Source organism: Mya arenaria, chromosome 10, assembly GCF_026914265.1.
Source record: "Mya arenaria isolate MELC-2E11 chromosome 10, ASM2691426v1".
Lineage (NCBI taxonomy): Eukaryota > Metazoa > Mollusca > Bivalvia > Myida > Myidae > Mya > Mya arenaria.
In genome coordinates this window covers 42,467,804-42,536,812 of record NC_069131.1, presented here as the reverse complement: position 1 = coordinate 42,536,812, position 69,009 = coordinate 42,467,804, and the positions used below count along the sequence as shown (strand labels likewise).

Below are 69,009 nucleotides of genomic sequence, written 5' to 3'. Positions count from 1 at the left end.
CAGGTGGTAGGTGATATGTGGTTGGATTCGAGATTGTTTTTAGATAGGTTACTGTTTTGTACGTGATCTAGATTGGCGACTGTTTTGTATGTGATTTTAGAAGGCCGATGTTTTGTATGTGATTTTAGAAAGGCCGATGTTTTGTATGTGATTTTAGACAGGCCGATGTTTTGTTTGTGATTTTAAACAGGCGGATGTTTTGTATGTGATTTTAGACAGGCGGATGTTTTGTATGTGATTTTAGAAAGGCCGATGTTTTGTATGTGATTTTAGAAAAGCGGATGTTTTGTATGTGATTTTAGACAGGCGGATGTTTTGTATGTGATTTTATACAGGCCGATGTTTTGTATGCGATTTTAGACAGGCGGATGTTTTGTATGTGATTTTAGATAGGCGGATGTTTTGTATGTGATTTTAGAAAGGCCGATGTTTTGTACATGGTTTAGAAAGGCGACTGTTTTGTATGTGATTTTAGAAAGGCGGATGTTTTGTATGTGATTTTAGACAGGCGGATGTTTTGTATGTGATTTTAGACAGGCCGATGTTTTGTATGTGATTTTAGACAGGCGGATGTTTTGTATGTGATTTTAGACAGGCGGATGTTTTGTACATGGTTTAGAAAGGCGACTGTTTTGTACTTCATTTTCGATTGGCAACTATTTTGCTCGTTAATTATATAGGCGACTGTTTTGTACATGATGAGGTATGACACTAACTTGTATGTTATTTAGATAGGCAACTTTTATTACGTGATTTAGATAGGCGACTGTTTTATCCGTAATTGACTTAGGCGACTGTTTTATCCGTAATTCACTTAGGCGACTTATTTATCCGTAATTCAGATAGGCGACTGTTTTGTAGGCGATTAAGATCGACCACGTTTTTTTTTTGTACGTGATTTAGGCAACTTTATTGAACGTGATTTTTATAGGCGACTGTTTTGTACTTTATTTCTGATAGGTGACTGTTTTGTTCATAATTTAGATAGGCAACAGGTTTTATATGTTTAACGTAGGCAAAACGATTTTGGAAATGATTAAGTTTGGAAAATAAATAACGTGTTCTAACTAAGTAAGTGTTATTTGATGTTTCGGCTAATTAGTCTTCTTTATACATTCCACACATTATAATATAGGTTATATAGTTATCGAACGAGCCGCCGGGGAACAAACCCATCTTGTCTACCATTCGATACAATATTTAGCTTCATCATAAAGTGGGCAATTCGATTACATTTTCCCAAAATGATTATAATGGAATACAAATCGTCGTAAATATTACATTTTGTTTACGCTTTTCTTGATATAACAAAAGAAAAAAACAGCGTCAAAAATACCGTATGATTAATGCTTAACAATCATTGTTTATGTTATGAACCTTATTACGCGTCAGCCTGGTTGAGATAGGTGCCAAACTATACGAGAAACTAATAAATAATTGTTTTATAAGGATGATTCCCTGTCCAATTCGCTGTTATTATGGTACCCGAGGGTCAATCTCTCAGGCGGAAATCATCTTTGATATTCTTTCGAATTGTTAAGGGATATGAAAGTGGAATATATTAATATTGCGTATATTGTAAAGAAATATTCTGCACAAACTCAAAGAGGCTAATTGTTTGTTTCAGTGTAAACAAGAAATGTAAATCACCGAGTGAGCACCAAGAGCTATAATTCACGAGTGGCTTATCCAAGAGTGACATATTAACCTTTGGTGGTCACGAGGAGAAATATATATGAAATACCTATTTTATTTTACTGATCAATCTTTATAAACAATAGAAAAGCATATATATAAAACATAAACTATGACGAGTAGTAAATGAGAAAAAGGTACTTGCCCAAACTACCGAGTACTTAATTTAAATCCCGAATACAACGAACAGAGAAAGTACATTTAATCTTGATAGTTCGTAAGTTTATTTTAATTTTATTTCGTAATATAAGTATTAAAATATGTGTACTTTCTAATAAGGTGATTAATATCCGAAAATATAATGAGTCAACTTATTTGTTTTTGAGAAGGTACTGGATAACATTTCCTGTTCTCAAATAATTGATGTTGCAATGCGAGCACATGCTCCTATTAGAGAAAAAGATTGAACCATGCTACGCTGTTAAGTGGTAAAATGGGTTGGGTTTGTTATTCAGTAAATACTTGCGTATGTTTGAAAACCTCTTAATGCCTCTGAGAACAGTTGTTATTTTACCCATCGACAGGTACAAGCCATGTAGTCATTACCTCCTATAATCTGGACAAAAATGGACTCGTTTAATCAGAATATATAATATAATTGTAAACACTTATCTTTAGTCAGTATTTAAGTTGAAACAAATTTTGGATGTAAGGCTTTTAAAGTTACGACTGAAATACTTAATTGTAACCGGGCCTGGAATTATCTCAGACTACCAACATACACGGGTCCATACGGGTTAATACGGGAATAATAAAAAAGTGACATCAAAAGTATAAAAACAGCGGTCTCTAATTGCTTGGAAAACAAGACGCCCCGGTACATACGGGTTAATACGGGAATAATAAAAAAGTGACATCAAAAGTATGAAAACAGCGGTCTCAAATTGCTTGAAACTTTTCTTTGACATACATGATCAGTGCAGCTCTTTCGACACCTCTTAGTTAATCGGTATTCCGTATTCCCAAACTATAGTTGCTACTCAACGGTTGGATGTCTGCACAATTGATTGCTCTTTAAGGAAATCTTTAGCAGACAGAATTCCACCTCTACAAGTATTCTCATTTCCTATACTGTGTACAGTTAAACAGGCTGAATTATTACGAACAAATAAAAATACTGATAGGATCTCTGGCATCAAAAGTGGATTGTCCATCTTTTTCACCAGTGATCTCGTTGAACAAGATATCATCCATTCCATTCAAAATATAGAATTGTTCAATATGAAATGTTTGGATTGAACACGTGAATCAGTGGGGTAATCGTTGGTTAAGCATCCACCTGTCCCGTACCAAATACGGTAATGTCAAAGGGACACTTGGCAGGAAGTCAATAAATTAAGGCATTGTTCTGTACGCTATTAATGAAGTCGTTTGTACATCGTGCGTCTCACGTTTAATGAATATTGGGCCTTAACATTGAGTCTGTGTTAAATTTCTGGCTACTGGGCGTGTACCTTCCATTGCTACATTTACTAGGCCAGCGTTCCTTGCTGTTTGGATCTATTGGTTCTGACTTACTTACAAGTACAAATTGTAAGAACAAAACCCTGTGCAGCAAGGAAGTTTTCTCTATGTTTACAATTCCATCAACATACTCACATATAATTCTTAACTTAATCATAATAATGGGTGATTAGAAAGTTTGTTCCAAATGTGATCTGCATTAAACCTGGTTGGTCGTACATATTATATAATAACGCTATCCTTGATATAACACAAGAACGCAGCTGTTTGTATCTTATGCAATTTATTATTCATAGCCTCCGTATGAGTAATCCTAATTTCATAGTTTATGTCATGAACCTTATTAACGCGTCCGAGTGGGTAATATCTTTGCCAAAATATATGCGAAACTAATACAATAATTATATTACAGGGATAATTCCTGTTGAGTGGGCTTTTATTATAGTTCTCTGGGTGTATCTCTCAGACGGTAATTATCTTTGATATTCTCCCGAATTGTTAGGGGATATGAAAGTGGAATGAATTTACATCGATTCTATTGTGAAGCCATGGTTTGCGCTAATAACAAAATTAAACTAGAGCTGTAACAGGAATGAAGGACATCCCCGAACGCCTCCACAGAAATGGCAAACGATTGTTTTAAACCAAAAGGTGTTGAAGAAGTGAAATCCATTTAGTTATTTGGAAGAAATGCTTCTGACAAGGAAATGTAACAAAGGGTGAACAGTAACCTGAAATTCAGTTATGGTTCATGTTCACTGAACTTCCTCTCATTGTGCTTTACCAAAATATGAAGCTAAATTAAATTTTCATTTATCTTACATATTGTACTTTTTCTCATTATGTTCTTTAATCGTATAATGTTTTATTGAATTCCACCCAGTAGTTAAAAAGTTATGCTCCAGACAAGAAAAAATAAGCAAAAGGCAATTACTATGTAATTGGCTGAAATCTAGTTATGGTTCCTATCCATTGCCCTTCTTTCATTGTACTAACCATTGTATGATATTTTAATAAATTCCAACCAGTAGTTTTCAAGGTATGCTCCGGACAAGAAAAGGTAATAAAGGGCAATAACTCTGTAATTAATTAGAATAGGGTTATTGTTCTTACATATTGCACGCCCCTCATTATGTTCCATTATTGAATGAAGTTTAATACAATTCCATTCATAAGTTTATAAGTTAGGACAAGGAATGGACCGACCGACCATAGGCTGACTCCAATATACCCCCTTAAACCTTCGTTTATCGGGGGTAAAATTACTACAAAGGTTGAACGCAAAAACGTACTTGTATCAAGTTCTCTCGAAATAAGCTCAAGACTCGGTATTCCATTTAGAAACTTTAAAAACGTGATACATGTATTGTCGTGAAACTTAATTTACAGGGAATTTACTGGGCTAAACATATTTTAAATTCAGTTTTTATTAAAACTATTTTTTGACATGTATAACGTTGTGTATTCAGTCTGACAGTGGATTTATTTAAATCCTGAACATTACGTAAAGGATATTTTTAAAGAAGATAATAAGTATCTTCCATGGCCGAGCGTGTTAGATAGGTTCATCCCAACTCGCGTATGGTGTTTTGCGGTAACGAGGTTTACAGTGTAAGAGTGGGATGAACTTATCTTACACGAGCGGCTATGGTAGATGCTTTTTCTACCACCTCATTTGAACAAAATAAAGTTAAAATGTATTTTTTCGCTGGAACTCTTTTGTGCGTAGTGAAAAACAATTTGAGTACAGATAAAACAGCGTGAAAACCTTTTTTCGTGCCATTTGAAGCGAGAAATACATAATTTGGATTTTAAATATTGCCACAAGACGAGGTTTCCAAGATGCTACAAACGATTATCTTTAACAGTAAAAAATCCATACGGGTACGTGTTCTATCTTTGCCCTCGGGCAGGTATGGATTTCCATCATTGCCATTTTTTTATCTACTTATCTGGGGCGGGAAACTAAGAAATCCGACACACAAATACTGTAACTTCGGACGACAATATTGTCGTTACTAGTATGCCGATATCTGTTTATAAACTATACTACGTAATATCTATTGACTAATTCCTAAAGAAACCCCAAATATGCAAATATGGAACCCTGTCAATGCATTTTAGTACCAGCCTTAGTTGTGTTTTAGAGTCACTTATGTTGTAAATGATGGGGAGGATCAGAAATGTATAAACTACATACCGGGCGAAGAACGAGAAGAAGCCGCTTTCCCAAATGATATTTGCTTCGAAAATACTCAACTGTTGGATGTCTGAACAATTGATTGCTCTTAAAGGCCATCATTGGCAGACAGAATTCCGACTCTACACAATTATGCGTATTCCTGATATAGAAAAACTGAATTATTACGAACAAATGGGTAATACTGATAGGATCTCTGGCACCAGCAGTCATCGGGGAACTCGTTGAACAACATTCGTTATGAAATAATATACTTTCAAATCACCCGTCATCTTTCGATCGTGTTCGGAAAATGCTAATTTGCATAATGAATGCCAACTGGAATTTACAAAGCGTAACGACAACACACACGTAAAGTACAACGCAAAAAGAAAAAGAAAAAAACAACATGGATGCATCGCCTGGATCGTCGGTATTTAATATGAGATTGTATTTTTTTCTTTTAATGTATTCACCCGGTTTATATAAGGAAGTAAGAATTCGAGATGTGATTTTCCAAATAGTACGTTGACTTTCGTGAATATTCGAGAGAGTTTGATCACCATAAATTGTTTAAGATCCACCAGTTATTCATTTTGTAAGCGTTTTCAGCTATTAAATACACGGATACAATCTTGTTATCAGTACTTTCCATAAATGCATAATTCAGTAAGTAGTTCAAGGTTTATCCCTCAAAGTTAATGTTTGTTATATTGATTATTAATGACTTTAACTTGCGAGTGTTCTATGCTGTTTTGGCCTATTAGTCTGCTTTATCAACTAGGCGAGTATGTCTTGCTGTTCCGGCCTATTAATCTGCTTTATTGACCAGGCGAGTGTTTTTCGCTGTTTTGGTATGTTAGTCTGCTTTATTGACCAGGCGAATGCTCTTTGCTGTTTTTGGCGTATTAGTCTGCTTTATTGACCAGACGAGTGTTCTTTGCTGTATTGGTCTATTAGTCTGCTTTATTAACTAGGCGAGTTTTCTCTGCTATTTTGGCCTATTTGTCTGCTTCATTAACTAGGCGAGTGTTGTTTGCTGTTCAGGCATATTTGTCTGCGGTTTCTGCCTATATGTCTGCTGTATTTACTCTACACAGTACAAACTATAGAACAAACACCTGTGCAGCAAGCCCATCTTCTCTTTCTATACAATTCGATCAAAATACTCAAATAGAATTCCAAACTTGTTTTATAATAATAGGCGATTAAAAATATTATTCCCAATATGATCGGTATTTAACTTGGTTCGTCGTAAATATTATATTAAAACGCTCGCCTTGACATAACCCAAGAACGCAGCATGTGTTGGCATGTAATGCAATTCATTGCTCATAACTACCGTATGAGCAATCCTAAATAATCATAGTTTATGTCATGAACCTTATTAACGCGTCCGATAGGGTAATATATGTGCCTAAATATATGAGAAACTAATAAAATGGTTTTATTATAAGGATTATTCCCTTTTATCATGGTACTACAGGGTGTGTCTTTCAGACGGTAATTACCTTTGTTATTCTCCCAAATTTTTAGGGATATACCCCCAAATGTTGCCTGGACACAGGAATGGCAAACAATATCCTTCAATAGAGAAAATAACTCCGAAGTTATTGTACACTGCATTTCAAATTCAAATACTTAACCAAAGTGTTTTGTTTTATTAAACTACATATAGCAATTAAGACGCTACGCTGTTGTCAAAAAGGAAACAAAGGGTGAGTAGTGAGCGGTTATATACTAATTGTTTTTGTACACTGCTCTTCCTCTCTTTATGTTTTACCTTTGTATGAAGTTTAAATAAATTCCATCCTTGAGCTTTCAAGTTATGCCCCGGACAAGAAAAAAGTAACAAAGGGCAATTATGATTTAATTGTCTGAAAAAGAGTTATGATACTTATACACTGTACTTTCTCTCATTATATTCTACCAACGTATTTAGTTTGATAAGGTTCCATCGAGTAGTTTTTAAGTGATTATCCGAACAAGGTAAATTGCAACGGACCGACCGACCGACTGACCCCAGCTGACTCCAATATACTCCCTTCGAACTTCAGTTGTCTAGGATATAATTACAACGAAATTTGAACGCAAAAAAAACGTGATACATGTATAACTTAATTTAAGTGAATTTACTGGGTTGAACATATAGCAAAAAAGATAACATTAAAATAGTTTATGACGTGTATAACGTTGTGTATTGTGTCTTACAGCGAATGTTTTAAAATGAATCCTGAATATAACGTCAAGGAAATATAATAAAGAAAATTAAGAAATCCGACACACATAAAAGCTAGCTTCTGACGGCTGTATTTTTTTATATCTTTTTGTAAACTTTACTACGTAGTAGTAGTTATTGACTAGTTTCTAAAGAAACTTGACCAACCCCCAATTTGCAAATATGCAACCCTGTCAACGCCTCATAGTACCAGTCTTAGTTGCATTATATTTTTAAGAGCCACTTATGTAATAATTAATTGTGAATGATCAGAAATTTCTTAACTACATACTGGAGGAAGAGCAAGAAGAAGCCGCATTCGTAGATGATATTTACTTTGAAAAATTTCACCGGTTTGATGTCTGCACAACTGATTGCTCCTTTAGGCCACCTTTAGCGGACAATATTCCTCCTCTACAATTATCCGCATTCTTTATACAGAAAAGCACTCTAGGAGCTAAATAATTACGAACAAATGGAAATACTGGTAGGGATATCTGGCATAAACTATGGATGATTGTCCACCCTTTTTAAACGGGGAACTCGTTGAACACGATTCCATCTATGGCATACAAAATATATCATTGTTTGTTATGAAATGTGTGGATTGTATTCGTGGAACAATAAGGGATAAGCATCCACCGATTCCGTACCAAGGCGGTAATGTTCGATATCAAAACGACACTCGTCAGAAAGTTTATGAATAAAGGAATAATAATTGCATTATATGAAATATTAGAAAACATGAACGATGTACGACTCTCGTTCAATGTCTGTTTTGGTGTTAAATGTTGACTTCTAAGCTTGTCTGTTTACTTGCCACACATTTACTAGGCGAGTGTTCTTTGTTGTTTTCAGCCTTTAAGTCTGCTTCATTTACTGGGCGAGTGTTCTTTGCTGTTTTCAGCCTATAAATCTGCTTCATTAACTGGGCGAGTGTTCTTTGCTGTTTTCAGCCTATAAATCTGTTTCATTAACTGGGCGAGTGTTCTTTTTACTGTTTTCAGCCTATAAATCTGCTTCATTAACTGAGCGAGTTTTCGTTGCTGTTTTCAGCCTATAAATCTGCTTCATTAACTGGGCGAGTGTTCTTTGCTGTTTTCAGCCTTTAAACTTGTTTCATTAACTAAGTGAGTGTTCTTTTCTGTTTTCAGCCTATAAATCTGCTTCATTAACTAGGCGAGTGTTCTTCGCTGTTTTCAGCCTATAAATCTTCTTCATTAACTAGGCGAGTGTTCTTCGCTGTTTCAGCCTATAAATCTGCTTCATTAACTGGGAGAGTGTTCTTTGCTGTTTTCAGCCTATAAATCTTCTTCATTAACTAGGCGAGTGTTCTTCGCTGTTTTCAGCCTATAAATCTGCTTCATTAACTGGGCGATTGTTCTTTGCTGTTTTTAGCCTATAAATCTGTTTCATTAACTGGTGAGTGTTTTTTTTATGTTTTCAGCCTATAAATCTGCTTCATTAACTGAGCGAGTTTTCTTTGCTGTTTTCAACTATAAATCTGCTTCATTAACTGGGCGAGTGTTCTTTGATGTTTTCAGCCTATAAATCTGTTTCATCAACTGAGTGAGTGTTCTTTGCTGATTTCAGCCTATAAATCTGCTTCATGAACTAGGCGAGTGTTCTTTGCTGTTTTCAGCATATAAATCTGCTTCATTAACAAGGCGAGTGTTCTTTGCTGTTTTCAGCCTTTAAACCTGCTTCATTAACAAGGCGAGTGCTCTTTGATGTTTTCAGCCTATAAATCTGCTTCATTAACTAGGCGAGTGTTCTTTGCTGTTTTCAGCCTATAAATCTGCTTCATTAACTAGGCGAGTGTTCTTTGCTGTTTTCAGCCTATAAATCTGCTTCATCAACTAGGCGAGTGCTATTTGCTGTTTTCAGCCTATAAATCTGCTTCATTAACCAGGCGAATGTGTCTTGCTGTTTCGGTCTATTAGTCTGCTGTATAAGCTAAGCGACTGTGTTTTGCTGTTGTGGCGTATTAGTCTGCTTTATTGACTATAGAGTGTTCCTTGTTGTTTTGCGCCGATCAATCTGATTCATGAACTAGTCTAGTGTCTGTTGCTGTTTTCTACCGATTAATCTGATTCATTAACTAGCCAAGTGTCTGTTGCTGTTTTGAGCCGATTAATCTGATTCATTATCTAGCCTAGTGTCTGTTGCTGTTTTGGGCCGATTAATCTGATTCATTAACTAGCCTTGTGTCTGTTGCAGTTTAGGACCGATCAATCTGATTCATTAACGAGCCTAGTGTCCGTTGCTGTTTTGGGCTGATTAATCTCATGCATTAACTAGCCTTGTGTCTGTTGCACTTTAGGGCCGAGCAATCTGATTCGTTAACTAGCCTAATGTCCTAGTGTCTGTTGCTGTTTTGGGCCGATTAATCTGATTCATTAACTAGCCTTGTGTCTGTTGCACTTTACGGCCGATCAATCTGATTCATTAACTAGCCTAGTGTCCTAGTGTCTGTTGCTGTTTTGGGCCGAGTCTGTTGCAGTTTAGAGCCGTTCAATCTGATTCATTTACTAGCCTAGTTGCTGTTTTGGGCCGATTAATCTCATTCATTTACTAGCTTAGTGTATGTTGCTGTTTTGGGCCGATTAATCTCATTCATTAACTAGCCTAGTGTCCGTTGCTGTTTTGGGCCGATTAATCTCATTCATTTACTAGCCTAGTGTCTGTTGCTGTTTAGGGCCGATTAATCTCATTCATTTACTAGCCTAGTGTCTGTTCATGTTTTGGGCCTATTAATCTGATTCATTAACTAGGCTAGTGTCTGTTTCTAATAGTCTTTTAGTCTGCTTCAATAACTAGGCGAGTGTTCTTTGATGTTTTTGGCCTTTCAGTTTGCTTTATTCACTCCACAATTACAAAGTATAAACAAACCCCTGTGTAGCAAGCCTGTCATCTCTATGTATACCATTCAAATACTGAAATAGGATGCTTAACTTTATCATAATAATTAGCGATAAAAAGTATTTTCCAAATGTGACCTGCATTAAATATGGATCGTCGTAAATATTATACAATAATGATACTCTCCTTGACGCTACAAAAACAACTGAAGCGTGTCTTTGTATGTTAAGCAATTCATTGTTCATAACTAACGTATGAGTAATCCCAAAAAATCATTGTTTATGTCAAGAACCTTATTAACGCGTCAGAGATGGTGTTTTTTTGCCAAAAAATACGAGAAACTAATAAATTAATTATCTTACAAGGGTATTTCGTTGTAGAATGTGCTTTTATTATGATTCTCCAGGGTGTATCTCTCAGACGGCAATTATCTTTGCTGTTCTCCCGAATTGTTTCGGGATATGAAAGTATAATGAATTTACATCGATTCTATGGTAAAGTTAAATGTTGCACTAATGCAATTTGAAATTACGGCGAAAAGTGAACGAGAATAGATACTGGCCCCAATATCTCAAACATACTAAAGACAAATCGCATTCTCAGTCTAATCTAATTTTAGCACAGAAAAGCATAGTGTGATTTAAAATTTTGTATGTTTTTACTTTAAAAAAAATAAATAAAAATAATCATAGAATGTGTTAATGTATTGTCATGAAACTTAATTTACAAGGAATTTACTGCGTTGAACATGTTTTAATGGTCAATTAGGTTGAGGTAGATAGCGACTAATTCTTTATTTAAAGTATTTTACTACTTTGTAACCAAGATCTTGTTTAAACGCGTGAGGCATGCCAAGTCAAATCGTTAAATCGTCATATCTCGCCGTTACACCAGGAGTGTGAACAATTTTAACGATATGTTCTATTTCCTGTCGATCTAACGCGGATGTAAGGTTGAGCGACACTTGCTTTAACTACATCTACAAACAAAAAGTAGTTTGTTTATGAATTACAAATAAGAAGTGATCACCCCTGACCTATGGTCTGAAGCTGGTATGAAATGTTGCCCCGAGAGCATTGTTCCTAGTCGATGTAGCTTATATATAGAACGCAAAGGAGTAACGAGAATATGGCGCCATGGGACACCAATTGAAATTCATGTGAACTGCATGCAGAGTCCTGCTGTGTGTTTTCCTGTTTCTCGTTGTTCAATGCCACAGGAACAAATACAAAATACAAATACTGCGCTGTTGCTGCTGGGCTTATGGGGTTGAATACCAATTAACAAATTTACCAGGACTTTGCCCCGCAAAGTGAGCCCGTGTTTCGCTGACATTTCCGTAACATGACGGTTTTTGTTTGTCTTTCTTGTTGTCTGTTTATTTCATTGGTATGATAGACTTTTACCTTGTGCATCTTAAAGCAGTTTTTGTTTAAATGGTTGTCTCTGGGCTATTTCCTGTAGTTTTCCTTCGTAAAGTTGACCCTGAAGTTTTCCTTGGTATTGCAGTTTTTCTTTGTATAGTAGTTACCCTATTAATTGTTGACTCTGTAGTTACCCAATGTATTGTTGACCCTGTAGTTTCCCTATGTATTGGTGACCCTGTAGTTTTTCTTTGTATTGTGACCCTGTAGTTTTCCTTTGTATTGTTGACCCTGTAGTCTCCCTTTGTATTGTTGACTCTGTAGTTTGCCTTTGTATTTTTGACTCTGTAGTTTCCCTATGTATTGATGACTCTGTAGTTTCCCTATGTATTGGTGACCCTGTAGTCTCCCTTTGTATTGTTGACTCTGTAGTCTCCCTTTGTATTGTTGACTCTGTAGTTTGCCTTTGTATTGTTTACTCTGTAGTTTCCCTATGTATTGGTGACCCTGTAGTTTCCCTATGTATTGGTGACCCTGTAGTTTCCCTATGTATTGGTGACTCTGTAGTTTCCCTATGTATTGGTGACTCTGTAGTTTGCCTTTGTATTGTTGACTCTGTAGTTTGCCTTTGTATTGTGACACTGTAGTCTGCCTTTGTATTGGTGACTCTGTAGTTTCCCTATGTATTGGTGATCCTGTAGTTTCCCTATGTATGGCTGACCCTGTAGTTTCCCTATGTATTGTTGACCCTGTAGTTTCCTATGTATTGTTGACCCTGTAGTTTCCCTATGTATTGGTGACCCTGTAGTTACCCTATGTATTGTTGACCCTGTAGTTACCCTATGTATTGTTGACCCTGTAGTTACCCTATGTATTGTTGACCCTGTAGTTACCCTATGTATTGTTGACCCTGTAGTTACCCTATGTATTGTTGACCCTGTAGTTACCCTATGTATTGGTGACCCTGTAGTTACCCTATGTATTGTTGACCCTGTAGTTACCCTATGTATTGTTGACCCTGTAGTTTCCCTATGTATTGTTGACCCTGTAGTTACCCTATGTATTGGTGACCCTGTAGTTTCCCTATGTATTGGTGACATTGTAGTTTCCCTATGTATTGGTGACTCTGTAGTTTCCCTATGTATTGGTGACCCTGTAGTTTCCCTATGTATTGTTGACCCTGTAGTTTCCCTATGTATTGTTGACCCTGTAGTTTCCCTATGTATTGGTGACCCTGTTGTTTCCCTATGTATTGTTGACCCTGTAGTTTCCCTATGTATTGTTGACCCTGTAGTTTCCCTATGTATTGTTGACCCTGTAGTTTCCCTATGTATTGGTGACCCTGTAGTTTCCCTATGTATTGGTGACCCTGTAGTTTTCTTTTGTATTTTCTCGCCGGTTTTTTAAAAGACAACAAAAACAATAAATTAATAGTATTCATGTGTATTTTTAGTCTATTGATAATATTATTTCTGGTTGTTGTTTACAAACACAAAAACAACCGTTCTAGTTTAAATATACAGTAATTTTATCAATGTTTCATGGGCAAAAATGTATGCTTAAGTTTTCTACAAAAATATTGACAATATTGGTTTTTGTTAAGCAGTGTGAATGGGTAAAATGATACAAACATTCTATCATTTATTTACATGAACAACACAATAAGAACGTGTAAATAAAACATCAATTAGCTAACGATAAATATATCAAACGCTTCATTTAAATGTTCAGATTAAAAACAGCAACAACTATAAAATGTTTAAAAATGTATATATCACAAACAAGCTAATTAAAATTTCTTAACCGTGTTTACCCATAAAATGATATCTGCAAATATTGAAGTCATACAGTTATGGAAGTTATTGTTATATCGAAGCGAACGAACTGCTGGACCCATTTTACAGGTATATCACAAGGAATAATTTTAACAATTGAAGTTTATTTATATGGAATGTTAAATCAAACCAATTTTTATATAGCCATATATAGTTTTCTTTAATTCACCTTCAATCTATTCATTTATCAACAAGGTTAAACATTAATTCTTAGATACTTCACTTCAAAGGTGACCAGTCAAATAATAACAGAGTTTTATAGGTGAACACCCAGTGGCAAACTGCACAAATAACGATTTTAATACCAAAATAATAATTCTATTAAGCACACATCATAAAGAAACCGGTTTAGCTTCATATAGAGTCTTGCAAAGTTCTTGCAAAAAAGCAAGTATAATTAACACAAAATATACAATGTACAAATAAAATGTAGTTGTCATCTTATGATAAAAAACAATTGTCATGGCAAAGGTGTATTATGCAAATTATTAAGATTTAATTTGATATAAAATATATGTAATGATATCACCTGTTCATGTTTATTCATGAGACTGCATAGAAAAACAACATTATGTGAGTATACAATGTAGAGAGGAGCTAGCGAAGTGTTCTACCAGTGGGCCTTTAAGCGTGATAACTAAGATTTACATTGAATGATTATTCATATAACTTTGCTAATATCAAAAGAAGAACAGAATCGAAGCACCGCATATAAATATACTATGTTTAGCATTTTGGAATGGTATTACCCTCGAAATAAAAAAACCTATAAATATATACATGATTTAATTGCATCACTCACAACAATACGCCCATCACAACGTAAATTTTATACAAAGCTTTTATATTTTACTATTCAAATTAGCACCACAAATAATCACAACCGGATAAGATAGCCGCAGATAATATAGTGAGCAAGTTCATGTTTAATAGTATGACAACGTCAAAACGTAAGCATAAATAGACACTATATTATCTTTTGAAACAAATGATACATGTTGCTATAATATTTTATGTACAAATCTCATAAAACATAGGATTTTGTTACGTGATAAGCAGAGAAAAAACCCTCAAAAATACAGGAGTTTCCAGACACAGAACATACTGAGGATAATTCATCTCGAAATAACAAACAGAATTCCCGCTTTGTTTACTGCAAAAAAACACACAGAAATTCCCGCTTGATATACTGCAATAAAATGAATTCCTGCTTTGTTTACTACAAAACACAGGAACTCCCGTTTGGTTTACTACAAAACAAAGGAACTCCCTCTTGGTTTACTACAAAAAAAACAGGAATTCCCGCTTGGTTTACTGCAAAACACAGGAATTCCCGCTTGGTTTACTACAAAAAACAGGAATTCTCGCTTGGTTTACTACAAAAAACAGGAATTATCGCTTGGTTTACTGCAAAACACAGGAATTATCGCTTGGTTTACTACATAACGCAGGAATTCTCGCTTGGTTTACTACAAAACACAGGAATTCTCGCTTGGTTTACTACAAAAAACAGGAATTCTCGCTTGGTTTACTACAAAAAACCAGGAATTCCCGCTTGGTTTACTACAAAAAACAGGTATTCTCGCTTGGTTTACTGCAAAACACAGGAATTCTCGCTTGGTTTACTACATAACGCAGGAATTCTCGCTTGGTTTACTGCAAAACACAGGAATTCTCGCTTGGTTTACTACAAAAAGCAGGAATTCCTGCTTGGTTTACTGCAAAACACAGAAATTCTCGCTTGGTTTACTGCAAAAAGCAGGAATTCCCGCTTGGTTTACTGCAAAACACAGGAATTCTCGCTTGGTTTACTGCAAAAAGCAGGAATTCCCGCTTGGTTTACTGCAAAACACAGGAATTCCCGCTTGGTTTACTGCAAAACACAGGAATTCTCGCTTGGTTTACTACAAAAAAGCAGGAATTCCCGCTTGGTTTACTGCAAAACACAGAAATTCTCGCTTGGTTTACTGCAAAACACAGAAATTCTCGCTTGGTTTACTTATAACAGGATTAAGCTAAGCCGAATAATTTTGATTTGGTATAATTTCTTTAAATCTCAAGTTTTGAGACTATTTCAGGAATCAAGTATAAGTCACTTATTTGTGTATGAAATAAGGGACTTAAGCCTGTTATGCCTAAAAGGTTTCGAGAAATGGGGGCAAGAAGAATATTTGATGCATCTTATCAAAATTTTCTTAAAAAATCAATAACTAGCAGTAATCTGCCTGAAAAATAACAATATAACAATTATCTTTAATGAACAATGAACAATATTGAAACTCAATTTCTGAGTAAAGTAATAAAACATATAGAAAATAAAATAAAGTGAAACGTTTGAAATCATCGTGATTGATACACAATTAAGAGTATAAAAATACACATGTATAGAAGAAGTGTAAGGTGTGAGTATTATTACATCAATGGTAACTGTTTAAAATATCAAAACAAATATCCACAAAAACAAGTCGAAACACTTCGAAACGAATGTTTCATCCAAATATTTATCGTTTTCGTTGTTATTGTACTTATATATAAATGAAGCATGACTAAAATATGATTTCTCGTCTATTTCAATAACAGTCAGGTTCTTATATACTTCTTTATCAAATTAACTGAAGGTTGCATCAAACCGGTAGTAGCGTTACAAATTTGTTCTTCACTAGGCGGAAGTGATGCAACAATCTCCCGTGTCACAAGCCAGAAGTGACATCTCTATGTCGGTTAGTTCCTGTTTATTTCTTGTTGATCAACTTAGATGAACATTGCATATTTTAAGGCAGTGATAACGTCACAATTTCCTTCACTAACTGAAAGTGCAGAAGTATCCTTGTGTGTCACAAACCAGAAGTGACGTCACCATCGGAACGTGACGTCACTATTCCGGAGTAATGGCACAGCCTTGTTCGTCACTACTGTCTCTGCAGTCAGTGGTACCGTCACAGCGGTATTCTGCCAGAAGGCACTGCCCGCTGGCACATTTCCACTCACTAGTTTTGCAGGGACCTGAAATACCATTTTTATTTTTCTAATGTATTAAATATTCTAAACATCTAATTATAGGTTTTTCTTATTTATACTGTTAAAAAAACAATTTTAATAAATGGTAGATGATATGTTTTACTTTAAATTGCATGAAACGCGATAATTTCTGGACCTTAATTACCAGGGTTGTCCGGTTACCTCAGTGGTAAGAGCATACGCTTCTCACCAAGGCGACCCAGGTTCGGTTTTCGGCCTGGATGCATGAGCGTGTGGTTAGTGATCACCATGTGGGTTTTCTCCGAATAATCCAGCTCCCCCCCCCCCCCCCCCCCCCCCCACACACACACACCTCAACACGAGATCACATTCTCGCGCAACATGGTGCCAGCAAGAGTGACTTTACTTATCATAACTTTCTTCATAATCGTTGTAAAATATATCATGTATAATACACTACTCACCATCATCTGGAGCTTTAGTAGTGCTAGTGGGTAGAGTCACATCTGTAATATTTTTGTCAGTTATGTTAACAGTTAACCAGATTGCATCATGATGATAAAGTGAAAAATTATAAGTTATTGTAACACTATATATATAAACGTTTGTAAGAAGGATTACATTTAAACTACGAAAACGAAATAAATAAAGGTATGATAAGAAAAGCCTTACGCGGCATATAGTAAAATAAAGTGCTACTTATAGTGTTTAATTCACAAGAGGAAAACATGACCAGGGAAACATTTCAGAAAATATTATTGGAGCGATTCTGTACCTATTTTTAACTGTGTAACAGGAGACATTTGAAACAAAAAAACATAGGAGAATTTTCGTGCCTTGGAGACATTTTCAACAAAAAGAACTGCCACGTTAAAAATATCTCGTTGTAAGAAAAGCGTTCATAGGATTCTAAATGAAATGGCCCCCTTTCTATCGCAATTAGAAATCTCTCCTTATTACGAACTCGCGCGTAGGACGTTTGATGAAACGGTCCCCAGAACTTAACGTTACATTCTAACTCTTACCGTCACACGTTTGTGTGCTAAGCGTGACGTCATCAATAGCAATATCAACGCCAAACGTTGTATTCTCGTTCCGGATGGAAGTGAATATCACGCGCGCTGTGCGGTTGCTAGGTAACAAGAGGCATACGCGTAGCCATGCATCAATGAGTTCGAGGGGATCGTTTTGCCACGACGATAAGACTTCATTGGATTCTGTGTCTAAAACTTCAACCTGGAATGCAAAATTGTTTTTGTTTTGTTTTTCAATTCAGAGGAAAATTCAAAAAAGGAATATATGACTCTTGTCATGCAGCTGCTACAAAACATATAGTCGTATACATGTAAAATATAGAAGCCGTATTAAAATCGGTTCATTGTTAAGTATAACAATTGCATATCAATAAAACGTAATGAAAATTAGCGTTAATAAAATCCATATATGATCTTCTATTGCATGCAACTGAAAAAATGGTATCTCCTTTCGTTTTCCCGTCGTGTGTAATGGTGATCGGAGTACACTAAATTGAATCAACAACGGTCTGATTAAACTAAGGCTTAAATCACAATATCAACTAATACATTGGTAATATTTAATCATACGTCGTAGAAATATCGACTCGACACAGAGATCGTTCGAGTTATATAGCTGATCATGCTTAGGCCAAAAAATATTTTCTTTTTTCCCCCATTTTTTAGAGAACCGTGACTCTATACCAAACCGACATATATCAGGGGAGATCACTACTGTATATACTATACGTATGGTCAATTGCACTATGAATGTGATTGATGAACACATAAAGGCGCTAGAGTGGCAACAATGTTACATTTGGTATATGTTAATAAGTCAAGGGCACTTACTCTGTTACTTTATCTACTGGACAGATTTGGCCAATAATCTAACAGTAAACTTGACCACTAGCGCCCCCCTAAAATCGAGATTTTCTGACTTTGTAAAAGTGCCGTAATTCATAGTTATTTATGCTAGATAGTTGGTATGAGTGACCCCTTTGATGAATCTGAAGAAAAAATATATATTTTGGGTTATTTTTTGGTAAAATGTCACTAAATTTTGTAGAGGTCAAAATTCAGCACATTCCCTTCAAGTCACTGTGTGCTAAAGATGTAGAAAAAGGCGACCACAAAATCTTAACTTTGACAGGTTGAGCTAAAAACAATAAACAATTTAAACCCACCAGCAGTTTCCCGGGTTTATAAAGGAATGGCTGATCGGAGTAGATATGGTACCAGAAGAGTAGACTGCTACCCGATCCGGTGGTAAAGGGAGGCGACTCTAAACTGCTATTGTCTCCCTTACTTCCCTCCCCTGCTTCTGTGTACATGTAATAACCTAAAAGACGAAGATATATTTATAAAAATCAACATCGTATGCAATCCCTTTTGCAGGGTTTTGGCAACTCGACTTTTTATTTGATAAACGGACAAGCTAAAAGTCAGTTACCCTCCGAATTGCCAAGGGTGTGGTCAGACTGCGGGCCTGTTACGGGTGTCGCGGTTGAACCTCTGTGTTTCGCCCAACGGAAGTCAGTGTGCTTGTGGATAACATAGCCGCACATGAAGGGGTGTTCAAACGTGCAACTCACTGAATCCAGGCTGCCTAAAAGATTATAAATAAAATGGTGTTTAACAATGTTTCTAACCCCGCACCATGTACACTAAAATATATATTTAAGAAAGAAAACCCCTTGGACAACAAAGTTGTCAGCTGATGCATGGAACTTAGGCCATGGCATCTCTTTTTAACTCATTACTTATGTCTGTTCTTTCAGCTAGTGCTCTGCGTTTTCACCCGACCAAACATAAATTCAAACTTGACCTATATTTGATAAAGGCTATCATTTTGATGTTACAATGAAAATAAATTTTCTTTTGAGTTCACAAGATTCTTCCTAGGAGTCGACACGCTGATATAGTATTCTCAAGTCGCACTAAACTAAGCTCGTATTGGTTAAAACATGCTGTATAAATATCAGAAATAAAGGTGCTATCTGTAAAATAGCATATTTTGAAGAAAAAAGGGCATTTACTCATTTTTATAAACTCTTTTATAAAAACCTACTAGTCAAATATACTCATAATCAAACTTAGTCGAGATAGCATGGTCGTACATATTCTTAGTCGAGATATCATGGTCGTGCATATATCCTTAGTCGATATATCATTGTCGTACATATTCCTAGTCGAGAAAGCATGGTCGTACATATTCTTAGTCATGGTCATAACTATTCTTAGTCGAGATATCATGGTCGTACATATTCTCACTCATAGGATCCACTTAGGTCAATGAATAAAAATGATGGAGCGTAAGAAGAATACACACTAAAAGCAAAAGCCATCCGCCTAGAATACAGCAGCCGGACATTTCATGCATATTCTTAACAATGAATGTAATATAGCCTCTTAACATTTGGCACTAGTAAGTAGTCACTTTAGAATGAAATCAATTAAGGAAATGAGTTCATACCCTCTCAATTTGTGGTGTATAACTGTGTTAAATGAGTCCATATTGGCTCTTCGTGGAACAAATATACCACAGAAAAAAACTCATATTAAGGTTTTGACCTAATTTAAATGTGGCTAACATGCCCGTTAATGTTCCACTTTTGAAGTAAACTTGATCTATTTCAATATGTCGAGGTCCATTTCTAACTAGAGCAGGGTACCAAACTTTACAATGAATTCTATCCTGTTGGATTAAAGTTGTACAAAAATATAGTTTCACTATCGATACTATGTCAAGTTCAATTCAGAGAGTTATGTTTTCATACAAATGAAAGGAGATAAACTTATATTTGACAAAATAAGGTTAATTGCACATATGATTGTTAACCAGACTCTAATACCTGAAGCATGTTGTGTTACATGAATCAGCTCTTAACAATAAGAAAGTTAAAATAATGAATGTCTGTACTACGAGTAAAATAAACAAGGAAGTGACGTCATACTACATATGGCTCCCTCGTCAGATCCGTCCGAGCAGTGAGGTACCCGGTCACACACGTACACAGCCGGGATACAGCGTCCAGTATTGTTACACCGGAACTCAGTCTCGTTACAAACTGAAATCAAATCAAATTCATTATCATACAAAAAATCTATTTCACTACTTTACACACAGTCATGTAGATCACTTGTTTTGTATAAAACATCCTTCTTGTTCAATATATGTCCTGTAGCTCTTCTTAAGAAAGACATGTGTTCAATTTTTTGTTTATTGTTACTGCTGCAACTTATATTCTGACTGGTGATCACCATGTTCAAGCGTTATCGTTAAGATCTAGTTTCTTATCTCGGCTTAGCTTTATATATTATTATTTATGTCATTTTTTGTTTTTATTTTTATATTTTTATTTAAGAATTATGTTTTAACAACTAGTTTAATAGTTGTAGGCCATTGAATGTTTCAACAATGCGCTAACAGACAATGTCAATTTACAAGAAAGCAAATAATGTCGGAATATAACAGATAAGTTCAACAGACAAACGCCACATAGTGCCAAGAGATAAATCTGTCGTCGCAATAAAAATAATTATGCCAATAAAAACAGTTCATTGGGGGTTTCAACAAATCGGGCCAACTAGACAAATCGGAGGGCTTACCACAATTTTCCTCGTCAAATTCATCAAGGCAGTCTACATTCCGGTCGCAAAGGACTCTATCCGGGATACACCGATCAGTTGTCCGACACTTGGTATAGTTCATAGGACATGCTGTGTAAAATAAATATTATAAGTGTTGCTATATATCTATATAAATATTCATTCTAATATTGATAATAAACAAACACGTTTAGATAGCATTTCTGCAGTATATCATATGTGACTAACACAAAATGCCGATTATTTGGTGTCAGAATACGAACATGCAGGGATTATGGTAATTGGCAACAGCGAAACACGTGAAATAAACTGATGTTCAGCCAATGTGAATTAAACAGTGTTAAGTACAAATACGAAAATCACTTTAATAGGTTCCCAAATAGTTTCTTATATTTCTGTTGTAATAGTTGGATGACATGAAGTGAATTCTTAATGATTAGGAATGGGCGGAGTGAGCGTAGTGAACGAGACCTTCTTAATCATTTAGAATTCACTTTATGTTATCTAACTGACTTAGAATACAACCTTGTTGGCTGATATATTGTCTGACACAGGGAGAATGTATCAGATGATTGGCAGTAGGCGAACGTTGAAAATCTTAATGATTACGTCTACTACTTAACGGTTGCCCATCTGCAATCTCATTGGCTGAAAATGTAGGTTGTATTCTAATTTAAAACTGGAAAATAAGACTGCAAAGTTCCATATTTAAAGATGTTTTACTGAAATCTGGGCATGCTCCTTGCTGTACGGTGATATCATCCATCGCTATAAACTTGCGGAACAGGTACCCTTCTGTTTTACCGATGACGTCATATGTCACATTGATGATATCACTTAACGGAAGTGCAGTTTGAAACTTCGCCCAGCGCCCGTCGAACGAGGGCTTGATGATGTGTGTCGAGGTTTCACAACCGAGGCAATTAATCTAAAACAGAAGTTCAAAATTGGCCTATAGTTCAGAACTTTGTAAACAATTTTTTGAACGTCGTCATTGTTGACTTTAAAATCGTTACAGCTCTGGAAATATGGTAGGAAGTTGTATGGATCCACTGATCGGCAGTAGTTTAACAAGATAAGAGACAACTGTTTCATCTGCACTGGATTAGTGCAAATAAATGAGCACATTATACAAATTTCACAAAGACAACTGTTTCATCTGCACTGGATTAGTGCAAATAAATGAGCACATTATACAAATTTCACCCTTTTAATTAAATGATGCCGTAAGCAACGTTATTCACTTTAGTAAAGCTCTGAACTATCGGCTCAATGTATATCCAGTTTAAAAAAACAACAACAACAAAAACATAACCTCTTTGACATTTACAAAACAATTGAATAGGTATAACTGTTATACCGAAAAGTTACTAATTTTCGATTTTAAAATGATTTAGGGACGTTTTATTTCTTTGCGTTTGTACTTTCAATTACTCATAAAAATTTGATTTAGGTTTTTAAATAACTTAAAACACAAGGTGTAAACCAAACAATATGTACTAAATTTTACTTACATGAATATTAAATATGGCAGCAACTTCCATCATGTAATACAAAGAGAAACAGTGAGGCGAACCGCCCGTCTTAAACTGTTGATAGGTCAAAATGTGTTCACTGGACTGTATACCGTAATCGTTGATGTAAAACACGTGACCTGGAATTGTAAAACACGTGACCTGGAATTGTAAAACACGTGACCTACATTTGTAAAACACGTGACCTGGAATTGCAAAACACGTGACCTGGAATTGTAAAACACGTGACCTACATTTGTAAAATACATAATCTGCCAATGATAAACAAGTGATTTGGAATTGCTAAAGATGTGACCTGGGATTGTGTAACACATGACCCGTAATTGTAAAACAGGTGGCATAAAACACGTGATCTCGTAACATTCCATTATAAAACAAATGACATAGAAATGTAAAGCTTAAGAACTGTCGTTGCATACACAGAGGCTTGATGCCAAAGGCTCATTAAAGTCATAATAAATAATTTCAACTAGCCAATATTATATTTTATACATACTTTAATATATATTTCATAAATATAATACATTGCCATAAACATATCAAAGCGCGAGGCGCTGAAAGACTATCTGCGGGCAAATATGTGAGAGTTGCAAATTTTATTTAAACTATGGAAATGGGTGAAAGGCACATAAATAAAAGTGAAAAATGTGCCGAGAGCGCTTGTGCCCACACTGGGCAAGGAAACAAACATATCTATATCTTTATGGGGTTTTGTGTCATTTTGTTTTTGTAAATGTCACTTCAATCGTCGTAATCCCCTATCCCCATGTATTTAGCGTTACAATGCATGCCCCATTTCAAGCGTTTCTAAAGGTTTTTCGTTGCTTTGATTAGATATCAAACAATAGGAAAATACAATACATCATATATATATCATTTCCTTTTATTAACATATTATTTTCGGAACTTGTCTGTTTTATGAATGAGAAAATGATTGTGCTTTTTAAAGTTTATTGATAAATTTAATTTTATTAATGTTTTATGTAAGTACCTGTGTAGAAATAGTACTAGTGCTGTTATGAATGCTTCGTACGCTTTGGATGCTAAACAGGTTTAATCAGAACTACTTTGCTTCACTAAACGTATGCATGACTCACTTGTCGTATCAGGGCATGTGTGCTTATATAAATTGAAAGCCTAATGTCTAAAACTATGCCAAGAATACACCGGATCGAAGTTTTTATGCAAAAAATGAAAACATCTTATTAGAAATATAAACGCCTAAAATCTTACCATGAATAGTATATTGTTATTGTGTAGTAGGTAAATTGCAATGTATAGTATTTGAAGCATTAGCAATGCGAAACCTGAGATCCAACTATTTTAACACTTAGACAATCATTTCTGTTTCTTATCTCATAAAAGACAAATAAAAAAGCACCATTACAAATAAGCGTGCTTCAGGGTCACGTCAGGTTATAATAACAATTCCTGCAGGCGATGGGACACTTGCGGTCGGTCATCATTTCTGAAACATCATGGGCTAAACTCAGAGTGAATATCAATATGTTATCTTCCTACCAGAGCCTCCATTATCTTGACCTTCATTAATCTGATAAATATCTAAAAATAGTAATATTCTGCTAATAATAAAACGCCGGGATACATAATGACAGCGCGGAAATAGCCGAACAAGCAAAAACTCATACTCGGACTGCAACACAACCAATCTATTTTTATGGTGTCGACGTCATTCTGCTAAACATAGAGCGCATTGAGACAAAAAAATGGGCTAAAACGACATGAAAAGAAGTAGTTCTTTGGAGTTTGTGGTCTTAAGACTACCTGCGCGCATGGCTGGTTGAAGTTAGTTATTATGACTTTAATGAGCCTTTGTCATCAAGCCACTGTGGTTGCATAACGTCGTATTAAACATGGGGCAAAAATAATTGTGGAGCAATTGACGCATTTTGAGATATAACAGTACTACACGTGACATTTATGCACCAGTCAATTGTTACCACGGCCCCCAGATCCGGGGGTATACCGGGGATATCCGGGGAAATGGGCCGTGTTTTTACTTTCCAGGTGGCTCCGCAGTTCCGGGTGAATGCGGTGGTTTTGTCATCGCCCCCAAAAAAACGGGGAATGGGCCTTACCTAGGGTTCATGAGGTGCGGGGGCATTTGGCGGGGTTTTTACCAGAAACTCGTCCCCGCAGAGCGGGGATTGAACCCGGGCTTGGCTGGACCGAAAGTCAAAGTCCCCGCTATTCCCCCGGACCTGGGGGAGGCCGTGGTTACAACTGACTGGTGCATTATAAATAATAAAATGTTAATAAATAACCTGATACGTAATTTATCAAACTAAGTCATGTCCAAATCGTCAAACTTGTCACCAGCTATGGTAAAAAACGACATAACACATACCACATTAGGTTGCATCATTGACCTCATCACAGTCGAAGACAACACTACATATGAAAAGGTCGGGGTTAACACTTGGCAAAACGGAAGAAAACAATGCTCTTTAAAATACTTACCATCCCGGGTACCAAATGTGTGGTCCATGAAACCAGAGTTGGCCACTTCCTGTCCGAGGAATCTTGCGGACACAAGCCACCAGTCTGTCCCGTCCCCAACTTCCTGTCTCAACCCGCACAGGTTCCCATTTTCAAACGAGCACGTGTAAATCTCAGAAGATCCTAAATTTGAATATTTGTATCTTAAGTCATCGATAATAATGAGTTGCATGAACATATATAGAAGCATGGAATTTACGATTAAAAAAACTAATATCACACGATGAAAGAAATACGATTGTCCAAATTTGTTCTATCCAAATCGACAGGTGAAATGCTCAATAAAAACCTTATACTGTATTGAAATGGCATTAACCTGAAGTGTTTATATAAATTTTAAACCGTTTATATTACAATATAAACGTACCACAGTTGGTTTCGTCTTTTGCGTCATCACAATCAACGACAATATTACATCTGGACAGTCGGGGTATACACTTATTCGACACTCGACATCTAAACTCTTCGCTCTTGCATACTGGAAACATGTTATAGTTTATATAAATATTCTCTTACCAGTGGTTTGTGGATTAGGTTGACCTTTACTACCACAATATTACCAGGAGGGTTCATTTTATCATTCTTACATTTGTTACATGTTTTGTGCACGTGGATAATGCGGTTAAGCTGTATAATTTCGTTGACAACTGCGACTTTTCAGCAGGGTATTTATAGAGGAAAACGTAAATGCTGCTGACCCATATTCACAATGGTCACACCAAGTACTTGACCAAAGAAGACCGATATGCACACTGGTCAAAATTATCATGCTGAGTGGTATTCTGACTATGTTGAAGATCGATTAACAATGTTGAAGTTATGAAATGATTAAGATACCTTAAAGTGACTGTACACCAGATTGGCACCAAATTTTTTTTTTTTCTGTAACGAGTCTCAGGAAAATTATCTAATAGAATGTGTTACGCTTTGATATCATAATTGTAAAAAAGTACATATTTAAAAAAAAAAAAATGTGTCGGAGACCGGGTTCGAACCCGTGTCGCCAAAATTGCAGTTCAGCGTCGTATCCACTGAGCAACGACGGCTTACTCTCAATAGGTGACATAATTAAGCTATACACCTACCTCGGTAATATCACGTGATAACACCGACTAGCCAATCACGCATAAGGAATAAATTCTACCTGGTAGACATACCCAGTAATCTTTTTTAATGGAAATAACGAAATAACTGCTAAACTGAAATAAATTATAAATTATAAATTTAAGTTTTTAAACTATGTGGTACAGTTTGTAAGTTTCAATGCATTGTACACATCGATTCCAAGTTTATGTCATTTTTTTCGCTATTTTATCATATAGTAGAGCCCCTTTAACACATTTTGAATTATCTTTCACCTAGTGACTTAGTTCAGAACTCGAGATGACCCATATCAACACGCGCGTGACCTAGTTCTTGACCCGAGATGACCATATTAACACTGTTTCATGAGTTTCATGAAGAACGGATATAAACTGTTTAATGTTTGAACGCATTTTTATTTGATCTATTGTATTCGCCTTTGACCCGATGTGTTCCATATCCACGCGGGTCTTAAATATCATATTTACAAATAGTCTGACCGAATTTCATGAATACTTGATTAATTCTGTTTAATCTATAAAAGCATTTTTTTCTTGATTATACCTTCTGACTTAGTTTTTGACACGAGATGACCTATACTCACACTAGTCTGGAATATTAGGTTGACAATGTTCTGACCGAATTTCATAAAGATCGGATAAGCATTATTTGATATATGGAAAATAATATTAAACGAGAAATTTTTAACGACACCCAAACGCGCGTCTTTCCGCCCGCCTGCCTACTCGCCCGCCCAGTGTTCGCCAATCTATAACCCGGGATGTTTTAACATACGGCCAAAAGGCGTGAGTCAAATGCCATAAGTTGCTATGAGACAATACAAGGATAATATCTTGTTTTGATAAAAACTTAAACTCATATAACTAGGTGTCGGCAAAAAAGTTCTAATTGTTTCGAGAAAAAACATTCATTTTAAATAATTATCTCGGTACAGAATGAATCAAGAATTACGTACAAACTAGGTCACACTGCCCCGGAAACAGCTCTACATCATCCACAGCAGTGCGGAGCAGGTCCCCGGTCCTGAACTCGATCTTGTAGTCTCCGGAGTTAACGTCAACATATCCGGTCCGCCACTCATCAGTTCCTGTAGAAAGGAGCGGCGATGTAGGCCACTTACGGTTATAGACGTACTTGTCCGACCCGCTGGAAATTGGAGAAATAGCTTTATTACTATAAGTTTATTCATATTAAATTATATCAGACCTATTGAGACAGCTTGATCCATTTACATAGGACTTGTTCAAGAAATTTGGACCCGGTGTGTTTGAAAAGCCAAAAAGAAACGTTCCTGGTGGTGCTCGAACCTATGACATCGAGGACGAGAAACGGAAAACTAAACCACTAGACGAATATCACCCTTATTTGAGTACCAATGCTTTGCATATGTCGGTTTAGTATTATTTGCATCGTCCATTCACTGTTAAAGGGCCGGCAAGCGTTATGTGATTAAATAGATTTAGCAATATAGAAGGTGCGACGCAAATCACACCCGTTACTTCCCTTTGTCGTTCAGTCGTCATTGCCACCTCATAAATCACGTAACGATGATCAAATTCACGTGACGTCATTCTAATAGTTAAAATTTTGTTTCTATTCGAAAATAAAATAGAAAAAAACGTTAGTTCATGGAATTTTGTTAAAATAGTGTATAGGTGGGCGTGTTCATACTTTTTTTCAAATGATATTGCTATAATAAAATCTACATACGTTTCATAAGTATAGAAGTACATGGTCAGTCCTTGCTGTATATCTCCCCGCATGTAGAAGGCGAATCTAAGACAGCTCTTGGCTGCCACGGTGAATCGAGGCGACGTAAGCGTCCCCTCGCTCACTTCCGCTAACTTCCCGTACATGTAGTGACCTGGAGGTGTAATTGAAGGGTTTAATTTAATTAAAGTCATGAACGCTAAATTGGGTCCTTAAAATACAGCCATTAACTGTACGGTTTGGAATCATCGACATTTTGGGCATCTTTCTGGTAAAACAAATACTGGTACTGCTGCTGCTACTGATATTACTGTCGGTGCTGCTGCTACTAATACATATTTTACTGATACTACTGCTGTCGTTGCTGTAGCTGCTACTGCTGCTTCTAATAATGCTACTGCTGCTACTGCTAATGCTACTGCTACTACTTCTACTACTAACTACTACTACTACTACTACTACTACTACTACTACTACTACTACTACTACTACTACTACTACTACTACTACCACTACCTCTACCACTACCACTACCACTACCACTACTCTTACTCTTACTACTACTACTACTACTACTACTACTACTACTACTACTACTACTACTACTACTACTACTACTTCTACTGCTGCTGCTGCTGCTGCTGCTGCTGCTGCTGCTGCTGCTGCTGCTGCTGCTGCTGCTGCTGCTGCTGCTGCTGCTGCTGCTGCTACTACTACTACTACTACTACTACTACTACTACTACTACTACTACTACTACTACTACTACTACTACTACTTCTACTACCACTACTACTACTACTGCTACTTCTACTACTACTTCTACTACCACTACAAGTATTACTTGTGGCTGCTGGTGCTACCACTTCTGTTATTGCTACAGCTCCTGCTAATATTACTGTTACTGCAAATAATACTGCTGCATATAATACTGCAACAGCTAGTATTTCCATTGTCGCCATCATTATGAAGTTATTGTTGAAGCATAAGGTAATTATAATTATAAAATCCTACCCGGTGGACGTCCTATGGTATGATCAAACTGTGGAGCGGCGGATTGCGTGTGTAGTTGACCAGCAGTTGACGTCAGAGTGGACAACTTGTTGTCCTGGGCCCGGCTCCAGCCAGTGTAATCATACCCACACAGGTAATCATCCTCGAAATCACACGTCACCGTACGGTCTGTGAACGTATTTATGTGGATGAAAAATGGAAGTCGAGTTAAAAGCATAACTTATGACGTCAAATGTTTCCATAAAAGTACCAACCATACTTAATTGTTTAAACAGCTATGCTAAATCAAAACATTGTTACTTGTTTCTGTATGTAACTAATTGGTAATTATAACAAATGCTCAATTGCTTTTAAAAAGTAGCGGGATGGCACTTTCGGGTGGTTAATACGGATAAATCAGTGAAATAAAAATGATATTCCATTGTTCAAAACAGTGAAAATAACCAATGCGATTTTGAAAATTTAGCCCGTTCTGCTTTCTGCTATGTGCTATTAAACATGAGCGCGCACATGGTCGTGTAGTACTCAAGTACTCACTGCACGGGAGAATTTCGTCACTATTGTCCCCGCAGTTGTTCTCCCGGTTACAGAGCTGGGACCGGCGATACAGACACTTCCCGTTCCCGCATTTAAACACGCACTCTAGAAAAAGGTAAACAAGTGTTAGTTTAATCGTATGTATTTAATATACAAACGTGATATAAATAAATATATATTTAAAGAAATGTTACTTATTTATTGAAGATAGTAAAGCAGTTTCTTAATAATCGGAACACCTCGGCCATTTTCGATCGAATAACCTCCGATGTATGCCGGTTCATCAGTAAAAGTAGTTCGCCAAATGTTTAATAACAATATTAATTGATTGTAGCATTTAAACGTGTAATTTGTATTCCTAAGTTCAAATTGATTCGTAGTGAGGTGCATTATTGAATAAATAGTTAATTTTCTAAGGGCAAATTTCTTGAGGTTTAACTGCTTAACTTAAATGACTAAGAGATCGACTTGCAGCGTAGATAAATGTAAGGAATTATGACATTGTAAACTGGGGTGCTCCGGTTAGTTTAAATGTTAACTCGATTATTAGAACAAATATAGGATAATCTAGAATTAATTTTACATTATATAAATATTTAAATGTGTGATTTCGTTCCACTTTTCTCTGTCTATGGGTTTAGAAAGAACATCCCATATAAGGCCCATCATTTAATGTTGTTTTTAACGTACGTGCTCGCAGCCGATGGCCAAAATGTGAACATATGTTCCGACCAAGTCCATGAGTAAGACATTACCAACTACATAGATGTATATTGAAATGTGTCTCATAAATCTGACGTAATCTAAATATATGACGTCATAGTTTTATATGACTGAAAATGGAATGGTGTGGTGACTTGTTAATGTGTCAATTTGTTTGGTTTTAGTAAACGTACACTCTTAAATGTATTGCCATGTGTATCTGTAATAAAAGTCATTGTATTTGTTATGTAAACATCTGATATATAGCCTATTTATGACCATTCAAACATTAGTAAAAGATCCGTGTCTGCTTGTCCACACTCACTTGTTTATACACATAAAAAGGTTTTAAGATAAGATTTCTTTAGACCGTGCCTGTTCGTTCTTGTAGCCAGGGTAGAAAGTACTGAACGTCAGTGAATATGTTAGGCCGCTCTGTCATGTTGCAGAAGTTGGCTACGTAGCTCGAGATCCCGTGCACCGTCCACGTGCCCATGCCATCGTCACAAACTAGGGAGCCCCCGGAATCACCCTGACAAATGTAGGATACATGGTTATCTAAACTTACAGTCAATTAGGTGGTGAACGAGATTATAATCTTTGTATTTAAGGGTATTTTTGACAGGCATCTTGAGAGATCGTAGCCCGGAGTCACCCTGATAATTATGGACACGCAGTTTGAGAGCTAGTTGCCATGCCATCGTCACATACTAAGGAACCCCCGGAGTCACCCTGATAATTGTGGACACGCAGTTTGAGAGCGAGTAGCCATGCCATCGTCACATACTAAGGAACCCCCGGAGTCACCCTGTTAAATGTGGACACGCAGTTTGAGAGCTAGTTGCTATGCCATCGTCACATACTAAGGAACCCCCGGAGTCACCCTGATAATTGTGGACACGCAGTTTGAGAGCTAGTTGCCATGCCATCGTCACATACTAAGGAACCCCCGGAGTCACCCTGATAATTGTGGACACGCAGTTTGAGAGCTAGTTGCCATGCCATCGTCACATACTAAGGAACCCCCGGAGTCACCCTGATAATTGTGGACACGCAGTTTGAGAGCTAGTTGCCATGCCATCGTCACATACTAAGGAACCCCCGGAGTCACCCTGTTAAATGTGGACACGCAGTTTGAGAGCTAGTTGCCATGCCATCGTCACATACTAAGGAACCCCCGGAGTCACCCTGATAATTGTGGACACGCAGTTTGAGAGCTAGTTGCCATGCCATCGTCACATACTAAGGAACCCCCGGAGTCACCCTGATAATTGTGGACACGCAGTTTGAGAGCTAGTTGCCATGCCATCGTCACATACTAAGGAACCCCCGGAGTCACCCTGTTAAATATGGTCGTTTAAGGCCGTTAAGGTATATTTCATATTTACACGAATGGCACAGATGACAAAATTAATCAATTATCTTTCACGGCTTCAATAAACACGCTTTGATTGTTAACTACATTCCCGATGTTTACTACATTCCCGATGTGTACTACATTCCCGATGTTTACCCGATGTTTACTACATTCCCGATGTTTACTACATTCCCGATGTGTACTACATTCCCGATGTTTACTACATTCCCGATGTTTACTACATTCCCGATGTGTACTACATTCCCGATGTTTACCCGATGTTTACTACATTCCCGATGTTTACTACATTCCCGATGTGTACTACATTCCCGAGGTTTACTACATTCCCGATGTGTCCTACATTCCCGATGTTTACCCGATGTTTACTACATTCCCGATGTTTACTACATTCCCGATGTTTACCCGATGTTTACTACATTCCCGATGATTACTACATTCCCGATGTTTACCCGATGTTTACTACATTTCCGATGTTTACCTGATGTTTACTACATTCCCGATGATTACTACATTCCCGATGTTTACCCGATGTTTACTACATTCCCGATGTTTATCTGATGTTTACTACATTCCCGATGTTTACTACATTCCCGATGTGTACTACATTCCCGAGGTTTACTACATTCCCGATGTTTACTACATTCCCGATGTTTACTACATTCCCGATGTTTACCTGATGTTTACTACATTCCCGATGTTTACTACATTCCCGATGTTTACTACATTCCCGATGATTCCCGTAGAATGTTGATTTCAAAGACAGGTCACTTTCAGGTATTACGACAGTGAGCAATATGAATAATTATATTAACATCGATGATTAATTTCCGATGACCATGAAGCTCGGAAGAAGATATATGGGGATATGCTATACAAAACATGCATTTTCAACTCAGCACAAGTGTACGCCGATCACAAATTTCATTTTTTGTGCGTGTTTTACAACGTGCGTTGAAAAAATGGGTAGTACACATACCCGACATATAGACCGCACTCCGGAGTAGTAGCCGGCACACATTGAAGATTCGGACACCCTCCCGTTCCAAGCCAGGGAACTGTTACATTTGTCCATATCCCATAGTGTCATCTTCAGCTGCTGTAAAACGTCGCGGTATGTTCCTGACAAGAAAAAATGTATTTTACATTGTTCAGGTTCATCCCAACATGAGTGTAGGTTTTTTACGGAAACGAGGTTTACCGAGTCCCCGCAGAAAACATGCAAGATGGCTCGGATGAACCTGTCTTACACGAGCAGCTATGGAAGATGCTTTTTCACCCACCTCTTGTATTGCGTCTTGTATATTTAATTGTGCTTTATTGACATGGCATAAAGTACTTTCATAAACCAAACAATAACAGGAATAAGAAGTGGCGCGTTTTTGCGCGTGACTCATCTTACATGGCGTGTAAAACCGGTTTTTCCAGCACAGGTCACTTGACCAGAAACACACATACAAACATAAATACAAACATAAATACAAACACAAAATACACATAAACAAAAACACAAACACAGTCACAGATACAAATGAAAACACAAATTCAATCACAAATACCAACAGAAAAAACACACACAAATACAAACACAAACACAAAAATAATTACAAACAAAGCAACAAACATAAATACACAAAAACAGTTAAAACTATAACATTGAGCGACACTGATATGTACCGGTAGAAACTAGAATGATTTCATCTAATTAGATTTCCATAAAACATTTCCTCATCAAAGGAATAGAATGAATAAATTAATAAATTACGTATAACTAAGTAAAAACTTCCATAAAACATTTTCTCATCAAAGGAAAAGACCGAATGAATTAATAATTTACGTATAACTAAATCATTTATGTAAGACATTAACGAAACCAAAACCTCAGATGAAAGTACTTGGTACTCGATAATACCTTGCTGTTGGCGGACAGACAAGCAGAGAATGATAGTTTACTGAAATAAAACTCTTTAGTGTGGACAATACACACGATATAAAACAAACGTGTAAATCTCGCTTTACTTTGGAAATGAACCTTACCTCCCCACTTTTCCCAGCCCCAGCCAACCGTATAGCACGTGGAATATAATGGCACTTTCTGTTGAGCAGACGGCAGGCACGCGGGCTGCACGTGGTTTGTCCACGTGATAGGAGAACTTAATTGCAGAAGTGCGATATCGTTTTTCTCGTAATATACGTGACCAGCGTGTGACGACACTGCCTCTACACTGACGACTTTCCGCGTCATTTCCGGTTTCGAGCGGTCGGTGGTACCCATGATGACGGTCATGTTTTGAGATGCACTAATTTTGTCCCTGGAAATCAATGTATCTTGTGATTTAAATAATTGAAAGATTATGGCAATTAAAGGAGCTTCGTTAAATACATGAGCGTTTCTTTTATTTAAAACAAGTGATCAAAGCACAAATGCATTATTAAAGGGAATAGACACCAGATGGTCTCAATATCGGCAAATACAGTATTTCATAATAACAAGCCTAGAATTGTCAATTCTATGCTGATATTACATCATTTTACTTGATTAAAAGAATATTTTGGTCCCTGTCTCCGATGAGTTAACCCCTTAAAAATAGCGCACAATGTTTTCCCAGTTTATAGTGTGAATAGTTAGCATCAGAGAAACAAGTGATTAGTGTAGATACATATACTGACTCTATTTTTAAGTCAACTAATTTACGTGAAAGACAAACACGGTAAATTTCGATATGGAAAATACACCAACACTGCGAAAGATACACGTGTTGTATGCGATTTGATACATCAGCAAAAAATTTAATGCGTTGTACACAATTTTATGTAAGTTTTGACAACTTTCATTTCTTCTTGCAATTGTAACATCTGGTGTCTAGTCCCTTTAACATTTTTACCTACTCTACACAATGAGCGGCGGTCAGCACAAACTCGGGCGCTATCAGGGTTCCCCCGCAGAAGTACTGGCCGTACTGTTCGAGCGCTACATGCCATGGCCACGCACCGGGTGAGGCGTCATCACCGCCTGACATATAGTTCTCCAGGGTGATCTGGCGGCGGCCACAGCCTCGGGGCTCACAGTTCACTTTCAACGCTTTCTTGCTGGGACATTGACTGGAATAAAGCGACACACACAAATGTGAATATGATACAACATTAGGAGTTTCGTTATTGAAATGCCTTTTCAGAAAATGAAGACATTTAAATTTATACTATTGTTATCATAAATAATTTCCGGGAAAGTGTTGGTTTCTCTTACAAGTACAATATTTTGTACTCAGCTGAATGCGCTGCCAATTTCGCATTGTTTCTTTCTTTAACATATTTTAGGCATCGACCAAAAAATAAAATAAAATGACAGACTTAATGCAAACTTATTATAAAAACTTACCTCCTAAGAATGATATCTTAAATGTACAAAGTAGTGTTAGCTACAAATTAAATACAACTGTCAAACTACCTGATCTCTAGAGTACCAAGGACGGACATGATAGTTCCGGTGGCCGACAGGCTGGCGAAGGTGTTCAGAGGAAAGCTGACGGCCTCAAACCCGAGATAAACGCTGAAAGAAATGTTACATGGTTCAAAAACAAACTGCAATGTTGTGATAAGAAGCAAGGACGTCCTAATGGCTTGGCCATAAGAGGCGCTTTTTCAACATTTCTTTTATTTGTCAATGAGTAGATTAAAGAAAAAGTTTGATTTTAAATAAGTTTAGCAGTTAAAAAGTAGCAATTTTTCTTTACAGAGTTTGCAACAAATATAATCATGGAACTTGTACAATTAAAAATGAATACTCTGTAGACGAAAATGAATCATTATTGTTTTTCTATCTTCATATAATCCAGAAAGATTCCGTCTCAGGAAAACAACTACAAGCCAGTTGAAATATTGATACATTAATGCTGCACGTCACTTCAATACTTTAGTGATGAGGGAAAGTGCGTGAGGTCAAATTTAGAATTTCAAATTCGCAATACATGGTCTCACTTGTAAACACGAATCTTACGCAATATAAGTTATAGCAACGGCTTATCCGATAAAATCCTCCGCCATGCCTTATGAACACCCGTAACTGCGTTATAACCGTAGTCATAGTACCCAGTTTATAATTTACCACCCTGGCATGAGTAATTCCCGTAACCATCGTACCATGATTCCATTCGGAACACCTCGGATATTTTTATCGAAACAACCTAAGATATATGCAGGTACATCAGTTGAAGTAGTTCGTATTTTTTTTAATTATATCATTAATGAAATTTAGTGTTTAAGAGTTGTATTTATTGATCTTAGTTTAAATCTATTATCAGTGAAGGATATTATTGCAAACATAATTAAGATTCCCAAGAGTAAGGTCATAAAGTTTAACTGCAGAATAAAATTACTACGCGATCTACTTGCAGCGGACTTAAATGTACGGCTTTTTGAGTATGTAAACAGTCCAAATACATCCGAGGTTGTTTTCTATAAAAATGACCGAGGAGTTCCGAATTTCATGTTTCGGAATTTAGCAGATACTCACCATTTACTTAGCAACTGAAATGAGTATTTCCCGGAGTACTACCATCGTACCCGTTTTCAAGATTAACCAGATACTCACCCTTTACTTAGCAACTGACATGTGTATTTCCCGGCTTACTACCATCGTACCCGGTTTTAAGATTAATCAGATTCTCATCCTTTTCAAAGAAGGTGACATGTAAATAAACTGTAGTCATCGTACCAGTTTTCATTATAAACCAGATACTCACCCTTTACCAAGAAGCTGACATGTGTAATTCCCGTAGTCATCGAACCACGAATCTGCACAGAGAGGAAGTTCAGTTTTTCGTACGGGAAGCTGAATAATGCCGTACTCCTCACTGACTGTTAAATAAACAACAACTTATTACATTCATCATCATCATCATCATCATCATCATCATCATCATCATCATTATCATCACCATCGTTGTCGTCGTCCTTTTTACTAGATTATTAACGTTGTTGTTGTTGTATTGTAGTTGTTGTTATTATTATTGTTGTTGTTGTTGTTGTATTGTAGTTGTTGTTATTATTGCTGTTGTTGTTGTTTTGTTGTTATTGTTGATAAACACATAAATGTTATTTAAATATATGAAGACCTGACGCCTGACACTTACTACATTGAAACTCGTCAAAACTGTTCGGGCAGTTCGGAAATCCGTTACAGCGGTCGGCGAGCGGCACACATGTTTGATTCCTGTCCATACAGGAAAACTGGTTTCTCCCACACTGGTCTGAAATAATAAAAAAAAGCAATGTGAATTCAAGCTACGCTTAGATCTAATATGCCTGACATCGATTATAATTAAGTTGCCATTTAAAATTATTAATTTATTCAAGTACATTCGCATGCTTCAAATTTGTTTGTCAATGACAATAAACCATTCCCATTTGGTAAACAATTATGTATATTCAAACCAAAACGGCTTGGCGTCACGAGTGTCACATGAATGACTTTAATTCTGAACGTTTCATGAGCCAAAGTTGAAACAGGGAGAACCGAAAAACCAAAAGCCGGATAGCCCCAAAGGCCCAATTATCGCAAATCAAAGCGGTGACAGCCAACAGGCTAATGTTTTAAATTTTACCTACCACAGTTGTATTCGTCCCATGCATTCTCGCACTCGGCACGACCATCACAAAGCCACTCAGTCATAATGCATTTCCCGCTAGGACACGACACCTGACCGTGGGTACAGTTATCTGAATATAAAAACAATTAACTTGATCAGTACAAAATTTACAAGATATATATCAATAATTTAAACTTAATTGGAATAATCATATAGAAATATAAGTCACAACATATCCAATCTGTAACTACATGTATATTGTATTCTCGAACATCGTTGTTATGGGGAATGAATCTATACCATCACAACTATGGTAGCACCTGTTCGCCGCTGTTATCTTGACACTGCTGTGTACCGTTATTACGTTAGTTGCATTTGGTACACATCTCAATAGTTAATATTCATAAATGATATGCGTGAAGAGGCATACACACACAACCACAGTCATGTCCTGTACTTACCACATTCCTGTTCGTCGCTGTTATCTGGACACTGCGATGTATTGTCACAACGTTGGTAGGATTTGATGCACATCCCCATATTGCACCTCCATTGGTGCTCATGACACACTGTTATATATACGAGATATCATGAATCATACGGGGTAAACAATGTTCCTCTGTTTAGTTATGAGCGGTTATCAAAGAACCACGACGACAGAAAATAGTAACATTAAATTTGTTCCAAACATATGGTACGCTTCTCACGGAAAACTTTTAACAACAATCTACTTTCTATCGTTTGCTCTGCTTGAAGTTATTATCAATTAAAACATAAAAATAAAAACTTTTGTAGCTAATAATCATACAATTTCAAATGAATAAATATTCAAAACTGATTTGTTTTAAATAAAAATGCTATATATCAGTAAAATGTCCCACGACATCTTTGCTTTTTGATCCTATATATGATAATCTAAATGTTAAGCAATTGGTATGTCTTTTTTAAAACATTGAGAGTTAGGTTTCGCTGAGCTTTCTAGAATAGTAAGAATCCAACCTACATTTTCAGTCAATGAAATTGCAGATAGGCAATCATTAATTACTAGGCTTAATCATTAAGATTTTCAACTTTTGCGGGTTTTCAAAGGTCCGCCTACTTTCATTCATCAAATACACACTCCGTGCCAGCCAATGAGGTAGTATTTTAAGACAGTATGATGATCTGAAGTAATACTTTAATGATAAAGAAGGGCTCGTTCGCTATACCCATTCCGCCCATTCTTAATCATTAAATTGTTATTTCATGTCATCTAACTATAACATATATTTCTATTTATACTCCTGAGTGGTTGTGTATATTTTCAAATAACATTAACCCACCACAGTTCATCTCGTCCGACCAGTCCCCGCACTGGTTGACCCCATCACACACTTGACTAGCGTTCACACATCGCGCTACACCGCCGCAGCTGAACTCGTTCTTGCCACATTCTGAAGGAAGGATGGTTTTTAACTTTCTTATGTTTAAACTTACAGATTAAACATTTCTGACTTCTGTTTTCAAATTCACACGTACTTCAGTTTCCTTCGTGGTTCTGGCGAAACAGTGAAATCATGATTAGTGAAATGAGTTTAACTATTAGAAGAACATTTAGAAGAAGAAGAAGAAGAAGAAGAACAAGAAGAAGAAGAACAAGAACAAGAACAAGAAGAACAAGAACAAGAAGAACAAGAAGAATTGATTATTAAAATAACACCTTTTATCAAGGACAGTCCCTTTACTTCATAGTTTATGTATTGAATATAGATGCTGAATTTTATATATTTACTGGTCAAATGTATTAAAGTAAGATGACATACCGATTGGTGACTCTCGTGGGGCAATACACGAGACATCCGGGAACGACTCGCATTTCGGGAAATATAATTTTACTTCCGGACATGCGGACATGATTTCTGAAAAACGAGGACAGACATAATTAGTTTGCTTTATTTATTCTACATAACAACTCTCGGCAAAAGTGCCACATAGTGCAACACAACGCTATGTCAGAGCTTCTACCTGCATTGAATAGTGGCGCTCTGAGTGTGTATACCATGTTATAAATTACGCCATAAAATATACGTCGGAAACCAATATACTGCTTCAAATAAAGACTTTAAGCAAATACAACTTAACTGCTTATTCACACTTTAAATGAAACAAAGCGCACTATACGTCACTTACATAGCCCCGCCTTTTGTCTTTTACTACAGTTTGATTGAGACTAGTTTCTTTAAACACTTTTCACAAAACGCGCCTAATGGAACACTTTTTGAAGGGAAATGAAGTATTTTTTTAACAATAATTGAATGAAATAATGAACTATTGGTGTAAATATAAGTAATGAATTGTGGGATTCATGTCATTATCGCGGACATTAACGCAATTGGGCTGGTTAAAGTACGCATGCAGTCCTTCGGACTCCACACTCTTTGACCAGCCCAAATGCGTTCATACCCCGATAATGACATCAACCCCGCAATTTATTCCTTAATTGATTATAATATTGATTTAATATTTCACACTACATTGTATAATTGTAATTGTAATATATTTAATATGTCTATGCAACACAAAAAACTGTATAGTTTTCGTGTAATAAATTATGTTCTGTTCATAAAATAAGCTAGCTTCATTAACCGTATATAATGTTTGACCTTGATGCCTGTGACCCAATGTTATTTTGGTATCATTTTAAAGGAAGTTGTTTGGTGAATATTAATATGCTATAAGTAAATCACCAAAACTACAGCTAACATAATGTTAGTGAAGTTTGTATATTTGCTCTTTATTGCAACATAAATCGGACGCAGAGGACATATTTTTCTATCTTTAAAGCTGCACTCTCACAGATTGAACATTTTGACAACTTTTTTTTTGTCTTAGAAAGAGCTATATTTTTGCGAAAATCTATGAAAACCAGTTATATAAGACTGCTGACAAAAATCAGATTGCAGATTTTTATATTTTAGGTCAAAATTGATTTTTTATGAATTTTTCTTAAACCGTTACTAAGCCATGAAACATTAATTTCGAACGAAAATATGAAAACAACGATCTGATCTTTTGTCAGCAATCTTTTATCATTGGTTTGCAGATATTTACGCAAACATTTGTTCATTCCAAGACAGAAAAAAAGAGTTGTAAAAACGATAATACTTTCTTCGGAAATAAAACCCTTTCAAATGATAATTATATCAAATGCAACTCGCCACAGATGATCAATACCGATCAATACAAATTTGGCAATCCGAAGTATCTAGTATCCTTATACAAGTCAGTTGGACTTGGTTATAACCCCAACAATCATCAAGACCCCCACTTCATGTATACTGTTATCATTGCCATCTGAAGCTACAGAGTCAGTGTGTGTATACCACGTGATAATTGCGTCATAAATGCTACGTCGGAAGGCAATATTTTGATTTGAAAAAAGACTTTAAACAAAGATAACTTCTCTATTTCTTCACCATTTTAAATAAAACATAGCGCAGTCCACGCCTCATACGGAGCCCTATCTTCGGTATTTTACCAAAATTTGATTGCGAGTTTAGTTTCCTAAAACACTTCGACAAACCATTTCACAAAACGGCCGTCTGACGGAGCATTGTCAAACAGGTTTGTCAAAGTGTTTGATGAAACTAATGACCGAAGAATTTCGGAAATAAAACAAAGGCGGGACTCTTTTAGCGGCATAGACTGCCCTTTTTTATATTTAAAATGGTGTTGTAAATGAAAAGTTATCTTTGATTTAAGTCTTCATTTTAAGCAAAATGTGGCCTTCCGACGTAGCATATATGACGTAATTAATCCCGTGGTATTCACACACTGAGAGTTAGTGTAATACCTGTTTCTCTACTTGAAACAATATTGACATTAACATTGACACATTTCACCGTTAATACAGATGATTGGGTTGTCTGTTACTTGAATAAGTAAAACACTTACCGTTACAGAAACTTCTACATGGCTTAAACTTCTGGCGGTCTGCACAGACCGGATATTGAATGGAGCAGAGGAAGTAGGTAAAGTTGTCATGGCAACTACCGAAGTTGGGTATAATATAATCAAATGTTTCCGATGCTGCAGCTTGGTCCGGCTCGCCGAAAATATTCGGCATGTATGTTTGATTGAAGCCCAGGGCTCTGCATTCGTCACGGGTTGTAGGCTCGCAGATTTCTGAAAATGAGATACGGTTAAACATTGCGTGTTGATGATATGCCATTAAGTTAAAGATTTCAATAATGAGTAAATGTTTATAGGTGGTTTTGTAATATACTTTAGCTCAACTGCTGAGAAGGCCTTTGCTGAAATAAGCCATTCTCAAGTCCTTATTTCGGGCAAAAGGCAATACTGATTACTGGCCTCCTTTCAGGAGATGCCAATAGAACGCTGACATAAACCACTTTCAAGTCCTTATCTCGAGTAGAGTGCAATACTGCCAATTGCCTCCCTATTTTGAACAACTTTCACACTTATCTTTGTTTATTTACCACCGTACGCCAGGCTGTAAGGCTGACATCACGGGATGGTAGTAAATAGTCGGTTCGCGGTTGGAACACACTGCTTAAAGTTGTGTTTAATTCAGCAGATTATCAAAATATAAAAAAAGATGTGTATACTGTAATTATCGATGTGTAGACAAATTAATATAGGCATCAGGGTTATTAACCTGGTGGGATGGTTGAGGGTCAAGGTCTTGTTGGGGTTAGACCAATGTAGTAGAATGTATAAAACAAACTTGGACAGGTCCCTGGGACCATTATTCATTATATAGAGAAACTTAGATTGATATTATATTTAAGATTAGAAATTAATGGAATGGAATCACTGTGGCAGTTCTAAGGATAAGACAAATATTGAATACTTGCCCAGGTCTACCGAGATAGGAACAATTGTTTTCTGTTTTTTTTTTAATTATTGAACTTCTACATTTGAGTGTGATATCATTGGAAACTGACCTGGTGGGGTTGTCGTGGAAGGACGAGGCGTGGTTGGGGTCAACCCTACACAGTCTTCCTCAAGCCAGTAGTCGCATGACATGGGGTCAATGAAGTGGGCTCCACAAGTAGTGTTGGCCTCTGGTTGTTATGAAAGAAAACACACACAATCAAAATCAGAATAATAAACAGTGGCTAGATTATTGATGAAAGAAGAAATATACGATATAAAATGCCTTGGGATGTGGTTAATTGAAATAATTGAAAGACGGCAAGTACGTATGCAATAAACCTCAAGTTGGCCTGCAGCTTAGTTAATTTTTCGTTTGAATGTCACACGTAATGTGTCACTCGAAAAGCCACGCCATTAACTAGCAAACCACACAGTGTTTGGTATTTACTCTTTGACAATATTGTCTATGAGGTTAATGATTGGTTCCCGATAATTCTGGTCACAGCTTAATGTATCCAGCGTTATCACGACGCACAGTTCCATTTACGATACCTGTCTATACTCGTACCCATAACCAGTCTTTCGCTCTAGAATATATCCGATGACGTCAGCGTTCACCTTGTTACTTCCCCTTTTCTACTACGACTTTCGAGAAGGAACATTTGTTTTCTCATAAGTAAAAGTTAATAGGGGATATGATAGGAAATAGAAGGAGGTGTAATAGGTAAATGCAGGGAGCGTGATTAGAAATAGTAGTGCACCAGTCAATCGTAACCACTGCTCCCCCAGGTCCGGGGGTGTACCGGGGATAGCCGGGGAAATGGGCTGTGTTTGTACCTTCAAGGTGGCCCCGCAGTGCCAGGTGAATGCGGTGGTTTTGTCTTCGCGCCAAATATAGCGTGGAATGGGCCTTACCTAGGGTCCCTGGGGTGCGGGGGCATTTGGCGGGGATTATACCATCAGTTCGTCTCCACAGGGCGGGGATTTTACCCGGGCTTGGCTGGGCCGAAAGTCAAAGTCCCAGCTATTCCCCGGACCTGGGGAGGCCGTGGTTACAACTGACTGGTGCATAGGGAAATGAGATAAAAAATAATAATAGGGCTGTGTAATTGAGTAATTTAAGACAGTTTTGAAAATGTGACAGGAAACAGTAGGTCTGAGTTATTGATAATAGTTGACGGATGTGATAGGAAATAGTAAGTCTGAGTGATCGATAATAGTAGGGAAATGTGATAGGAAATAGAAGTGCTGAGTGATTGTTAATAGAAAGGGAATGTGATCGGAAGTAGAAGAGCTGCGTGATTGATAATAGTAGGGAAATGTGATAGGAACTATTAGGGCTGAGTGATTGATAATTGTAGGGAAATGTGATAGGAAATAGTAGGGTTACGTGATTGATAAAGAGTAGGAAAATGTGATAGGAAATAGAAGGGCTGCGTGATTGTTAATAGTAGGGAAATGTGATAAGAAATCGTAGGGCTGAGTAATTGATAGTAGTAGGGGAATGTGATAGGAAATAGTAGGACTGAGTGATTGATAATAGTAAGGGAATGTGATAGGAAATAGTAGGGCTGAGAGATTGACAATAGTAAGGGAATGTGATAGGAAATAGTAGGGCTGAGAGATTGATAATAGTAAGGGAATGTGATAGGAAATAGTAGGGCTGAGAGATTGATAATAGTAAGGGAATGTGATAGGAAATAGTAGGGCTGAGTGATTGATAATAGTAAGGGAATGTGATAGGAAATAGTAGGGCTGAGTGATTGATAATAGTAAGGGAATGTGATAGGAAATAGTAGGGCTGAGTGATTGATAATAGTAAGGGAATGTGATAGGAAATAGTAGGGCTGAGTGATTGATAATAGTAAGGGAATGTGATAGGAAATAGTAGGGCTGAGTGATTGATAATAGTAAGGGAATGTGATAGGAAATAGTAGGGCTGAGTGATTGATAATAGTTGACACCATCAAACTTATTATATAAAATATTATTTACCATGACAGAGACTTGCGCATGGGAAGATCAAGTCTCCAGTTTTTAAGTCACATTGAGTAAAGTACAGGGAACACAGATATCGTAGCGCCACCTCCTCACACACTTGGTTGATGACATCACGAGCCGTACGCACGAACGCGGCTTCCGCGTCTTCCGGTGAACTCTGTCTCAAAAGATTCGGGTAGACTGTCCACTTGAATCCAAGTGACAAACACGTGGAAAATGTCACAAGGGCACATTTTCCTGAAAAAATACGCCACGCATCAGTTGTGTTGTCTTATGCATGCTTGCTTATTTTGCGCTCTTTTATCTAGCGCACCTACCGCGTTATTTCCGATGGTGTATACTGTGCTGATTTGTTCCCCTTGCGTTTGTATAATATTTCAAATGCTTGTTATACTAACTATAATAATCATATAGACAGCAGTATACAAATTTAACTATTAAATTGAATACGATTTATGAAGTAATAATTCAATGGATGTTTTATTAAGTTTGACTCATCGCCATAAGTTGGCTGACGTTACCTTGAGTTTCAGACGTAGTTGAGCTGCCTGCCATTGTTGTTGTGGTCATTGTTGTAGTTGTTGATACTGTTGTTGTAGTTGATAACGTCGTTGGTGATGTTGATGATATTATTGTTGTTGTAGAAGCTGTTGTTTTTAATGCTGAGGAATAAACGACAAAAAGGGTTGTAAACATTACTGTAAATGAAATCCGAATAAAAGTTGATATTTTTAGTTTTACACGAGCGCGCTCTCAACCATTACGTTCGTGTATCCGTTAAAACACAACAAACGTGCCAAACATGTAAACTGTTCCAAACGACAACAATACCAATCTGTACTGAAATAAACGTTCAATACCTTCCAAAACAATGACGGTGACGTTATCCGTTGACATTTGAAACTTGTCATCCTGTACCGTCAAACTGAAGACGTACGCCCCTGACGTAAAATTGGAAACGGTCACTATTGGCGACTGTTCGTTGGTCAATATCACTGTCGCTTTTACTGGAACAACTACACGCCACAAGTACGAGGCTATTCTTCGATCGTCTGTACTACCCGAACCGTCTAAATTTATTGAGTTCACAGGTAGACGGACTGTGACGTCATTTCCGGCATTTGCAGTTGGTGGGAAATCTGGTGCTGAATAAAAGAATTCAGAACATATTATTTGGATGATTCATTTAAAAAAAACAAAAAGAGTGCTTGGTCAGGAATACAGATTTACTTATTTAAAATAATCCTTTCAAACGACTTTTAAAATTCAAAGATTTGACGGACCACATGAGCTCTTACCTTCAGTTATAATAGTTGTTGTAGTTTTTGTAGTCGTTGACGTTACAGTTGATTGTGTTAACGTTGATGACGTCAAATTTGATGTCGTAGCTGTTGGTGACGACTCAGTTGATGATGATGAAGAAGTTGACGTCACATTTGATGTCGTAGTTGTTGGTGACGACTCAGTTGATGATGATGAAGAAGTTGACGTCACATTTGATATCGTAGTGACTGGTGACGTCATAGTTGATGTTGTTACAGAAGTTGATGTGGTAGATGTTGTTGGCATCATCGGCGTCGTTGTGTTTCTTGCTATTAAGGATAAGAGGTTTAGGTATCATTGTAAACATGCTGGTAGCACTCGTATTTACAAAAATAATATTATCGAAATTGAAGCTATATTCACAGAAATGAGTGTTTATTGTATGCTGTTTTTGATCGTAAATTGGCACCTTATTTAAAGCTTCATGAAAAAGAAATAATACAAAACTTATGATTTATATCAAAATAAAGAAATGGAATATACATATATCAACTTTCAGACTTTAATTCATGTTGTCTAACTATTACATAAGAATGATAAACATTGCAATCCTACTATTTATTTGGATCGTCCCATTTATAACGTTAGACGCGGCGAAGGCCGCCAACCGGAAGGCGTTCTCTACTAAAGCGGCGTACTGGTTCGGGTCTGATGCCCACTTCCGGTATTGCTCTGTGAACGTCATCAGGAAATCCACCTGAATACTTCCGGGACTGCAATAAATAACAATGCTTGTACATTTCATTATTTTCGCTTTTTTATTTTACTCAATACCGTTACAATTATACATATAATATATTCCTATGGTCCTAATAGTTGCACTCATCTTTCAAGTTGGGAACAAGTTATTTTTCAAATGCCATGCTTCAATATTGTAATGTTTGGGTGTAGCCAATGTTTCGTGTTTAGTTCTTTGTTTCTGTAAGACACATTGGGGGTTTTCGTTAGCTATGAGCATGGGCTACAACCAAATCAGCAAAAAGTAAAGCATGACATCTGAAATGTGTGCGTACTTTTCTCTTCCTTGGGACTAAGCAACAAGTAAAGCATGACATCTGAAATGTGTGCGTACTTTTCTCTTCCTTGGGGCTAAGCAACAAGTAAAGCATGACATCTGAAATGTGTGCGTACTTTTCTCTTCCTTGGGACTAAGCAACAAGTAAAGCATGACATCTGAAATGTGTGCGTACTTTTCTCTTCCTTGGGGCTAAGCAACAAGTAAAGCATGACATCTGAAATGTGTGCGTACTTTTCTCTTCCTTGGGGCTAAGCAACAAGTAAAGCATGACATCTGAAATGTGTGCGTACTTTTCTCTTCCTTGGGGCTAAGCAACAAGTAAAGCATGACATCTGAAATGTGTGCGTACTTTTCTCTTCCTTGGGGCTAAGCAACAAGTAAAGCATGACATCTGAAATGTGTGCGTACTTTTCTCTTCCTTGGGGCTAAGCAACAAATAAAGCATGACATCTGAAATGTGTGTGTACTTTTCTCTTCCTTGGGGCTAAGCAACAAGTAAAGCATGACATCTGAAATGTGTGTGTACTTTTCTCTTCCTTGGGACTAAGCAACAAGTAAAGCATGACATCTGAAATGTGTGCGTACTTTTCTCTTCCTTGGGGCTAAGCAACAAGTAAAGCATGACATCTGAAATGTGTGCGTACTTTTCTCTTCCTTGGGACTAAGCAACAAGTAAAGCATGACATCTGAAATGTGTGCGTACTTTTCTCTTCCTTGGGGCTAAGCAACAAGTAAAGCATGACATCTGAAATGTGTGCGTACTTTTCTCTTCCTTGGGACTAAGAAGTATATCGAGGGCAGATAAATGAGTTGTCGAAACGAACAAACCACGACGATATGAATAGACCTTCTTACTTAAAGGGGCTGTACTCCGTATGATGCAATAGCGGGATTTTTTGTCGAAACTGACATAAACTTGGTATCGATGTGGACAATGAATTGAAACTTACTAACTGAAGTACCACATAGTTTACAATTAATTTATTGTTCGCACTTTTTTCGTATTTTTCCATTAAAAAAGATTACTAGGTATGTCTACCTAGTATAATTCATTCCTTATGCGTGATTGGCTAGTCGATGTTATCACGTGATATTACCAAGTTAGGTATATAGTTCAATTATTCCAACCGTTTAGGGTCAGCCTTTGTAGCACAGTGGATACAACACTGTCCCGCAATTTTGGCGACACCGGTTCGAACCCGGTCTCCAACTCGATTTTTTTTACATTATGGTGTTTTTGTTTTTACAATTATGATATCAAAAAGTAAAACATTTTATTCGATAATTGTCCTGAGATTCATTATAGAAAAAAACTTTTTTGGTGTCAATCTGGTGTACAGTCCCTTTAAAGTGTGACACTCGTCACTACCACAGCTGCACTTCCACAGATTGTCAGTTTTGACACTTTTTACAAAAAAAATTTGACTCAGAATGGACTTATTTGGGCATCATGCCTTCAATTCAGTCATATTAGATAATTGACAATATAACAAATCTCAAATGTTTAGTTATACAGCTGCAAAGTTAATTTGCTTTAAGCGGTAGGAACACTTTTAGCCATAAAACATCAATTTTCGAATTGATATATGAAAATTTGCGATCTGATCTTTGTCAACAGACTTATATCACTGGTTTCTTGAAATGTACGCAAAAATTGGCTCAAAGACAAGAACAAATAATAATAAAACTTGTTAAAAGATCAATCTGTGAGAATGCAGCTTTAACATCAATACATACACATGTAAAACAACTATAAATTTTGAGTTATAAACCTTTCACAACTAACTAAAATAATGCATTTATTTAATGTATTAATTAGAACACAAGATTGTAACCGTGTATTTAATAGCTGAAAACGCACACATACTAAATGACTGGTCGGCCCTTACTGATTTACAGTGATCAACGATCGTCTCATAAAGTGAACCTCTCGGTATCCTTCGTAAGAACCATAGTTTTCGATATGTATTCATCCTTTAAAGCTGCACTCTCACAGAAATACCCTTTATACAACTTTTTTTTTATTTTTTGTCTTGAAAAGAGCAATTTTTTGCATAAATATCTGCAAAATAATGACATAAGATCGCTGACAAAATATCAGATCGTAGATTTTCATATTTCCGTTCAAAAAATACTGTTTTATGACTTAAACCGTTACTAACGGTTTAAGAAAAATGCATAAAACATCAATTTTTGAGCTTAAATATAAAAATCTGCGATCTAATTTTTTGTCAGCAGTCTTATATAACTTGTTTCCATGGTTTTTCTTAAAAATTGGCTCGTTCCAAGACAAAAAATAAAAAAAGGTGTCAAAACGTTCAATCTGTGAGAGTGTAGTTTTACGGTTAATTAAAACAACTGCAATAATTGTGGTACATCCTATTTCGGAGTAAGAGTTCATCTTTGAATGAAGTAAAAATGAAGCCTTTTAAACGTACCTGAATGCTATGACTTCTGTGCGAGTGTATACTTCTGCAAAGGAACTGTTGAGCATCCATGCATCGATCTAAAATATGACAAAATAGTGCAATAAGTGGGAGACAACATGTACAATTATAATAGAAGTTTCATCTCTAAAACAGTCTAGCTCATTTTTGTTTTGCTTCATGAGGAAATCGATGACATTCATGAAATTGATATGTGAAGAAGAGGAAACAGCTTGTGCACCATATGCATACATACATCTAATGAAACTGTAAAAAGCAGCATCAGGATATATGATAAAGATCAACGCCAGATAATATATATTGATGAGTTTTTCGGACTTAGTTTATTCCTTATAAACTTATATATTACTTCACATATGTTTTATCATTTTGAAATATATATGGGATAATTGTTTACTTCAGTGTAAGATTGTAATATATTTCACCGAGTGAGCACGAAAAACTTTATTTCACGAGTGGCCTAATATTTGCTTTTGGTGTTCACGATAAGAAATAAATTGCGATTTTACACTGGAAAACTTACTTTCTGTCTGTGCGCCATGCTTCAAAAACCTTTTGTGACCTTATATAACAATCTTATTAGAGCACTCGCCGAATGCGCCTTGCCTGGGTGCGAGTGTATTTAAATTTACACACCCACAGGCGATCGGGCCATATAATTCACATTTTGTTTTAACTCTCAATGAATTATAAGGGAGATGCCTAGATAATACCGTGTTCTCTGTAGACAGGAAACCACATTATGAAGTCATGTCCGTTACGTGGCAAAAAGCCAATCTTAACTATTAAGCATAGTTTATATTGGAGGTAAATAGGCGATTTCATTGTCTAGAAATGTTGGTTATGAGCTAAAAATTAAATTTCAATACGACGCTAATGTAACATTTTTATTACTATTGCAGAGGCTTACCTCTGCGGTAAAATTGGCCGCCGTGGTTATATAAAGTTGTGACGAAGAATTCGCCAGATCCTCTGACCACGTCTGATTGAGAGCAAGGTAGCCCTCCAACACTAGGGTATCTGAAAGTTAAGAAAAGTGAAGATAAGAACGGATAATAAAATTTTTAGGTAAAAATAAGGTAAGATGAAAAAGAAAATGAAGAATTATTACAACTAAAACAAGCAAATCAAATAAAATGAGTGAAAAAGGATAAATATAAACAGATAAATACAAGACAATATGACATAAACTATTTAAGATGATCTTACAAGTATCTCGGTAAACATTGTTTCTGCAAAAAACCTTACACTCGGGCTTGGATGAATCATTACACGAGCGACCATGGTCGATGCTTTTTTCCAACTTCGATTAAACAAAATATAGTTAAGATGTTTTTTTCAATGTATTTGTATATACGGATGCTTTCTTTAACTTTGCCCGTGGGCAAGATAAGCATTTCTAGCATGGCCAAATATTTGGATCTACTTATCTGGGGTGGGAGGAAAGTAAGTATAAATTAATTAGATATGAAATAATGAAATATGAAAAGACGCAGTTTTAACCATAGACAGTGTAAACACGCTTGCTATTTTACGACTGTAATTATATTTTAATGTCGTAAATTAAAATACACATGCACCTGATATTTCATTTGAAATTTGCTTTGCTCAAATATTGCTGAATTTAATTGAATCATTCTTAGTCATACGTGTGGTATTTTTTGTGAGTGCTCTTTAGTGTGAAATTCATTAAGACGCGACTTTGTATTGTATTTATCTGATATATAAAATATCTGGTACACAAAGTCTCGCTGGGATGTCTTGTAACAGAATACGATGAATTATATGAAGAAGTTTAACGTTGATTCTACAAAGCATGGATGAGTTATGCTTTTATTATGGCTTTTTGTGCGTTAAAGCATTTGATACCTTGTGCATTCGCGTATTTGTGACAATCGGTTAGCTTTACGAAATACTTTATCACACCGGTTTAATAAATAAAACAGTCGGATTTCCGTTCTAGGGTAGATGTTTCAAAATGTTGATATTTAAAAAAGAAATGGTCCAAAAGCAGGTGACGAATGTGTACGTGTTTCAAATCATCGTACGTTAACGAGTGTAATATGGATCACGTGATCCTAATTATTATCATGCATGCAAAGACACATAATTAATTAACTGTTAAAATGTTCAAGTCGAATAATGATTTATTCCAACTGAACGCAATAAATATGTCTACAGCTGTAAAGTTTAAATTTCACTTTAAGTGTCAGTTTGAGTTTCAATTATGTCCGTGAGGTTGGCAGTCTGGTAGCCTGGTAGCGTGGCAGCGTGAAGTTGACAGTCTGACAGCCTGTGTCAGGCTGCTAACTTCACGCTGCCACGCTGCCATGCCGTCATGGTGCTTATTTACGCTTCCAGGCTTCTAGGCTGCCAACTTCACGGACATCAAATGCATATAAAACATCTAAGTACTGCATAGACAAATTGGACGTAGATAGTTTTCTGAACTAATTGATTTCAGCTCGATTGTATTATAAATTATAAGTGTCCATGCGGGTTAGTATCACACTGGGAAAACACTAGTACCAATATCTTTTTAAAGGTTCTCACACATGTGTATAGGGACCAACAATTAGTTTTCCCGGGTAATGCACTTGAAAACACTTATTTAATCAGATATTGAGATTTCAGAAAAATAATAATTATAGTATAAAAAATAATCTGGTTTCAGTGGGAAACCGACGACGCTCACGTCAAGCAAAAATAAGGAAACCGACGCCTTCACCACTAGACCACCAGAACTTAAACATTTGTGTTTAATACTTTGACATTATAACAATACATTGATGACATCACATTATAATGTCAATCAAACAATCACCAAAACACCGCGGTAAAATAAGTGATAATTAGCGTTATGCTTATGGAAATTGTGGTTTTAAAGACGATATTTGAGGAAATATCAACATTTGCTGAATGGTCCCAGCTTTTGATATTTTAGTTTTACACTCTTAATGATTTGCCACACTTTATTTCGTCAAACAAAAAAAAGATTTTACATGAAAGCATGAGCGAGTCCCTTTAAAAGAGAAGATCGAATTAGAAGGGGCATCTAACCATTACACTTGTACCCTTAATTTCACGGTGATTATGTTACAACTGTTCAACAAGGTGATTCATAACCAAAGAAGAGTCTGGCCTTTGAGATGCCCTACTTCAGAAAGTTGATATGTTGTGTATTTATCCGATGTATATACATTCTATGTTACTCGCATGTTTGTTATTGTTTGCAGTAAATATTTTATAAACGAAAGCCCTACTCGGAGCGAAACCCTTCCACCAGACCCACAAGGCCCGAAGTCCCGAATATTAACATATGTAAATGATGGACATGTACGGGAGAGAAGTGCTGGCCAAAGTGTGTGAAGTAACATCGTGATATAACTGATCAGGCGTAAAGAAATTAAATGTCTGTTTCCGGTTTCATGCCCCCAGGGCATATTTGGTATTGTTTAAAGCCCAAAACACTTCATTTTTAATCTTTACAAGAAAAAATCAAACAATTGTAAAAAAAATAATTCTCAAAGCAATAAAGAGGTTTAAGTTCGAGGCAAAAAAGGGTTGGTCGGTAAACCGGAAGCAACCATTGTTTTCACGCCCCCCCCCCCCATGAGTGAGAATATGAGCGAATAAAACACTTACCGGGACGCATTGTGGTAACTATCACATCATCTGAAATGATAACAACTTGACTTTAATTAACTGAATCATTTGCCAAACCTTTTTACTGGTATTACGTATACACGAGTGTATTTTGTTTTACAAACATACAGTTACTGATTGAATCGGTTACTTTTCAATTGCATTGCACTGACTTCATGCAGTAATTTTGACGATTTTTTTTATAAGATAATGGTTTTACTCAACCCACACCATTAGACGTTAAATTTCCTTAAATGTTATTAATGTTATTCAGTAAGAGTACGCTACCTTCTTTTTTGTTGACAACAAACACAATAACAACAGCAACAATAGCGGCAATTATGGCACACACTAACACCACAGTCACTACCACACAACAGACGCGCCTTCCGCTTGTCTGTGCTTCCGGCTTCTTCCCTTGAGCATCGCCGCCTTCCTTAACATCCGGGCCCTCCGTCCACCGATATTTATCCTCGGAAAATCCGGAATCTCTGTTGAGCGTTGATACCGGTGACCGAGAATTAGACACATTAGAACTAAGAGTATTAGTTTTACCGCTGTCGGAACTTTCTCCATTTCCTGGACCGAGACCGGAAATTGTGAATACATCCGGGTACTTTGATCCTTGACTTTCTAGAAATTTAAATTGTCCATCTATATGTCCATCCACATCATTTTCGCTGCCTAAGCTAGCGTGTCGTGGTGAGGGTGTGTATGCGGGGTTTCTGTAGCCATTCGGTTGAGGCGAAAACGAGGCTACGGCTTCATTCGGGGAACTGGGTGGGGTAACGGAAAATTTACCCTTCTGAAAAACAAACGAAAACAAATGAAACCATTTGTATTTCGTAAAGTTCCTATATATGGCAGATAGAAAAATGTGCATTTATGTTAGACTAGCGTTAAACAATACTAAGTTACATCACAGTCGTGCATGTGTAAAAAGATCTAATGAACTTAACAACAGCTGTACTATGCAATCTTCATGAACAGACGATTAGGATCGTACATGATTATGTTGCAGAAGTAAAAGTAAAATTAGAAGACAATGAAACAGTGGCGGTGGATATAGTCATAAACACGTTATATGTTAGACATACGTCAAGGTATATAACCAAAAAGGAATGTCAGTCTTCACTCAGATTGGCCCAAAATCAATAGGCCCAGGAGCTTAGAGACATTCGATTATACTTTGACAATTCATAATTTTAATCCCCACAATTTGTTTTTACATTTATTCAGCCTTCAGTGCTACCTCCATTCACATTTTAGATATCGCGAGACATTGAGAACGTTTCAATTACAGTGTCGACAAAATATTTTTTTATAAATGATAGTTCATGTTCATCTTACCAGATGTTGTGTTCTGATTTGCTATATTGAAAATCAAGACATCCGTGCATGCGGTTTTACAACTCATGAATGTATAATTAAATTGATGGCTGTATACTGTTGGCGTGTTAATGTTAGCGACGATAAGATTATAAACGTAATGTCAAGTAAATTGAAGTTCTATTATTTAGAAGGTACAAACGATAGAGATTATGATTAATGTTGTTAGAAAGTTGCGCCAAGATTTTCCATAATAATTAATAAAAAAGTCAACTGCAAATGCAAACGATCATAACAAATGGTGAATGTGGAAAAGAATGAAACTATGAAAATGACGAAGAAAGGGAGAAAGAGTAAACAATGAATTAAGGAAGGACAGAAAAGGGGAAATGACGGAAGCGAGAACAGACGGAAACGAGAAAGAAAGGAAGCGGAGAAGAAAGAAAGCGAGGTGGTAAGGACACAAGAAGGAATGAATGGCGGGAGGGTAAGACGGCATGTAGGCATAAAGGAAGGAAGGCATGAAGGAAGGAGGGCAAGAAGGAAGGAAGGCAAGAAGGAAGGCAGACATGCAGGAAGGAAGGCATGAAGGAAGGAAGGCATGGCGAAAGGGAGGCATGCATGAAGGAAGGAAGGAATGCATGCATGAATGAAGAAAGGAATGCATGCATGAATGAAGAAAGGAATGCATGCATGAATGAATGCATGAATGAATGAATGCATGCATGAATGAATGCATGAATGCATGAAGGAATGAAGGAATGAATGCATGAAGGAATGAATGCAGGAAGGAATGCATGAATGCATGCATGAATGCATGAATGCATGAAGGAATAAATGCATGAATGCATGAATGCAGGAAGGAATGCATGAATGCAGGAAGGAAGGAATGCATGAATGCAGGAAGGAAGGAATGCATGAATGCAGGAAGGAAGGAATGCATGAATGCAGGAAGGAAGGAATGCATGAATGCAGGAAGGAAGGAATGCATGAATGCAGGAAGGAAGGAAGGAAGGAAGGAAGGAAGGAAGGAAGGAAGGAAGGAAGGAAGGAAGGAAGGAAGGAAGGAAGGAAGGAAGGAAGGAAGGAAGGAAGGAAGGAAGGAAGGAAGGAAGGAAGGAAGGAAGGAAGGAAGGAAGGAAGGAAGGAAGGAAGGAAGGAAGGAAGGGCAGTGGGTAACAAATATACAGGTGATTTAGGAACGAATAAAATTTGGGCTTAAGAAGGAAAGTAGGAGGCAAAATTGTACAAAGGAATTGAAGCCTCATATTCAAAAGAAGTATAATATTGCCAAATAAGGCATCCCAGGCTGCACTTAAATCAAGATTGACATAGTTCACTGAACACAAACTTAATGCAGTTTTAAAAACGTCCAAGATTTAGACTAAATGTTTAGAAATGTATGCCCGTAAGACGTTACGCGTATTTAGGTGTTTCTTAAACTAGGCGTGAAATAAGAATTTATACGGGTTCACAAATGAAATATGAACGTATATGCATGACTTACACTTTAAAGAGATAATGTTGCAATGATGCATGAATTAATAATGCACACATCTGCAGTCGGTAATCTTCGTCATAACTACTTATGTAAAGAATGCGTTCTTTTTTGGTATACCTTTTCTTTATCACATACATGCCATAACTTTTAGATTTGTCACGAATTACGGTACAAATAAACAGCTTATATAATACTTGAACAAATATCAAACAATAACATACTCATTTGATCATATATATATTAAACTCTCTATCTTATAGTAATTCCATTTTCAATAGCTTGATAGCTTTCCGACAAACATCGACAATATGCGGCGGGGAAGTCTGAATAAGTTTCCATTGAACTGGTGTAAATGGTTATAACTCCTTAAAGTCATTCGAGTTAAAAGAATCAATAATAATGTCATCCCATTTAAAACGTAAGAAATTAGGTATAAATCTTATTTGGTATGTTGACGTTGGTGGAAAACGGCAGACACATGCAATATAAAAACAAAAATGTTAAAGTGACACTCTTATTCAAAATCAATACATTCACATGTATATCAAACATAAATTTTGAGTGGTACACCTGTAACTACTTACTAAATTATGCATTTATGGGAAATATTAAATACTGATAACAAGATTGTAACCGTGCATTTAATAGCAGAACACGCAAAAATATTAAATGATTGGTGAGTGCTTAAAGAATTGCTCTGATCTACTATAGTCTCATAAGATAGACATACCATGTTTTCTGTACCTTTCTTTCAAATTAAACTTGGTATCCTTCAAAAGAACCATTGTTTTCGACATTTGTGTTAATTATGGTACATCTTAGGAGTCAGAGTCCATCTTTAAGTATTTAGTTTCATTCCCCCTAACTGTGATCACAGGACATATTCACGTTAGAATAGTCTACATTTTCAGCAAATAAAATTGCAGATAGGCAGTCATTAAGTTGTAGATTTAATCATTAAGAATTTAATGCCAAGCATCCGATACACACTCCCTGTGTCAAATTTTGCGTTGACAATGTATCAGCCAATGAGGTCGTATTCTAAGACAGTAAGATGACTACGCTCACTCCGCCCATTCTTAATCATTAAGGATTCACTTCTTGTAATCTAACTATTACTTTTACTATTATTTAGAAAATCTCTGACAGCCATTAAGACCTCGAGCGTATTACAATAACGGCAAATATCAGTTAAGTTAAGAAAACAACCGCCTTGTTTTCATTGAGTTATCAATTGGTTTAATGCGTGAGTTATTTTGAATGTCACGCATGCGCAATGGCTTACATAGAGGCATTCGCGCGGCCTTTCGCTCTAAACACTAAGAAATAAAGCATTATATTTGGTATTCTAAACTGTAAGTCGGCGACGGGCTGCGCCCGGCCTGCCTTATTAACCGTTGAAAGGACCAAAAATAGACCGAAACTATTACCTTTATTCATATATTCAGGCGTCGCACTATATAGCATTCATTCATAAGATGTCTTTGTTATGTTTTTTCTTATCATATCACTAGTATTTAAGCGTATGTCCTATACCTAAAGTATGATTATGTAAATATTATTGTAATCGACTTCAGATGATATCAATAAAAACAGTCTGATTCGGTTAAATACTAGTACACATGTACATGGTCGCTTTCACTTCTTAATAGACGCCTGATAATAATCAAATTAGTTATAAACAGTTACTAGTAGACTTATCTACGTGTTGAAATACATTAACTAAAGATGATTAAAATTCTTCACAAATGAAGTAATCACATACAACTCTTTTTCGTTCTTATGAAACGGCTAATTATCTTTAATGCGCAAATAAAACTGACTTAAACACACATTAACTTGATGAATTAACATTTCTTCATTGCTTAATTAGTTTTCATTTCGTTATGCAAAGTATTTCTGTAGAGGACTGCTTTATATGTTTTAATTTGCTATATGATGTCAACAGTTGTATACGAAATCAGATTGCATGTAGCCGGACATTAAATGAACATGATATGTTCCTCTTCCTTTCTTATGTTCAGCAATAACATGTTAAATTACATTAATCAATGCAATCATAAGCTTTAATTGTGCATTCAGGTAAATTAATGATGAAAATATAATGGTTCATTTTACAATTTTAAGACAATTTTCTATGTTTACTTTTCGAATACCTCCGTTACTGTTATAGGTTCAAAAGAACTGGGTATTTTATCACTTCGATATATCAATAGTTTGTTTTGAATAAAAGATATGACACTTAAGCAGAGTGATACAGCTGATAAAATTGTCGACTCTCACATAAGAGATGTCAGTGACCTTTCATAGGTGTAATACAAGTAAGTTGCCCTCTAATTAAGTGGTGATACTCAACATAAATAATTACTTATTTCGCTTAACATTACCTTCCCAGTATGTGTTGAATCCTCGCTTGATAACATGTTATCCTTTTAATGCCGCACACAGTATTTGAGAAAAAACACACACACAATCTTTAAGAATTAAGAATGATTCGACACATACTTCAACGATATTGTAAACAACTGTTAAAATGATTCAACTCGAAACTAAAGATTTTCATAATCAATAATTTTATTTACGTAATGTGGAACATCCTTTTTTGGTTTAAATTTTAATGAAATGCATGACGGTATTCACTGAAAGGTAGTACGGTTGGTTTAAACTTAAGGGTTGAAGAAGTTCAGCTACTACAGTATTTAAGAAGGTATGGTAAATAGAACGTCAGTTTAAAAGAATGTGCTTTTTGTAGGACAGTATTTAAAACTGGTATACATTTGTAAATAAATAAATAAATAGATAGAACGTAGTCTTAATCACCACCGGGTAGGCTTGTCGGTATGTTATCAATGTAAACAATATATTTATTGAGACTGGTTGGGATTATTATTAAACAAAAAATTGGGATGGCAGTGTTTTTTCAAAATAGTCGAACTATAATTGCATTTAAGTCTACGTCATACCTATTTGAATCCCCATTATATTGGCTATCTACGACTATTTGTCTGATTATTCATTTTACATAAGCCTCATATTGATTACTATAAACGTGTTGTAAGATGTACACAATATCGTTTTAGACACAAAAGAAGTACTACTAGCGGATCGGGGGGGGGGGGGGGGGGGGGTGGGGGTCGGGGGGATAATCCAAACACCCCCGCCATTACTTCGAACCAAATAACCTTTTTTGGTTCTAAGGAAGGGGCGCAAGTCAAAAGGTTACGCGCTTAAGATATGCCCCTCTGACGCCAACGCCTGGATCCGCCCTGAGTAAATAACGCAATTTAAATTAATGTATTTTCAAATCATTCATTGATGGGATGAACAGGGATTGACTAGTTTTAACTTTTACAGTCAACAATTGCTTATTCGATGGATATTGGGCAGATTGATCGATTGAATTGTTCATGTATATTGATTGTAAATTAACGAATCATTTTAGGTTTATTTTATTTGGACCGGGCAAGAATAAAAAATGACATAGAGGAGATCCGAACCAATAAACACTGCCTCTGCAAACCCACGCACATGTTTTAACCAAGAAAGTAAATTTGATTCTAAACTGATGTCCGATCTGATTCTATTACAGGATATGATTTATATTATTGATATTATCAAAGGTTTGTACGGCCAATCATAAAGATGGACTTATCAATTGTAACCAAAAACAACGAACCAATTAATGACAGTAATCTTCGAAATCTTCGAAAGTTTAAGGTGAAGAAGTAGAACAGAAAATCATGTTTTCATTCATTATGAACACTATTTTTATCGCATTAATCAGCTACAAGTTGTTGCAAATATAACTCGCCACTTCGTTAATGCTCTTAAAGCGATGCTTAAATGCGTTAAGTCGTGTGTAAGATGTCAATCCTCGTTGTCTCCCTTTTTGGCACACTTCTATGAAGGAGATGCTAACCATGTTATTCATTTTATTACGACATATATTCGAATCTACCAGGGATAATATCTCTAGACGATATCAATTATTCTTGCTTTTTCCTTGCATAGTCACCGATTTGTCCGTCTGCACTTCGTCTGTTCGTCACACCCTTGTCCAGAGACTAACTACTGATGGGATTTTCATGTTAAATAAAATTAAATATATAGACAGAGAGAAAGAGGGGGCAGTATACACAAACGCTGTGTAGTGTCAGTCATTGCTTAATTAACCCCCTTTCTCTTTTACAGTAGTATTTTATAATGAAGCTTCTTTCTGAGGCATACCTCAAAAGTGCTGAAGGGATTTTAGGTAGTAAGACCCTAATGGGTTTCATTTCCAAATATGATCAGCTTGATAATTTCTAAATATGTATCATTTCCTGGATTCAAGAACAAAATTTAAAAGAAATTTACTGTTAAATAACAATTTTATTTAAACTTGTATTAACCTACCCCCAGTTCAGGTTTTTTTGTAAAAAGACATACCCGAGAGACAAGGAAATTGCTTTATTTCATTTATTTTTAACATTTTGGTAATAATTTGGTATCAGAGTAACAAGAAATATGTTTGCTTTAGAAATAATACAGTATGGATTACACCGTCAACAAATCTAATCAAACTGTACTGAAACAGCAACATTGCACTGTATTACAGTTTTAACATACTGTTTTACAGATTTATCAGACTGTTTTGACTGCGTATAAATAGGAACAATTAAAACAAAAATCAACAAGTTCTAGAAATACTCATGACCTGTTTTGGACATTATGTCAAAGAATCAAAATGTTTAATCGTCGCGTTTAAAAAAAAATAGAGTGTGAAATTCATTGAAAAACACTGAACTTCCAATTCATCACAAAGTCATTCTAGTTAACGTTTTAGGTAACTCATTCAGAAATCTGGTGTAAACATCCAGCTACATTTATAGAAGTGATTCAAGGTCTCTCCTATATCCTCGAAGTTCAAAAGTCAACGACCAACCACCTATTTCAGCCGAGCCTGAAAGTGATAAAATATTCAAAGAAGCTAATAATTATGTATAGAAATGTATTTAATTAATTATCAAAGAAAATATAGTAAACACTTCAGTTAAATTGTGAGCTAATGAAACCAAAGAAGAAAAATAAGAAAAATATTGCTGCTTCTCGATGGATTCAAACCTTACTACCTTGAAGCCCTCAAACATTTGTAGCACGTGGCTGAACAACATGGGCTAAAGCATTAAAATGAATAGTTTCAAGTGAGGCATTTTATTGAATAGGGGTGTACTACATTGAGTAAAACCTTAAAAGAAGACCGATAACAACGAGGGAAAGTGCTGCGCTTACAGCGTTAACATAACCTTCCATGGTAATTGGATTATCTCCCTTTACCACATTTTTGTGTGATTATGTAAGCCAACACAGACTCTTGTCACGGTAATAAAGAAAATACTATTGATTGGATTCCAATGCAAATTGACATAGAGCAATATACAAAAGTGGATTGCCAAACAGCCATAATCATATATTCAATCATTTCTGACGTACCTCCCATTTTCATGTTTACAGTATGCATTAATAAGGAGGCTGATTGTCCGGTCCATCAGTCAAAATGTACTTAAGGATTAACTTCTTTAAGGTATTAACTTCAACCCTTATACCCGGATACATCCAATCGACGAGAAGTGAACTGAAAAAGGAATTATAACTCGGCATTTGGAACTTAAGAGTTATAACCCTTAATTCATTTCCATACTTAATTCGTGTCAGGAGCTTAGCTCCAACGGTCTATGATGTATTCACCCAAACCCTCATACACAGATCAAACTGAGGAAGACCATATTTTTCATTATTTGTTTTGGTCTGAAGCATTTGACTTACCCTGCTTTTGTATAAATCATTTAAAATCATTCTGTTCTTTTCGGCGGGCGATATAATCGTCTGTGACTACTTCTTGACCAGATTGCACCTCTCTTCCAAATTGATTGTGACTACCATTTTATTTTGCAAAATGTACAAATATGTTTTTTTAAGTTTATCAAATACCTTTTTACTGATGAAAACTTGTATGGGGACACATTTATAGGGGGAAACCGGGCATCACAATGTCACAGTACGTAAGGGTTCAGAGAACCAGCTTATTATGTTGCGGGTTGGGTTCTTTAAAGGTCTCAAGCTCTCAACACCTGCTTTCTCAACATACATCGTTTTTCAAAGAATATTAAATATTGAAAAACACTGAACTTCCAGTTCATCACAAAGTCACTCTAGTTAACGTTTTAGGTAACTCATTCAGAAATCTGGTGTAAACATCCAGCTACATTTATAGAAGTGATTCAAGGTCTCTCCTATATCCTCGAAGTTCAAAAGTCAACGACCTTAAAAGCGTTATAAGGCAAATTTGGAAAATAATCGGAAACTCCTAGTTTAAGGAGATCCTAGTTAGTCACAAAGACATACGAAGTATAACGAACAAGCGACTTAAATAATACAACATATCAAAAACTATTCAATTTGTCATTTAAAGGGACTCGCTCATTGTTTGTAAAATGCATTCTTTACTACAAAATAAAGTGCGGCAAATTATTGTAAGTGTTAAACCTAAGATACTGCCGGCTGTTAAAATGTACTGGACCGGGACACCGTCGTCGGGATATATTGTTCACCTTGGGTAGTCTGAGATGGTCCGTGTAGCGCCGTGTTGGATCCGGGAAAGTCCGCAGTGACACCGTGGCGATCCTAGATGACACCGGACCTATACAAGGTTTATGCCAGACCAAGCACAGATGAACACGGATGAATGCCGTGGTGGCACCGGGGTAATCCGTGTAAGCTCTGTTTTCATTCGTTTTGATCTGTTATGTCCGGGCTGATAACGATGTTTTGCAACAGTGGAGGGACCGTCGACTCATTTTCACCAAGGATCACCCCGGATCAAGAGATATCCGAAGAAATGTTCCGTGTTGGGTTCGGCTTTGGTGTGACTGTAACATAGCGAATTGGTTCGTGTTTTGAATAAGATTTCTTTGAAATATAGACAAAAGGTTTTTATAAAGACATTTCATTGGAACGTACGTTTTTTTTAAATATTTGTTTGTATATGAGACCTTGTGCGCGTGATGTTTGGTTGTTTGTTTTCTAATCTTTCTTTGACTGTAACTGCGTGGGTTCGCACCCCACCAAAACCAGAACAGATTGTATATGAATAAGTGTATGTTTTCGGCAGTTTCGGTATCAAAGAATACAAAAAAGTAATAATATAAGTGTTTGCATATGCATTACCGGGAAACAATGGGTGCCAAAACAACATGAGCTAGGTTCTTTAAAGGCACATAATTTATGAAAATTTCAATCCATTTTCAAGTTTATCTTATTTGACTTTAATAATCAATAGGAATAAAGCATATGACCGGGTCGCCAGCCTTCAAACTTAAACACTATCGCCTATGGCTCGCAAAAAGGCATATTTGTACACAGAATAGCTGAAGCATTTCATAATCTCTCATCGAATAAGATCTAATTCGTCATCAACTGTTTTAATTGCGCGGAGGTAGTTTTAACGCCGACCCATGGTATTTGCAATGTCCTGTAAACATCTTGTTTGTATGGATTGATGGGACCATGTGGACACAAAAACTACGTGCCACCAACCTACGATATTTTGTGTCATTCTATTTTTAACCTCTGTTGTGGAGAAATTTCTCTGACAACGCCGAATTTAAGCTCATTATCGTCAATTTCTCAGAGAATAATTACCTGTTTACGATCGTTTCGGGGCGTAGATTTATTATTCTCTCATTAGTGAGTAACTTCTGGCATTTGGAAAAAGACCTTTACAAGAAAGATATATTACGTACCACGACAATTATTTTTGTCTTAGGCTTTAGGAAATATGCAATCTAAGAGTCCTGTGAGTTGTTATAAATTCTCGGTTCTACGGCATTGTACTGTGTGATTCTCTCATTAGATTCGTACTGTTTGCAGACTTTTGGTATTAAAAACGTTAAAATAATATAAGTTTATTAGTAGGTACATAAAACCATATATTTACATTTGCCAAGTCCTTTGTACAGATACAACTTGAAGTCCAGGTATTATACGCAGTTATTGGGCTGATATATATATATATATATATATATATATATATATATATATATATATATATATATATATATATATATATATATATATATATATACAGTGATGGTTTATATATATGTGACGTTACAGATATCAACTATTCTTTTACACAAATGTATGCTGTCGGTTACATTTCTTTAAGAAAATATACTCAATCGCAGAAGATACTACTATGTTTTTAATCTGATGAGTAATTATTTGAAATTTAAATAGAAGTATTGATCTCATTTTTTTTTGCGTTTATTCTGTATGAAAGCAGTAGGGCAAGTGAACAAATTACCAGTGCCCTACTACATGAACGCAAGAAAAATGCGACTAAGCCTCCATTTATACATCCGATGTTTGTAATGAACTTTCAAGAAATGGTCATTTACAATATATACATGTTGCCTTCTTACCAGCAATGGATTTTTCACACAGTTGTTATATAACTTAAAATAAGTTTCAAAATTTATCAATGTAACAAATTACGTTAAAACCTAAATTTTATGTCTAACTCCCTCTTATAAGTATAATTTGTATGTGTTTTCTTACTTTTTAACTTTTAAAATTCAAACCTTTTTTTTAACATAAAGCAATGGCCACGTGACCGAACCGCCTATCTAACGAGCCGATTAGTCAGTACTTGGTTTAAATTTACAACATTGTCAACGGCATCGTTTTTAATCTTAAATTAAAGGTTAAATATTTTAGCATGTTCTTTTAGTTTAAAAACAACAACAACAAAAACAAAACTAAAACAAGCACAGCTGAATCAGTTGTTTCACTATTTGTTAAAAGTACCACAGATCACAAAAAAATCATGTGCGCATAAGTTTTAGAGTATTAAAGATTGTGAAATTTACAACGATCCAGTCAGCGATGTTATAAAGTTTTAAACAATAGGCCTTATGTTTCATATGTCCATGTTAATGTCCCATTTTAGGCTAGATCTTTATCAAACATAGTTTATGTACATTTTGTAGAGTTAGGGTTCGTGAGAGTGCTGTGGAGTGAATAAATTAGCAAATGAATGAAGAAGTGTTACAATGAGATGAATAGTTTTAGATGTACGATATTTTGCATGATCTGCATTGTGTCCTTGAGTGTTACTTTCTGATTAGAATTATGTAAATATCTTGTTACTTTTTCAATAACTGTCCTATTTGAAAAAAAAATGAAGCCACAATACTTTTTTATTTTAAAACCAGTATGTATCTCCACGAAGTAAAAATTGTATCGTTCTGAACAATAAGGAAATAGGAAATTATGTTGTTTTTATTTCAATATGTAGTCTGTTTCATGACGAAAAACAAAACGTCAGGTATTAATATTGTGAAAACATTAGCGTCCATGTCTTCTGACGCGGCGAAAAGAAAAAACAACAACAACAACACATTTGGGACTAGTTAAAATTTGTTGAAATTGTCATCACCGCTCTCTAGTTTAAAGCGTAGCGTTTCGCAACCCCTATTTCTTAATTATTGTACTGGTTGACTGATATTTGTTTAACCAAACCGTTTTAGACAGACAGATCTTATTACATAGCAATTCGCAAGAATAAGCCATGCAGACAAATGCACTAAAATTGGGGGGGGGGGGGGGGGTTATTGGACTTTATTGGTAATTTATCACCAAAAAGGATTTTTAACAAAACACATAGAACATCGAACAAAATGCTCATAGTAATGCACACTAAAACATATATAGAGTTTAACGTGATTGTACCTTGTCTAAAATCTGTTTATATCCGAAATGTATTTTACAAAGCTAATATCAGTAACATCTCCCATTAATCAACCACGGTCTTGCTCGTCATCTTTTCGCTAGCACATTTTTTAGAACATTTTTACAACATTTGACAACATGTTCCACAAAGAGATTTTTCTGCCACCTAAGAAAATTATAATACCAAAATATTTGGTCATGCTGGAAATTCTTATCTTGCTCATGGGCAAAGAAAAAACAAGTACCCGTATGGAACTCCCTTTTTATTGTCATCTCGCAATTACCTCCCTTGTTGAAGACCGTCGTCTGCAGCATCATGGAAACCTTATCTTGGCAGTATTTAAAATCCAAATGAATTATTTCTAGCATCAAATGGTACCATAAAAAAGTGTTCACGCTCCATACAAGAAATAATGCTGCTCTCTTTTCAGAACTATTTAAAGAACGATTCGACTATGTACATAATCTGAATCACAGCGCGCAAATTCTTGACAACGAATAATCACATAACTATACGCACATTTTTTCACTACGAACAAAAGAGTTCCAGCATTTTAACTTTATTTTTGTTTTACTGAGGTCGGAGGAAAAACAAACATTTACCATAGCCATTCGTGTTAGATAGATTAATGTAAATCCTCAGTAAACCTCGTTTCCGCATACACACTACGATCGGGTTTGGATGAACCTTTATCTTCACTCCCGGCCATTTTATATACATAATATACTTATTATCTTCACTTGCGGCCACGGAAGATACTATAATGTTGACCTTTACACGGATCCTAATACTCGATTTAATATTTCCTCTTCGGATTCATTAGAGTAAGTGTGGACGTATTTTTGGACGGTGCCCCTTAGGGCCCCGTCCTAAGTAGGCACATCAGCCGATCAAACTACAAACCAAAGAACGCCTGTGCGCTCAGAAAATAGTTCGCATCATTGTTTTGAATAAACAGCTGATTTAAAGTGGCAGTTACATAGTTTTTTTTCTATAATATCTGGGCGAATAGTGAGAGAAGTGGGTCATGTATAAGTTATTGACAATTGGTACTGAAATCAAATATTTATATTAATAAATCATTTCGCCAATAGTGACTACTTCATGGAAATAGTTCCACTACATTACTACAAAACTGCATTCGGAACTCCTCGGCCATTTTACTGTATCGATAAAAATAAATCCGTAAATGTTTCGAACTGAATATTGAAGTACATTGTTGCTAAACATAATTAATTCAATACTTTGAATTAAATATTTTAAAATATATATCATACTGTAGACTCTTTAAGTAGAATCATCAAAATATGATGTGTTAATGGCATGACCCAAAATGACCCGGTTTATCCAAGATGGCGGATGAATCAACACATGTCCGTGGAATTTCCGATGTCAAATCGAATTTAAGGCATCACACTCGAGTTTTACAATGGATTGTTAGTGCTAAAAAGGAGAATTAAAAATAATTAATTGAATAACATCATCACCTTGTGGTCAAATTGGCTGAATTTAACGCAATACAATTAATGACTGAAGTACATCTGGTGAAAGGTCACCCACTACTAAAAGTAAGTTGCAGTAAAACACGGAAATACAAACTTAGTGAAAATCCAAAAAACAATGACGTCGTTTTGCTTCGTGCCATTAGTAGATGTTAATAATTGTTGCAAATATTGATGTGAAAAATAATGATAATATAAATAACTCGAAACAATTTGCATCTGCATCACAGTTGTCATCTTTCTGCATAGTACAGTAGGGTATTTCAGATTTTCTTTAAAATTGTGATATTGATGCACCAGTCAATTGTAACCACGGCCACCCCAGGTCCGGGGATATACGGGGAATAGCCGGAGAAATGGGTCGTGTTTATGCTTTTCAGGTGGCCTCACATTGCCGGGTAAATGCGGTGGTTTTGTCTGTTTTAAATACAGCGGGTAATTGGCCTTGCCTAGAGTCCCCGGGGTGCAGGGACTTTGGTGGGGATTTTACCAACTGTTCGTCTCCGCATGGCATGGAATTTAGCCGGTCTTGGCTGAACTGAAAGTCCAAGTCCCCGCTATTCCCAAGATCTGGGGGTGGGGGGCGTGGTTACAATTGACTGACCAGTGCATAATTTGGTTCCCTTTATGCCATGTTGATCTGATTCATACCATAGTAAAATATTTTCTTCAACTGTAACAACACTTCAATATTAAACATTGCATTGCAAAATAGGAACACGAAAGCTTCACATAATTTATCTTGAGCCAATATCATTGTTTAATCACACAAGTGTGTATAATTACACAAGTGTTTCATTAAACACTTAAATTCCGATCAGCTTCTGTCAACATAGCATTGCCATTTTGGACCTATCTAGCTGATGCCGTCATCTTGAAGCTCAATATACATCAAGTCGAAAATTATAGATGTGTTCACTATGTGATGTGCCATATCAAAAATGGTAAAAAATCATTCAATGTACAATTATTTGAACTAAATAAACTTAGTGCTTGAAATGTCATTCTTGGCTAGGAAAAAAGTTGGATGTGGACATGAAGACTCGCCAAAACAAAACTTGTCCAAGACTCTGAAGTTGCTGTTTATTTGGACTAGTCAAGTATTAAACTTTTCAACAAGATAAAGTTACTATAAATGATCCTGGCATTAGGACACGGAGCTAGCCTGTCTGTATTATCTGGATGGTGCTAAGCCCCTGGTGAGCCTTAAATGCCTTGATTTGAAATCTGCCACTTATTATTCTCTATCATTTACTACACTTTTTTCAGGTAAGTGCAAATGACAGTATTTTTTTGTATGTTAAAATTAACAATGGTAAAAGATAATGCATAACTTAATTATGCATGCTGGGGATATCAATATTGTATACATGCATATAACTTTACGGATATTTACAGTGTTTAAATAGCTCAAAAGTGTCTTACTCAATGAAAAAAAAATCAAAATACTAGATTGTAGACAGGATTTTGACATTTTTTGGCAATTAATTAAATTGAAGGGCGTAGCCAGACTGTACTAAATGTGAGAGGCTATGGGATGGGGAATTCCTGTAACCGTAGGAGGTTAAGGGGGGGGGGGGCGTTGCTCCCCACGGAAAAAAATAAGTGATTTTTAAGGCTGTGTTAGCTATCTAGCACAGAGAAACAATGCTTTCTATAGCTGATCTTCCCTTTAAGGGTTTATTCTGATGTCAAAACAAAACCCTCGACTTTGATGCCATGTTTGACCATTTTTTTTTTCATTTTTCAAATTGATGTTACGCATGTGCGTAAGTGTGTAACGCTGGCTACGCCCCTGAAATTGTTCTGTTGTAATTTTGGGCAAATCATTCTCATTGGTATGCCTATCAAGCACCAAACATGTATGTCTAAAAAGATCAATAAAAACAAGCCATATTACTGAAATGTTCAAGGCCAACAGATCCCTTCAGAGGAAATCATGCATAACCCTTTTATATACATATATTCTCCCTCCAAACAGAGACCTGGTATGTTAATTTGCATATTTAATCCAGGACATCCACATACTATGAATGCACTTCCCCCTTTGGCAGAATGTTGCATTACCATTTACGTTATTTCAATTTATTTCTGAAGACAGCATGAACTTTTATAGAAAAGGAGTATCAGTAATTTAGTCTGACAGCCTGTGATTTTATTTTCAATCAGAAGGAAATTTTGCAATTTTAACATGACCATGTTTTGAATGCTTGCACAGTGTGTGAATTGTGATCAAAATTGTGCTTGGTTAATTTTGTGCTAATGCGTATATCTTGGACTTGACATAT

General features: G+C 36.2%; 1 protein-coding gene across 1 annotated transcript; it reads right to left on the bottom strand.

Moving 5' to 3' along the window:
• Positions 1-13,209: 13,209 nt before the first annotated feature.
• On the bottom strand, positions 13,210-58,087 carry LOC128205160 (uncharacterized). Its single transcript, XM_052906617.1, has 38 exons — positions 57,835-58,087; positions 52,906-53,422; positions 52,618-52,647; positions 49,883-49,992; positions 48,964-49,031; positions 46,063-46,220; positions 45,483-45,776; positions 45,045-45,329; positions 44,706-44,846; positions 44,179-44,421; positions 42,252-42,371; positions 41,239-41,469; positions 39,108-39,203; positions 38,628-38,738; positions 37,767-37,874; positions 37,325-37,435; positions 36,850-36,966; positions 36,460-36,574; positions 35,166-35,267; positions 34,607-34,819; positions 33,755-34,029; positions 32,697-32,839; positions 30,718-30,874; positions 29,641-29,745; positions 29,104-29,271; positions 28,091-28,244; positions 27,336-27,526; positions 25,644-25,754; positions 25,238-25,399; positions 22,736-22,875; positions 21,945-22,149; positions 21,222-21,332; positions 20,567-20,680; positions 19,063-19,218; positions 18,797-18,951; positions 17,622-17,832; positions 17,061-17,102; positions 13,210-16,620 (listed from the first exon to the last, which is right to left on the bottom strand). The coding sequence occupies exons 1-38, from the start codon at positions 57,868-57,870 to the stop codon at positions 16,493-16,495; spliced, it is 5,934 nt and encodes a 1,977-aa protein (XP_052762577.1). The 5' UTR covers positions 57,871-58,087; the 3' UTR covers positions 13,210-16,492.
• Between the last annotated feature and the right edge of the window lie 10,922 nt (positions 58,088-69,009).

Excerpts from the sequence above, each read along its gene's own strand:
- LOC128205160 (XM_052906617.1), bottom strand. The coding sequence starts at position 57,870 with ATGTTATCAAGCGAGGATTCAACACATACTGGGAAG. Across the intron at positions 46,221-48,963 it reads ACAGAAGTCATAGCATTCAG|TCCCGGAAGTATTCAGGTGG; the intron begins GTACGTTTAAAA and ends TATTTATTGCAG. Across the intron at positions 44,422-44,705 it reads AACTACGTCTGAAACTCAAG|GAAAATGTGCCCTTGTGACA; the intron begins GTAACGTCAGCC and ends GTATTTTTTCAG.